Source organism: Eretmochelys imbricata, chromosome 13 (assembly GCF_965152235.1).
Source record: "Eretmochelys imbricata isolate rEreImb1 chromosome 13, rEreImb1.hap1, whole genome shotgun sequence".
Taxonomy (NCBI): domain Eukaryota; kingdom Metazoa; phylum Chordata; order Testudines; family Cheloniidae; genus Eretmochelys; species Eretmochelys imbricata.
The window spans coordinates 23031578-23103666 of record NC_135584.1 but is presented as its reverse complement, the minus strand read 5'-3'; the positions used below and the strand labels follow the sequence as shown (position 1 = coordinate 23103666).

The window sequence follows — 72089 nt, the reverse complement described above, 5'->3', positions numbered from 1 at the left end:
CTGGTATCCTGTCTCAAACTGTGGCTAGTACTAGAACCTTCAGCAGAAGATCTAAATCATCCAAAATTGACCGCATGAAAGGTGGTGCTGATGGTAGTGGTAGCCCAAGTTAAACCAGGAAGTGCCAAAACCTACTTAAGAAAAGCTGTTCTGAGATTCTTATTGTATAGCCAAGAACAGTGGTTGGTTCAGTAAAGCATCAGAGCCTCTAGGATATTCTTCAAAACCTAGGCTCAGAACCACTCTGAGGTTCCCTCATCATGATATTGAATACATGAAGAAGCTGCTTTGTCAATTTGTTACAAGTGCACACTGCTTTGAACGAAACATGAGACAACACTCAATCATGTGTCTTCTTTCCCTTTCATCTCTCTCCACCCTTGCTCCCCGCAAATGACTCACAGAGCTTCTTTGGGGGACTTCTTTAGTAACTGGCATTCTTTATGATTGAAGGAAAGGATGGTATTGCCTCTCCCTCTATCCCTGCATTAGAGGTGAAATGAGTCATCCTTTGCTATTTCTGGAGTCAGAGGCATGAAGCCTGCAGATTTCGCTGCTGCTGCTGCTGACAATTGAGAGGTCACGTCGTAAGCAGAGGGTGGGGGGAAATCAAAACTAAATGTAGTCATGTATATATGTGGTAAATCTGTGCAAAATTCAGTGGTTTCTCCTTGTTATGATTCATACAAGTTTCTGCACGGTTTCAGTTCCTATGGGTTCTTACTGTGAATTTTGCTTTGAATTTCTGGTTTAAACTAAAATGAGATGTCTCAACGACACCGAAAATCCCACCATCTTGGAGCATTAGGATGCAATATGGCAGGCCCCAATGAAATTCAAAACCATTTGGTGGGCAGCACACACAAGACCAAGCCATATATTAGCCATGTTCCCACACACAGCTATGGACCTGCAAAAGTAGAAGGTTATAGTATGATTTGGGGAACTTGAGTAAAACACTGTTTGGTCCCATCTGCACAGAAAGATCAAACCATGTCAAACGATTATCATGTCTGAACTTGGTTCCCACAACAAATGTAAGGATTAGAATGTAGATGGGACTGAAGTCTCAGAGGTGAACTCAACTAAAACCAGAAGGTTTCACCTGCTTTCGGGACAAAGCCACCATTTTTTGCATATTTATTTTCCATCAATCTGACTAGAGTTTCCAGTTTGTATGGACACCTGAAACTGGGTGCATTTTGCTTTGGGGCAAAAGTCTTGCCTAGTTCCAGTACAGGGGCAGAAAGGGCTTTTCAGGGTGCGTGTAAGCCACCAACCCTACTTCTTCCCCCATCCACCCACCCCCTTCTGCTGTGCAAATAAAGAATATTAGGGACCAAGTTGAGCACCTAAAAATTGGGGGACCTACACTTGAAAAGTCAGGCCTAAGTAACTGGTTGACACCACATAGCAAATCAATGACTAAGTCCTTAGCAGAACCCAGATCAACAGCTTGCCAGTCCAGCATCCCATCCACTGGACCACACTGCCTCCTTCTAAAACCACGTGGCTCTGAATTTAAGTATCTACATTGTAGTTAAGAAGCTGTTTCTGTTAAGAAGCTCTGCTCCTGTGGAACCAAGAGGGCCCACTCTACTAACTGGTAGAGCATCTAAGCAATATTAACTATAGACTCCAGACAATGTGGCAGTGGCCCTTGAAATTCTAGTGGTTAAAATAAAAATAAATAAATAAAAAGAGTTGGCAGTGCATGCTCCTAAGCCACCTGGTGGAATAGTTAGGGGGCATCCCTTCATGGTATACTGTGCTCCAGCCCTTTGACTATGCTGGGGATTTAGTCAAGGCCCCCACAGCCAAACACTATGATAACTCAGAAGCGGCTTTGGGAAGAGGGACATCCTTGCCTGACGGGGTGAAGGGGACAAAGCATAAAACTCATGCTTTCCATTTAATCCCCATCCATGCAAACATGCAATCCATTTATTAGAATGCTAGGCACAATAAGCAAATACACCCCCCCACACACACACTCACAAAAACCCAGCATATTTGTGTATATATTTTGCACACATGCTATGTATTCACATAGGTGCACACATAAATAGACACACTTTTTGTGCAGACAGTTGCATGAGGAAGGGAAAAATAATTGTGTGCACAGAACAACGGAGAAAAGCAGGGGACTGGAGTCTGAGGTGAATTATGTTTCCATCTCATTAGCCTGCCAGCTGCAGCACTAGCTGTGTCCATCAGAGATTTGCCAAGAGTTCTGATTCAGTCAGTCATGGAGGTCACAGCCTTCAGGATAGAAAGAAAGGGGAGGGAGGGCCGAAAGGGGCAAAGATCTTATATTAATGCTGGACTGCCTCTTGAACGGTCAGAAATTTATTTTTTTAAAAAAACCAGGTCCTAGTGTCAGGAACAGAGAGTTAAAGAAAGGGCTACATCTCTGAATTAGGCTACTCTTTTTAGGTGCAGACTCTTGTAGTTTAAGGGTTTCACCCGCTGTCACAGGTGGATCATTGCCTGGAGGCAAAAAGTATGCCAGGGGTGAGGTATATTGATGACATGGACAGAGCGAGTAGCGACATCTTCATTGAACTACCTCCTTATCCCCCGCATTGCTAGGTACCACATACTGCACCCACCACTTTCAACTCACAAGTGGCCTGTGAAGTGTCCTTCCCTCCCTCCCTCCCCATTGAACTCCATGTTTTTCAGCCTTTGAAATGAGAAGTCCACATACAAATTCATCTAGCTGCTGAAATCTCACCCCTCAGTCTGGAGAATAGAAAGACACTTTTGGGAAGCCTCCTTAGAAACTAAACAATGCAGAGCAGAGAGAACAGATTCCCAGTATGCATGTGCGAGTGCAAACAACTCACAGCAAGTATTTTAAATCAAATGGCAGCTTACGCAAGACAAGAGAAATCCTGTCCTTTTGCCGCAGAAATCCAATGAGACAAGCAGAGGGGATAAGCACAGGGCTAGAAACACCTAGGTTCCCTGGAAGAAGGGACAAAGCAACCTTTCATTCCCCTCCCCAGGTAGATACATTGACCTTCATTCTACATTGACCTGAGGCTCTTTTCCTCTGCTCCAGCTGAGTCAGGGCCGGGCTGGCCCTAGGTGTTTTGTTGCCCAGGGCAGCAAACGTTTTTGGTGCTTCTCCATCATACACCCCTCCTCCCCCCCCCCGAGCAGCCAAGTGATGTAGTGGCCCTTCCCCACCCTTGGATGATGATTTGTTGCCCCTAAAAGTCAGCACCCAGGGTGAGCACCCTGATCGCCCACCCTTGGGCTGGGTCTGTGTAACAGGGCCCTAAAGGCAACAGATTTATGTTAGGGTGCCAGAGAGGCTCCCCTGGCAGGTGTAGAGCTGCCTCAACAGCTCTGCACCAGCTCCCCGCAAGCCCTGGCATAGGGATCATGCTGGGAGGGGAAACCATAGCTGAAGCACACTACACTGGCTATTCTCATTTACAGACAGCAGCTGAGGTCTGGCCAGTCTCCCAAGATCTGAGAGAGTGAGGGATCATCCTTCAGGATAGGTCGTACATACTGGATGATGCACTGGAGAGGTTTTAGTTGGGGGCTGTAGGTGATGGCTAGTGGCGTTCTGTTACTTTGTTTGTTGGGCCTGTCTTGTCCCCCATACTAAATTTCCCCCTACTCACACCTTGTTGTCAACTGTTTGAAATGGGCCACTCTCATTACCACTACAAAAAGTGATTTTTCCTTCCTTGGTAGCCTACTGTTAATTGAATTGTCTCGTTAGACTGACCTCCCACTTGATATGGCAACTTCCATCTTTTCATGTGCTGTGTATTTATACCTGCTATTGTATTTTCCATTCCATGCATCTGATGTGGGTTTTAGCCCACGAAAGCTTATGCCCAAATAAATTTGTTAGTCTCTAAAGTGGCACAAGGACTCCTTGTTGTTTTTGCTGATACAGACTAACAGGGCTACCATTCTGAAACCGTTTCAAATATAGGTACAACATTTGCTACTCTCCAGTCTCCTACCATAGTGGCTGCTTTTCAATAACAGATGAGGAGCTTGAGTGTATATAGAGCGGCTTGGGATCTAATCAACAGCAGCTCTCAGGTGCCCCAAGCAGATGGAGGAATGCAAAGTTAGCTTAAAGTCAATTTGTTCATATACATGCACACCTTCTCTCCCCTAAAATGCATGGATAGGGGAACAAGAATCAGGGCCATTGTGTTTATGCCCTTTATCACATATGGGTGTTTCAGAACATGCCTTTAAAAAGCAAAGGTCCTATTTGCTTTGCATGAGAATTAAAGTTTTCATAGCACTTTTCACATGTAAATAAGTTTGCCGCTTAAATCAAGACGTTTCTCCTGCACTCTTGTTGTGCAGCATATTGTGCATTAATTGGTTTTTGGATACCTCTCTCACCCACCCCAAAGGTGGCTGCATTTTTGCAGGTGAAGTGATCTGCATCTGGGTGTAGCATTTTTAAAGCTTTGTGAAAGTCTTTGGATGAAAATAGAACAAAGAGTAGGCACTGTGTTGGAGGAGCTCAACTGGAAGAAGTGCTCAGGGTCAGAACACACTCTGACTTGTAATGGGACATGAGCATCAGCCCCACATTTCAGAACTAGATCCTAACTTTTCCAGAGTTAGGTGGGAGAGAAGGAGGAGAATCCAGGGTTTAGTTCAGCCCCTTCCCTAATACTCAAGGTTGATCTCTCCCTCCTCCATGTTGAGTTTACAGACTCTGAAAAGAACAATGAAAGGAACATAAAGAACCTTAGCAGGTGCATGGAATTAACTGTTATAAAATGCTGTCAGGAGCCAGTCTCTTTCCATTATCCAGATAATTTCCCTCTTTTGTCCTGGGATGAATAGATCACTTCAGTACCAAAATTGCTCCAAAGGAGAATTGTTGCCACAGCTTTCAGAGCAAGAAACTTAAGTTATACAACAAGCAGTAATCAACACAAGCAACATGTTGCATCTTCTAGCTGTAATTTTCCAGTTACAGTGATGTAGACTATACAAAAACTGTATCCAGTGTCTAACGAGGATGCTGTAGAAGCTGCATACTGAATGTGTAGCATTGTCTGAAGTACAAGCACACACAGTATTTTTCCAGATTTGTGTAACACTTACAAAGTTAGTCATAGGACTAATGAATACCTCACTTTTCTAGAAATATTTGCTCCAATAAAAAGTTTCCCTTCATTTGTTTCTTTTCTAGTAAATTATCATTTGTGAAAAGAAAGTTTGAATAGTCACACCAAGAATCTGAATCAAGGAGTGATGTTCATCCAATCAGAAACAAAAGCAGCACCATCTGACCCATATGTCCGGTCAGAACTAGCTAGCTTCACTTGAACCCGAATGAACAGCATCAGCACAAGCTACACATAGTTATTCACAGAAGTTATCTGGCACATAAATTTTGAAAATGAATAAATTAGTTTATTGCCTTGACTAGCTTATGGACAAGACACAAAACATGAGCTGCTGATATTCCATGGAAAGGAACGTGGGTTCTCCCTCTCCCACTAGCCTTCAACCACCAAGAAGGATTCGGAAGGAAATGCCACCAATGGAAACTTGTGAAATTTCTCAGCCCTTACACAGAGTCAGAAATGTAGGGACCTCAAGAGGTCACCTAATCCATTCCCTTGTGCTGAAGGAGGACCAAGTATACTTAGACCAGCCCCAACAGCTGTTTATCTAAAAACCTCTAATGTGTCAATAGCTGGACACCATACTTCAGCTGAGGCCTCATCAGTGCTGAGAAGAGCAGGATAATTACCTCCCACATTTTACATATAACATGCCTGTTAATATGCCCCACAATTATATTAGCCTTTTTCGCAACTGCATCGTATTGTTGGCTCATATTCAGTTTGTGATCCACTATAATCCTCAGATCCTTTTCAGCAGTACCACTGCCTAGCCAGTTATTCCCCATTTTGTAGTTGTATCTTTGATTTTTCCTTCTTGAGTGTAGTATTTTGCACTTGTATATACTGCATTTCATCTTGCTGATTTCAGACCAATTCTCCAATTTGTCAAGGTAATTTTGAATTCTAATCCTGCCCTCCAGAGTACTTGCCACCCGTCCCATCTTGGTGTCCTCTGGGAATTTTATATACATACTCTCCACTCCATTATCCAAGACATTAATGAAAATCTTGACTAGTACTAGACTCAGGACAGACCCCTGCAGGACTCTACTAGATACATCTCCCCATTTTGACAGTAACTGGTTGATAACTACTCTTAGCGTGCTAAAAGAAAAGGAGTACTAGTGGCACCTTAGAGACTAACCAATTTATCTGAGCATAACCTTTCATGAGCTACAGCTCACTTCATCAGATGCATAATATGCATAACGGATGCTGTAGCTCACGAAAGCTTATGCTCAAATAAATTGGTTAGTCTCTAAGGTGCCACTAGTACTCCTTTTCTTTTTGCGAATACAGACTAACACAGCTGCAACTCTGAAACCTGACTTAGAGTGCTGTCTTTCTACTAGGGGTGCACCCACTTCATAGTAATTTAATCTGGACCATATTTCCTTAGTTTGCTTATGAGAATGTCACATGGAACTGCATCAAGAGCCCTGCTAAAAATCACGATATTGCACCTACAGCCCCCCCACCATCCACTAGACCAGTTACCCTGTCAAAGAAAGAAATGAGGTTGGTTTCATAGGATTGATTTTGACAAATCCATGTTGGCTATTCCTTATCACCCTGTTATCCTGTAACCTTACAAACTGATGGATTTTTTTTAAGTGTCTTTCCAGGAATTGAACTAAGGCTGATTCACCTAAAATTCCCTGGGTCTTCTTTGTATAGATACTATATTTGCTCTTCTTCAGTCCTCTGGGACCTCACCTGTCCTCTAGGAGTTCTTGAAGATAATCTCTAATGGTTCTGAGGTTGCTTCAGATCATTCCTTAAGAACCCTAGGATTAATTAATCAGGCCCTGTCTACTTGACTACATCTCATCTATCTAATTATTCTTTAGCCTGTTCTTTCCCTATTCTGGCTTGTGTTTCTTTCTCCTTGTTGTTTATATTGATTGTGTTAATTATCTGGCCACCATTAACCTTTTTAGAGAAGGCTGAAGCAAAATAAACATTAAACACCTCAGCCTTCTTAATGTTATCTATTAGCTCTTCTTCCCCACTATATAGTAGACCTACATTTTCCCTCATCTTTCTCTTGCTCCTAATGTATTTACAGAACCTCTTCTTATTGCCTCTTCTGTCCCTTGTTAGGCTCAAGCACAAAATGTGCTACACCTTTCTGATCTTGTCCCTACACGCTTACATTATTTATTTATTTATTTTACACTCACCTCTAAGGCATCCCCTTGTGGTTGCTTCTGGGGATTAGCTCCTCCCAATCTGATGCCCCCTTCCTTCTGTAACTCGCGCCACAACCTCTCTTACTCTCTCTCTCTCTGTGTCACAGTGCTTCCTCTTTGTGACTTGGCCCTTCTTCATGCCTTGGCTCTCTGGCCAGGTCACTTCCCCTTCTGGGGTATCAAAGTTTCACCGGACCAGCTGTCCCAGTACCATTCCAGCTGTCCCAGTACCATTCCAGCCAGTCTTCCAATTCAAGACTGTGCCATTCTCCCAGTGGCTGGTAGGGGAACACAGATCCAACTGCTACTCTGGGCTCCAGCTCAGGAACCTACAATCAGCAGTCAAGGTCTGTACCACCTCAAGCCTTGTAGTGGTTTCCCTTGGCATCTTCTTCACCACTCCTTTGGATAAACTTCTTCCCTTGGGTCAGGATCCCAGGGTTTCTGGTCCTCACTTGGTTTTCCTCCTTCTCTCCTCACTAGGCCCAGAGAGTGACTGCCAACCTCCACACTACAGCCCCTTCTGCTCTCACCTCCTAGCTTTAGGCAATACTAGGCAGGGGCTTGCCTATCTTCAATTAGTGCTTGTCAATCAAGCCCTAATTCTCCCAGGTGCAGCCTACTAAGCTAATTAGCCCCTTCTGAGCCACCTTAACCCCTTCAGGAGCGATGTGGGGTGAACACCCCATCACAGTCCTTTTATGCCAAGTTCTGTTCTGGACTTATTTATGTATTATAAATAATACAGGCCTCAACCCCATTGTGCTAGACATGGTACAAACACAACAAAAGACATTCTCTGCCCTGGAGAGCTCACAATCTCAGTATAAGACTTACTGTCATTGGGGTGGGATCTTGGGACACTTCACCTTTTTGCTCCTTCCTGCTTACTCAGCTTATTCTGTGCTCTAAAATAGAGCTCACAACACATACAATCACCACAGAAAGGGTCAGAGGCTAAATACATTAATGTCGGTGCTTGGATAGCCGTAGCTGGAAGAAGGAATAAGTGCAAGCTGTTATAATTTCCCCAAAGACCTTTGCCAACTATTGAACATCTTACAAGGCTTATAAAGGCTTTTTCACAGACAGTATCAGAGCCCTTTTTGCTTCCTGTGGGATAGGGATCTGATTTTTTTTTAAACAAGTGTTTTAAAACATACTGTAGTGTGTTTTTTCACTGCTTGAATTGGCATCAGGTCTCAGGTGCAAAGAACTGCCTGGGGTTACATGCCTGGCTCTGCAAAGGACTCAGCTACAGGAAGAATCCAGATGAATACTCAGGGGGCATAGTTTCACTATTACAGGAAACATGAAGCTATGAGTTTGTTCAAGGGGCAGAACTTCCTCCAGTTTTTTGCTTGCCTTTGCCACCCACCTCCCCAAACCTTTACTTTCTGTTAATACCCTCAGCAATGGAATATTGATGACAGTAGTTAATCAAGTTTAGCAGTTAATCAAAAGAGACCATTATTTCTCCCTGAAATCCCCATTATTCTCTGCATTGACAAGCATGTTTGCAAGGATGCATTGTGGACTGAAACACATAGGTTCTTTCCTTTGAAATTAGCTCATTGCCATACAAAATCTGCCACCCTGGCTTGTTTATTTATTATGGACCCGTCATGGTTTGGAAAATGTAGCTTAAAATAAATGAGCCTGAATGCCACTGACTCTAGAGTTATTATTAAACTGCTCGGTACTGAGGAAATTGCTTTTCATAAACATCCTAAGCTCTTATGGGTTTCTTTTAAAGTGTTTAATACAGTGAGGATCCTAGTTAATCCGAATCAACCTGCAAACTGCATCACTAATGAGAAAGGAAAATGTATTATCATTAGATATTGGAATACTAGCGTGAAAAGGACAAGGCTAGAGAAATGGGAGGGGGTGCACAATATACATATATTGTTCTCTTACTACTTGATGCATCAGCCAATACATGAAAGAAAATGCCTGTTAATTTGTTTATTAGCCTCAAACTTTATGTAACACTCATTCCAACCTTATTGACATTGTCTACGTGGTGGCCATAACTCTCTGATTTTATCAGCTGAGATTGGCCTTGTACAGACAGTTGTTTCCACCTGACAACAGCTGATGGTCTACATTAAAAGAAGAGCTGGGCTCAGGGCAGTTCTGAGTGGATTTCCCAATTACAGAGCCAATACCGCTGCCTAGCTTCAGTTTCAGGAGTGCAGAAGCCACCTTCTGTAGGTGCTCATTTCTTACGAAAATATTTGCACTGTGGTAGCACTTAGAAGTCCCCTATTAGGCTTTGCTAGACATTGTACCCTCTCAGGAAGGAGAAAGTCCCTGCCCCAAGGAGCTTACAATCTAAGCAAGTTCATTTCTAAAAAGGGGTCCTATGCATTGCACAAATGAATGAATGGCAGCTGGATGGTACATTCCTACAAGCAGTGCTATGGCTTGGGGATAATGAAGCCAGACACAGATTTAGAAGCATGAGCCGGATGAGCTCTGAACACTCAGCAGCTCCAAGGCCTTTAGGAGGGAGAATCCTGTGTACCAAGTCTGCTCCTACACACCAGCAAGGTATAGAAAGGGGATGTCCAAGTGACTGGAGTCTGGGTACTTGTGAAGCCAGCATGTGATGGCGACTCCTGTGAAGTGGATGCTGTTATACCCAGTGAAACTACCTCAAAACTCTCCCCTACCCCCAAAATCCTTGGCAGCCTCCTTTCACCTAGTCGCCACCTCCTGAATTTCTAAAATAATAATCAGTGGCCTGTAAGAAGTGAGTTAGTGGGTCTTAATCCAGTCCCCACTAAATGTGTCCACGTGACAAAAAACACATATTGGCAGTCTCAGAAGAGGCAACAAAGAGTGACCAGGTTATGAAGAGTGACCACTTCTCTTCCTGCCCCTCACATCAGGGTTGAGACGCATTGCTGAGGAGGAGGAGGAAAGGAGGGAGTCTTATGCCAAGCTTACTTTTCTGCACTACTGTAATGACTTATTGGAAATTTTTCCTTTGAAAAGATTTTCCTTTAAAAACATAGGCTTTATTCAAGAATGAGATTTTCACCAAAAAAGTACTTGTGAGAAAGTGTGCTTATAAAATGGTAAATGTACTAATTTCAATAGCTATTTTGCTAGGTTTTTCTAAATAAGTTTTTAATATTATTGAAAAAATGGAGGGAGGGGGTTAAACTGAGAAACAGGTCAGTTTTGAACACCACAGAATGAAAAGGTGGTCTAAATTTTACGTACATACAGGGTTTTCATTTTTTGCCCAGCTCAAATTCTTGTATTCTAGTAACACGTAGAAAATTCCAGTAAAAAAAATGAAGGTTCCATCATGCTAGATGCCATCAAAACCATTTAATAAACAGACAGCTGCCGAGAGAAAAAGACTTCAGTCTCCAGAGCTGCCAACCCAGCACTTTTCACCCCTGCAAAATGGGTACAAAACAAAACAAGTTAATCAGCAGATGCTCCACCTTCCATAGCTTTACAATCTGAACTAGACAGATGACGTCAACCTTGCATTTTCCCCCTCGCCAACAGATAACGTGATACAAGAAAGGAATTCCCTAGACCTGATTTTGCATCCGGTCAGAGGAATGACGCAGGTCCCAGCCCTTGTCACATATCCGACCTTCTGCAAAATTGAAAGGAAGAGATGAAAAAGAGCAACTAAAAGAACAAACAAGAACTCCAGGAGTGCCCGACCCCTTCAGATAAGTTCAAGTGCAGTAATGCCTATACAACAACATGGAGCCAAGACGCCTTGCATCGCATTTTTTAAAAATGTAAAAACTAAGAGGATCTGTAGCCAGGAATAAATTCTTATTTACATTGAGGCGAAAATGATGCATATTTTTTCCTCCCAGAAAACAGGCAATGTAGACCAATCTGGGTTGCTATGCAACCAAGGCCTGCACATGGCTGATAACACTCAAGGCATTATCTGCCTGCCTGACTGCACTGAATCAGAACAAAGCCTGGCTAATGAAGCTTTCAGATGCTGTTGGCTCTGCCTTTGACGGTTCAACACAGGTTCCCCCTGCATGGATGTGACAGTCACAGGAGTGACTCAACATCCCCTCCAACCATGGATGCCTCTCAAAGCCCGGACAGGAAAAGCCCAATGAAAAGTGACAGACAGACAGCAGCGGAAAAGAGTGGCAAAATGTCTGACACCTAGCTAGTTTTCAAAATGGAGGACAGTGACAGAGAGAGAGAGAGAGAAGAGGGGATAAAAGAGCAATCAACAAGCACAATCTGCAAAACGATGAGCCACCTGCACCAAAGACCAAGCGGATTTTGTTTAATCACAGATTGCAATAGATTGCTATTTTACCAAGGCTAGAGTTTATATTCATGCTGCAACAGGGACAGGGAGCAGAAATCTTTCTAATATTAGCTAACCAGGAGGAGGAGAAAGAGTGATCCTTCTCCCCTGGGTTATGTAGTTCAAATACCCTTCTGCTAATGCATGCACTAATATGGGGAAGGACACTTAAAGACAAAAATCAAGTCTTTAAAAAAATGCTATGTTAAAATAAGTTTGGTTCTGAATGTATTTACTCCATTCATGGATGGATGCAATTTCTCTTGACTATCCTGCAGTTGGAGAAACAGATCCAGCAAACAGATGAATGCTGTCCCCAGCAGGGCAGTGTACACTGTTTTCCATCCCCACCCACCCCCAGCTCCCCCAGGGGATACCGAGATGGTCCCTTTTTACTGATAGTCACTACCAATCCCATTGTTAAAAAGGGAAATGCACTGGGGATATCCTCCTTAGAAAGGCCAGTTGTTTAGATACCCTCTCCTCCTGCTACACCTCTGTCCTGAACAGAGCTGTCATCTTTTCCCAGCTGCTCTACCATCCACCAGATAGTCCATTTTCTGGTAGGACAGAAGATACCCCAAGAAGAAAGGAGATCCTATTTGTTCCATTTCATGAATGTGTCATCTCTTTTGAAGGGATCATGTTAGGATGCGATGTGCATATCTCCAGGGATCCTTTACCTGCAATCACAGAGCAGTCTGGGTAAACGCTGTACTTCCTGTTCTCTGTCAGCAAAGAAAGCACACAGCTCTATCAAGCTTAGGGTTCTCTGCTGCTGCCCATCACCATAGAGTTGCAATGTTTCCACGCAAAAATCAATATCAGTGTCCCTAGTGGACTCCATAAGCATCTGGCTCGTCTTCATTTTTAGGGTAAAAAAATCTCTGCTTGTGTATCGAGATGAGGTTTGTTGAGTTGCAGAGGAAATTAAACAAAAAGGTAAGCCATGTTGCATCTTCTTCTGTTAGAAAGACAGAGTGACATGCAAGTGGGGAAAAGGGAAGAAGAGAGCCTATGTAAATACCTAAATGTAAAACAACCTCTGGGTCTGATCCTGCTGTCACTGAAATGAACATGAGTTTTGCAGATGTCTTGATGATTCAGAAGGAAGCAGGTAACCTACTGAATCAGCAGCACCTTGGGTTGTCACAAAAGGTGTCCCATCCAGCTATTAACCAAGCCCAACCCCGCTTAGCTTGGGTGAGCTGGGGCAGGGGGAGAAGGGGAGGGAGGGATCACAATACAAGGTTCTATGGCTGCAGAACAAATTTAACAAGAGACATTTATGCAGCTTTGCCATTAAGACCAACATGTGAAAAGCTTTAAATCCATGCAGCATATGCCACTCCTGAAATTTGCAAACCTCTTCCCCACTTTCCAACTAAATAACGCTCTTTCAGTCCGTTTGTTCTGTCACAGGCAGCCAAAGTGCAGCCAGGCTTGATCGATTTGCTAATTACAGTAATTTTACCTTAAATGCAGGCAGCTGAGTGTTCATCAAGTCACAAATTCACCGTTTAGGAAGAGACCTCCCCCCAGCTAAATAATTAGGGATAATAACAAGTGGCTCATAATAAATGCAACACACAACAATATGTGCTAAGGACATGATGCAGAGTCAGGAGGGCTATTAGGGAACCCCCATGTCTACTTCTCCTTTTGAAAAAAACAATGCAATATCATTAATTGTCTTGCTTGAAAACTGGAATCTAGCTCATCAGCCAGCACTGTTGGTTTTTTATAAGTAATACCCAATTATTTCCTTTTTGGCTGCCTCTTGTTGTGTCCGGAGAACAGCTTACCACAAAGTCATCAGCACGGGCCAAGAGCACAGTCTTCGATGTACTGACAGATTTGAAAAGCTGCGATGCGAGGCAGCGGGAGACACCGATTATTTATGGAGTTCCTCGCCTCATAGCCCTCCAGTTTTTCTTAATCATTAAAGTAGCCAATTTGTGAGCCTCCCCTATAACCTGGCATGGGTATTTGGGCTTCTCTTCCCCTCTCTTCCCCACCCCATCAATATCTTCCTGGAGGGGCAAAGAGACAGTAGATTTTGAATTTGCATAAATTTAACTAGGCTGGGGAATTGCCTCAATTACGAGGGTCGGAGTCGCTGTACCAGTATAACACCACTGCTGGAACTTACTCTAGGGTTTCAAGCAAGAGGTAAAGGCTACCAAAGCAGATGTGGTTTTGTCCATCTACACTAGTGGTTGCACCATTATAGCATACTAGCTATATTCAGGACAACCTCCTAGTCAAGAAAAGGCCTTAGAGTGATTATCAGTGATTGGGAAAGGAGTTTCCATGCACTCCCACACCAATGGAGAGGAGCTGAAAGCATCAAGTACAGTACTCAGTGTTGTTGTCATTTAGGGTAGATAAGGGGCTCTCAGCACCTTGAAAGAAAAAACACATGCAGCTCTGGAATTTTGCCCTTGCCACTTCCCCTGTTGGCCACTAGAGGCTTCTGTGCCACTTGCCCTGCAAGCTACCTGTGCTCGTGAATGCCTGAAGCAGAGTGGAGCCCTGAAGTAGGTACAGCATAGCAGAACCACCCTGCACCCATAGTGCAGGAAGAGCGTGTTAATGGAGGTTAATGGGGGCCAGGGAAGCCCCATCCCATGCAAGCTAGAGACAGGGGACAACTGCTGGAGCCTGCCCCAAGAGGGAGTGCCTGTGGTGGTCTGCTGGGAAGGAGGAGTTTTGCAGAACTCTGCCAGAGAAACCCCTCCCTATAATATAATCTTACACACACACACACAGTCCTGCCCCATGAATTAATCTGCCTCCCCCTTACCCAGCCTCCCAAATGCTTGTGCAGATGCTCCAGATGTGCCCAATCCCATTGCTTTCCTCAGCACTAGGCTTTTCTGCACCGTCCTCAGTTTCTTTGTTCCTTCAGTCCCCTCTTAGTGCTGTCTGGGGCACCTGGAGTCTCTCCCCACCCCATGGCTTGGGCAGGGGATGGAGGTTAACAGGAGAGAGTTTATTCACCCTGCTGTTCCAGCCCAAGGACAGGGCCATGACGGGAACCTGCGAGGAGGTGCTGGAGAACCAGCTACAGAGGAAGGAAAGGACAAGTGTTTCAGGCATGCTTCTGGGCCTTCGAGAGTGGTGGAGCTCAGCCCATTCCAGGTGCTGACGGACAAAGAAGCCACGTGGTGCGGGGAGAAGCTGATTAGCTGCCTTTTCCCTCTCCCCCACCTCCTGAGGAAGGACAGCCAATCAAAGGGACATTCCCACAGAGGGACAGGTGTTCCCCATAGACTTCAGAAAGCCTGAAAACCTGCATCTATGGGGAAAACTATGGAAACCAGAGCTGCCAACTCTGCGGTCACCACCTACGTGGTGTACAGTCACTGCAACTCTGCATTATCTTCAGTGGGACCCTGAAAAATGGCACACAGTTTAAGAGGTTGGCCTAAATGCATCAGTCTTGCCCAACTGAGACAGTCCCACAATCCAAGGATAAACCTTTATGACGCTAAAGGATGCACAAAACTATTTTCACATCATGTTACTTCAGTCCGAGACATTAAAACCCAGTGAAAAATGTAGACAAACACTGGAATTCATGCTTCATGAATCCGGTCTTAACATACAAAGTGTCACCTCACATTTAACAATGTTCCCAAATTAGGTTTGCGGGTTCCTTTCATTTGTATGGCATTCCCCTGCCCCACACCTCAGAGGCTGCTTGAGAATATCTGCAAAAAGAACTTTCAATTCATAACCATGTGTGTTTGTCCTGGAAATCTCCAGTTTTAACCAGCCTGTCACCACCACCACCACCAATTAAAACACAAAAATGTATCCCAAACCAAACAGATTTTTTTTAAAGCTTACAGTTCTCCTGAAAATCATGACCTACTGGCAGGAATTTGTAGAAATTATGGCATTTTTAGTGAATAAATGTATGGGGAGGAAGTCAAACTCCTCACAGGCAAGTACCAAAGGGAAAAAAGCATCTAAAATGTGATAGATAACTTATTTGCTACAAATTATTCATGTTGCTTTAGCAAATGTGTTTATTTAGCAGAACTGTTCTGTTATCTGGTTGTTTTTCTATGGCATTCATCTCACCGTGCTAAAGTTTCATTCAGCCACTGAGCTCATTCTTGTTCAAGACTTCATTGTATTTCTACACAGATTTTGTCCAGGGGCAAATGTTTTTTAAATAGGTGACATTTAAGTCAGTTCCACTTTATTCACATAAATCTGTTTAACCAACATTTTGCTAAGCTCTTGCATGCTATTTCCAATTATCACCTCACGTCTCACTGTGAAGAGTATACAAAATAAATACCGGGCTTCTATTCAGAGCAGACAAGATGGCCATGTAATGATCAATCAAAAAAATGCCCTTGGGAATGAGAGAGATTAGCACTTTGATAATGTGGAAGATGAATGGGTGGACTGAGTTTGATAAACTGGTGTTTTCCTCAGATAATCCCTCTGAAATACTAAAAAGAGAAAAGCAGCCTCGAACCACTTGGGCTGTTTTTTCCTCCCATTCATCTAAGAATCACTTAGGGAATCCTGCATCTAGAGTGATAATCCTGTGCCCACTGCTATTGCTTTTTATATAAAGCACAGCTTTGGGCTTGTGCCAAATTTCACCACCCAAATAGGCAATTGCAGCACCCAGCAATAAAACAGCAACTAAATCATAATTTCATTCCACAGAAAACGTGTGAAACCCTTAGCTTCCCTTAATCTTAGTTAATAGTTGGTTATTAGCCGTTAACCAATAGCTGGACTACTCTGAACCATGCGTAACCATAGACATGACCCAATGGAGGGTGGGGGGCAGAAGGATAGAGGGGTTTTGTCTTTAGCTGGAAGTTGAGATGTAGGTGAATGAACACGTATTGCCTTTCTAGGGCCTGTGGCCTCTTCCTGGTTAGGTCAGGATGTCCATCAAGAACCTAAAGCCTCTGGCTATGCTTCTCGTTGTCCGGAAACATTGGAGACAGAGCAGCCACAGCTTAGCACAGTGGACAGGTGACCAAGTGGCAGAGGTAGGAACTAGGAGTTGTGAACGAACACACACACACACGCGCGCGCGGATCATTCCCAACCCAGCTGGTTCCCTTTGGCCTTAGAGGAGAAGGGAAGCTGTTGAAGGCTGAAGTGTTCATTTCCGAAGCCATAGAGACATTACAGGACAATACAGCTCAGGAATGAAGCAATCAGCAGTGTGGTTTCCTTCCTTGTTACAAGATCCTACCTGGAACCTCATCAGGTATGCCATACCTCAGTTTCCCCTTGTGGCCCAGAGTCTCCCTCCAGCTGGTAGGATGCTTTGGGTGCTTTAACCCTCTGCCCAAATGAAAAGGATCCCCTCCCAAAGAAAATGAGTTGAACAAAAGCAGACCATCCCTCACCCTCCTGGGTTGAATCCCTTTCTCCTGAAGATAGGGGTTAACACCAGTTCTTGCCCATTCCTGGGAAAAGTTCTTCTCCATGGCTGCAGGGACTGGGCGTTGGGGAGCTCCTCCCCCTTCTTCCACAGTCCTGGCCTGGGACCCCCTAATTGAAGAGCAGTAGCACAGAGCAGGTGTCATCCCCATACTGGTCCATCTGTCCAAGGCCAGACCGTCCTCCACCCACCCCAAATCTTCACCAGAACAAGAGCTCTTTACATCTCAATTCAGGGCACACTCCTCCTTGGCCCCCATAAAAAAACCCAACCACCATGTATCTCAGGGTGTCTTCCAGAGGCCTGCAATGGAGACCCATAGACAGCTCCAGGCCTCCCTACTAGCTTTCTAGCCCAAACACCACCCCTTCCTTGAGTGCTTCCTTTCCCAGCCCTTTGGTTGTTTCCTCAAGGCTTCCCTGCATGCTCTTCTTTGTTCCTTCAGTCCCCTCTTAGTGCTTTCTGGGACAGCTGCAACTGTTCCCTTGAGTTCTTCCCTTCCCAGGTCCAACTGTGGAAATGCTCCCGGCAGGGGTGCTGGAACTTGGAGTGCTGGGGGTGCAACAGCACCCCCGGCTTTAAATTGTTTCCATCATAAATTGTTCCATCATAGGGTTTAAAGTTTTGTTCAATGGCTTTCAGCACCCGCATAAAAACTGTTCCAACACCCCTGCTGCCAGGCACATCTTGCCCACCCTGTCTCCCTCTTATTTAGCGGAAGTCATGACATCACACGATTCCCTTCTCAGTCATACAACCCATCCAAGTTTTAAAAGGGCTGAGGCCCTACAAGTGCGCTGGTAGAAACTTACCTTTAAATGGCCAGCTTGCTCTGTTACAGACCTCGTCACTTCCTAAGAATAGCTCTGAAGGGCACCTCATCTGACGTGAGGCAGTAATGTCTACAGAGAGTTTGAATCAGGTCCCATACCACAAGGAACACAGAGACAAGTTCGTAAGCTATGTGTACATCTTGCCAATGTCTGGAACTAAAGACATGGGGAAAGTCAAAAGTTACTTTCAAAAAAGGTCATCTTGTAGTTCATTTGACTGGTCTTTTTGCCATTGAGTACTAAGACTTACAGTCAATACGTTTTATTGTAATATTGATCATTTCACCTCAAGACCTGTAAAAATTTATTGTTGATATTTTGACTCGAGTGTCTCTGATTGACCAAATCTTGGCCCCATCTATAGGAGTTTTGCCATTACCATCAATAGAACAAGGATCTGTCCGTTTATAGTCTAATCCTGCAAATATTAATGCACAAAGTTTTACTCACTGTATCCTGCCAAGACTGAATTTGGGCCACTGTCTTCAAATGAAGTTAATAAATCCAGCATGTAACTTAGATCAGAATATAGGGCTAGTATCTCCAGTAGACAAACATAGTTGCATAAATGTATTTTTGTCCAGTCAAGCTCATAGTTGCTATCCCATCCTAAGTGCGGATTTCATACCCTGCCACTGGAACATGGGACATAAGAAAGCCATTTATCTAACATCTTATGATTCTTTTGTTGCTTTATTGATTAAATGGATTTTAAATACAGCATTAAAAATATTGTAAAAAGTTAATAAAAGCTAACATTCAAAACAAAACTTTTACATTGTGGTGACATTGTTCTAGCCTCACCTGACTTGGTCTTTTTTACAAAACTAGGAAACTGAAAATACAAAAGAACATCAATTCTATAGACAGAGAGGAGGAGTTTGAAATACAATTTGAATACAGTTTTATATTCCTAGCCTATTTGCCCCATGAGACATTCCCCCAACCTTTTTTCACAGCACTTATTTCACATGGTGAGTTTCTCTGCAAACCAAACAAAGAGATGAGTTGTTTTATAGACGTGACGGAGTAGCATTTTCCTTTGTCCCCACTCTCTAGCCCTTGTAGCCACTCAGAATGCACAGTTATTATAGCACTATAAAATATTCCTCATACCAAAGCAAGCAGAGTCACCTGCTGCTGCTGTTGTCCGTCTTTGTACCTTGAACTATATATATATATATATATTATATATATATTTTTTAAAAACAAGTACATCTCATTCACCACTACATTGGCCAATGCCCTTTGTGTTTTCACGTATAAAGAACCTTTATTGTCTCAAAGCACACAATTATACTTGCCATTTACATGTCAGATTTTGAAAAACGTGCACAAAACATCTATAATTTGCATGCACAAGCCAGACAGTTGTACCTGCAAATGGATGAGGAGCATTTGAATGTTCAGTTAAATTAACTGTGCATGCAAATGAGGCATGCGTTTTGTATACATATTTGAAAACTTTGAAAAAAATTTAGCCCTAGATGTAGAGTATCCCTCCTCCTGAGAGCTCTTAAACATTACCTCCAGCAACCAATTGGTCGGCATTTCCCAACATTCTGAAGCGTTCATATCTTGCCATCTCTCTGAACAACTGGGCTGAGATTGGGAAAAGAGGGAAATGCAATGTCAGCTGCTTATCTGCTTGGGAGGGAGGGCGGTCATTTGTTTGTATCTGGTAGGAACGCTCTGCTCCAGTTTCTGATTGGAGATATATTGTAATGACTTCTGAAATGTCGCTAGACAAGTTTTACACTGAAAAAAATTGAATATATAAACAAAGACACCTAGGATAGTAGCCCATGGGTGGAGAAAAAAAGAAAGCCCCGTGATTTAGAACTATCAGGAGTGCATCTTACAGTACGAACACCTTTAGTAGGAGGGCGTGAATAGGCTCATCTATATACTTCTAACTCCCACATCATTCATGAGATGGTACCCTGGTATCCAAAAACGTGCCACCATGCAGCAGCAGCTATTACTTTAGAATATTGTATTCATGTTTTGTAAATCTCGGCTGTGTTTTTGTTCTTTTGCTAATGTTCATAACAATCACTTTGGCCAAGATTTTTGGAAGTGACCAGTAATTTGCGGCCCTTGGGTTTTAACGGCCCAAACTAAGAGCAGCCTGATTTGCAGGAGTTGTGAAGCATCCATCCTCTGATAACCAGGCCCCCCTAAGGTAATTTAAGTAATTCCCCCACACACACACACACTGAGGCACCATAGTCGTTAGCCACTTTTGAAAAGCTTCACTTACAATTTCAGATTGTTTTTTAGGTTCTTTAAAAGAGGATCAGGAGAGTGGAAGAAATGAAAGTAATGATCCCTCAAATCTGTGCATCTGCACATCATAGCTTTAATCTAAAAAACAAACAACAACAGACATTCTCATACAGACAACATTTTAAAGTCAGCAGCGTAAATACAGGAATGACATCAGAACTAAAAAATTAAACAGAATATGGCTCAGCTGTTTCTCAAGCATCTTAATCCTCTCAAAAGAATTTAACTGGGATGGAAAAAGGAAAAGAAATCTATATCTGAAGTGCTCTTATAAGAAATTTTATGATTCCAAGACAGGGAAGAGCAACAGCTAAATATCAGCCTGAGAAAACAGTAAAGAGGATCAGTTCAGATGGCATTGGAAACAATTCAATTAGTTGAAGAAATAATACTGAGATCGTCTCCAGGGTGGATAAGGATGGGCCAAAGACGACTTTCTGAAGTACACTTGAAGGACAGCCATGTTTGTGCCACATGAATGTTTAGAATACATTATATTGCCTGCTGGGGGTAGAGTTAGGTGGATAGATTTGCTGCACATTCCACATTCTATCATTGTGTATAGTGGGCTCCCTCATTCTTTAGGGATTTCAGCACCACTGTAAGGACAGTGACACTTCTGAGATATTCTTCCAGAGCTGCATTCCAGTTCCAATCTTAAGGAAGCCAGTACACAGATGTTTACACTACCAGACAGGCCGTAACAATTCTGGGCTCTCCCCAAACCCACAGCATGCACACGCCAGAGTCATGGAAGGTTGCAGCCAGTATAAGAGAGCCTGATTCAGTGCCCACAGTTGCCTGAGGGAGTTTGTAGTCAAAGATGATCTCCACACCTCACTTAGATTACCTTTACCCTGGCAAGGACTATGAGAAGCTGCATGGAGCTGTGGCCAGGTCAGACTACACCTCACATTAATGTTGATGTTGCAGGCTTTAACACGTCATCTACCACACTCAAACCAAGCCCAGTTTGGCTCCTAGATCAGGACAAAAGTTCTTTGAAATACAATAAAAAAAATCCTCAAATACAGTTCCAGAATCTCTCCTCTGCCACCTTTTACCCTTGAGGTTTCACAAAGATGATCAAGCAGCAAAACTAGATGCTGGTCTTCCTTTCAGTATTGGAGCACTTCACATCCTGCGTGTATCTATTACGATTTCCACTGTGCATTACCAAAAGGACATGTGCAGGGACAGGCAAGCACCTTGGCATGTCTCCTCTATCAGTTGGTCCCTCTGAGAAGAGCTGATACCAAGTCCACGTTTTTCCAGAAACAATTAATTCTTCTTGTGAGCAGCTTTAACTGTAGATGTTACATGAAGAATGCAAGTCTCTCCTTACATCTGGCCACTCTGGGCATCCATTACATCCTTCCACAAACAAAACCAAAAGCATCCTAACACTTTTCAGAGAAACCATAAGACTTGAGGAGTGGGGGGGTGAGGGGGAGAAACGAGTCTAGTTCTCCCAGCACTGTACATGTGACGCTCACTGAAAAGTCCATGAAACTTAACACATTCAACACAAGGAGACTAGATGGTTGATAGTGCTAGTTGATTTGACCATCTCTCTCCTCCAAAATGAGGACATGGTCAAAATAAAGAACAATGCAAACCCAAAAGGATTAAGAGACATTCTACCAGGTTCTTCCTCCAGGACAGGTCTCTCCTCCACTTTCTTTGCAGCTCTGCTTGCAGGTGCTTTACTAAGAATATTCACACCCTCTGGATTCTGTGACCTAATGTTGACTTCCGTTGGTTACCAACTCTCAAGTGCTCTCTTTTTTCAGCCTGCTGTAACTAAAATAGTAAAAAACATTCCAAACCAACACTGCTTATTTCCCTCCAAAGTAACAACCTTCCTCCATTCTGGGATGCCAAACGCATTAAGAAAAGTTCTAGCCTTCTGCTCCCACCCAGAATCTTGAAACAAAAGTCTGTTTTCACCCATGTTTTCCTAGAGCATCCGTGGAAAGGACGGATTTTGCTTTATAATCCATTCAGCATGGGGGTTGATCTGGTACAAGTCTAAGAGATATGTATCTGGGTCCAGGCAATGTTCACCTGTTGGATAAAAACACAAATTTTAAAGAGATAAGTATTTTGCACCCTCAGTCCCATAGCTATTACTTTTTCCTGTGTGTAACACTATTCAAATATATATGTATAGCTATTTAGAGCAAACAAGTTCCATAAATCAGTAATAGCTGTCCTTGTTTTTAGAAGTGGACTCATCACAGATCAAGTTTTAAGAACGGATTTTCATTTGTGACCTTTTACCCGTGCACTTCAGGACCATTCATGCTTGCAGATATGAGAGACACAATTCCACCTCAGTGCTGGTGATGGGTTTTGCATGTATGAAGTTCTATCACTTGTTTGTGCATTGCTGGAATCTGATCTGAGGCCTAGTCTGCATTAGAAAGTTTTACTGGTATAACAATTTGGTTATGGGACTGATTTCTTTTACTGAAATAACTATACTGGTATAAATCCTAGTGTGAACAGTTATACTGGTATAAAAGAGATATAGTTATTCCCTTTCCCATACAGGAATAAGCGAAATCAAAATTACTGCACTCCCACTAGAGGAGTTGTTCCACTAATTATACTGGTGTATTTAAAGCAGTACAACTCTGAGTTTAGAGATAGCCGGAGTGTGCAGGCAGTGGTTTTGGAGAAGTTTAAGCGCAGAAATGGGTTACAACCTGATCTTCCCTTTAAAAACATTTTTTTAAATAATGAAGTTTCCTCACCTGTGTTACTAATGCTACCTTAGCTTATAAAGATGACAGAATTTGTATTATTTAATTTAGTTTTCACAATCTATGCTTTTTATTTCATTTTTTTCATATCATAATGGTCAATTAAAAGCCAGATTTGTAATTCTCACATGAGTTTCTAGTCAATTTCACTTTCTAGTTCTCATGCACTAGTGAGTCTTTGCGTTAATCATATGCCAATGCAACCTTTCAGAAATCAACATATATCCTTTTTTAAAATCAACCAGAGATCAGATTACCTTTTACTTTCCTTACACAGTTTTGCCGCGTATAGAAATGGCAGACCAGAATAGAAGCATTAAGAGTAATGCAGCAATTTACTGACTATATTAACTATGAAAGTATGGCCCTGACTCAGCAAGGTAATAAGCATGTGTCTAACGTTAAGCATGTGAGTATTTCTCATTAAAGTCAACATCATGAGCTTAAAGAGAGGCATGTGGTTAGATACCTCACCCTCTAATACTTACACGTGACAATAATTTGTCTTACCAACAGTTCTGTGTATTTTAATAAAGAGCTGGCAGCTAACAAAAAAAATTAAGTTCATTCTAGATCATGAAAAATTTTCCACAGTGTTGTGTGTGTTTGTTTTTAAGTTCTGGAGTAAGTTGACAGTGTCCCTTGGAATAAATGACATTTACTGGGCCATCCTCCAGCATATGACTTGGTAAAGATTCCTGAACAGATGCACTCTTGTTGCCAATTTAAGTCATTACAGAGAATCAGCCTACCACCCTCATTCCTAGCTTTGGTCTTCATACAAATCACTCGCAGCCTTTGGATCTGGTAGAAAGAATTTAGTTGTTTCTATCAAGCAGGCAAAGTCCTTTGTCTTCTGTTGATATTATAATGGAGATGCATTAAAGGCAAACCTCTGCTGCTAGATCGAGTTATTCTCCTGACAATCCTGTAACCCATTATAGATGGGCATTACAGAAACTCCATCTTCATGCTCAGTCCACGTTGCCCACTTCCATGTCCTCTGTACTCATTAGGAGAGACCAATCTTTAAAGATTCCTAATACCATACCAAACCTTATCAGTCCTCACAAGACAAGCAGTGACCAACTAGAACAGTGGTGGGCAAACTTTTTGGCCCGAGGGCCACATCTGGGTGGGGAAATTGCATGCAGGGCCATGAATACAGGGCTGGGGCAGGGGGTGCAGAGTGCGGGAGGGAGCTCAGGGCAAGGGGTTGGGGGCTCAAGGCAGGGGTTCAGGGTGCAGGACGGGAGCAGGGTGTGGCAGGGGGCTCAGGGCAGGGGTTCGGGGTGCAGGAGGGGTGCGGGGTGCCACAGGAGGCTGGAGTGTAGGCTCCAGTCCGGTGCCGCTTATCTGGAGCGGCTCCAGGGTGGCAGCAGCATGCACCGGGCCCAGAGCAGGCTCCCTGCCTGCCTGTCCTCGCGCTGCTCCTGGAAGCGGCCGACACCTCGTCCTTGCGGCCCCTGGGGGAGGGGGGCAGAGGGCTCCACGCTTTGCCCTCGCCTGTGGGTACTTCCCCCGAAGCTCCCATTGGCCACAGTTACCTGTTCCCAGCCAACAGGAGCTGCGGCGGGAGGTACCCACAAGTGAGGGCAGCACGTGGAGCCCTCTACCCCACTCCCCGCGAAGGGCCACAGGGATGTGGTGCTGTCAGCTTCCAGGAGTGGCACAGGGCCTGCAGCACCACAGAGGTGACAATCCAAAGCCCTGACGGGCCAGATCTGGTCCGTGGGCCGTAGTTTGCCCACCCCTGAACTAGAACCTTGAACTTGTTGAGACAGCTGCTATGAGGGAAAGACAACCCAAACAGGTTATTACTAGTTCATTAGTGAGCAAGCCTTCCAGCAGCATTAGCCTTCTCCTTGAATATTTAATACATGATACTGTACATCATATTATGGTACAGGCTCATTTTACTAATGCTGCAGACTCGGTCTTTAAACAGGACGAGCTGTACAATGGAGACGGACTTACAAGAATAAAGTTGGGTTTGGTTAGAAAACCAGTATGTGAATTGGAGGATGGCAAAGGATGGGATGGCATTGCTCTGGATATCTGTGTAACTCAGGGTTAAAGCCACAAGCAAGTTCTGCAGGTCATTCAGAACTAGTGCCAGAAAAGCCTTTGTATCACCGTGAAAAGTAGTAGACATGTACCTTATTCTGCTGCATTTCAGAGGAGTTTCTTTAGAAAGTGTAACTATTTTAGGGTCACATTTTCAAGAGATCTCTACTGTAGGCATCTGCGCCAAGTGGACCACTTTTACAAAGAGCTCAGCACCCACAAGCTCCCATTGTTCCAAATGGCCCTGTTCTCAAGGGGAGCTGACCACAACTTTGGACTGTCTGGGCTTTAACATTGCTTATTGGCCCATTTTTTAAATGATTCCCCTCTATATCAAGCTGGATTGCCTGGGTAACCACTTTGAGGACTCTTTGAACCGCTTAAGTGGCAGAGGGTCTCGTATGGGTCCTGTGTACTTGGGGTGAATTTCACCCATGGGGAGAACTGTTTTGATCCACCTTTATCAGAACCCTCTCCCCCAGCCGGACTCTCTTTCTTAATTTCCCATTAACGCCCCAGCACCAAGAAGAGATCTGTAGTTGTTCAGCATCCAATCTCACATACTTATATTGCCGCCTACTTCGTAGAGGAGCAGGTTCATTGACTCGACAGCACCATTGCTGCAGGAGACAAAGAAGAAACACAACATTGTAATTGGGCTTTGCACAAGGCAGGCCGAAACAATCGCATCCAACTCAGCAGTTCATGTTTCTAAGGACCGCAGGGGTAAGGGAAGCTACAGGGCATAGGGTAGTAGACTCCCCTCATGCTCTAGGAGTGCAACTCTTGAAAAGCTCACCCAAGAATCAAGACTGAAGCAAGGCAGACTTCTTCACTGCTATGAGACCCACAAGGGCTGGCAAAGGACTAGCTTCTCAGACAGAAAATAAAAGGCACAAAATCAATGTCTATCAGCAGCATCCACCTTGGACTGACAGCCTATTTGAGCAGCACTCGTCGGTGTAAGGAACCCTGCAGCAGCCTTTGGCAGGGATGGCAGCTGGTCATTGGGATATTAGTGCTAATGCTTTCCAGTCTAACGTGACCGCTTTGATTGCCTTCTCCCCTGCTCTCCTAAGCCTGGACATGCTCTGCTTAGGGATGTGGTGCAAGAGATGCATCAGTGTGTGCTTCCTGAAAACACTGCCAGACACAAGAAACTGTCTGGATTAGCACAAAGGGTGATATTTTGGCTTCTAAGGAAAGCTGACACCACTTCTCCTGGTTTACTGCAATCTTTGAAATGGAAGCCAGTAAGGGCTCCCCACACTCCCCGGAAGGCGTCCACTCCTCACCCCCAAGAGGATCCTGCATGTATTGTTACAGTTCACCTGCTCTCTAGCAACCTGGGGGCAGCAAACCAATAGCTGCTCCACATCCCCAAAAGCCCACATGACGACGCAGTCACAAATCAAAAAGGAGATTAGGGTTTCCTCCCCCACCCCCAAACACACTTCAAAAGGTTTAAACAGCAAACCAGATGGAGCCACTGAACGTAGTCACTATACAACAGAGGGGGGCAAACTAGTCCCCGGCCCCTCCCCCGCTGGTCCCCCTCCCCTGCTGGTCCCCCTCCCCCGCAGCCTCAGCACGGTGCCGGCGCAACACTCTGGGCAGCCGGGCAGCGCAGCTGCAGAGCCGCAGCCTGACCCGGTGCTCTGTGCTGCACGGTGCGGCTGTAGTGTCCCCAGCCACCAGTGCTCCAGGCAGCGCGGTAAGGGGGTGGGCGGGTTGGATAGAGGACAGGGGAATTCAGGGTGGTGGTCAGGGGGCGGGGAACAGGGGGTTGGATGGGGCAGAGGTCCCGGCGGGGGAGGGGCAGTCAGGAATGTGGGGGGGTTGGATGGGGCGGCAGGGAGCGGTGGATGGGGCAGGAGTCCCGGGGGAGCAGTCAGGAGGCGAGAAGCAGGGATAGGAGGCGGGGGCCGGGCCACGCCTGGCTGTTCGGGGAGACACAGCCTCCCTTAACCGGCCCTCCATACAGTTTTGGAAACCCGACGTGACCCTCAGGCCAAAAAGTTTGCCCGCCCCTGCTATATAACCTCTCTCCCCCCTCCAGCCTCCCACCCCTGCAAGAGAAACATATGGAAACACAAGAAAAAGCCTTTTACCGTTTGATGAGGCTGACTTTGTTGACAATACTCCAGCCGTTCTGGCTGAGGTGTTTCTGAAACTGCCTTAGGACATCTGCAGCTTTGGTTCCATTGTTCAAGTGAACCTCCAGTGAATCCTTCAGTAACAGAGATGTCTGGACTTTCACGGTCTTGGAAGGCTAAAAATAAAGGGTCGGGGGAGAGAAATGGTTTTAAAAGAAAGACACTGACAATTTAGAACAAGAAAGATGCCAGTTTTCTAAACAGAGATGGGAAATCATTGTACAAGTACAAATCCAATGGCCCATTGATGGGATTTACACCAGACTGAGATGTGAAAATACAGAACTGTCTAAAAGCGGTGAAGATTAAAGAGATTGACTTTTGTTTTAATATTGTAGCCAAGGATAGAATTGTTGGTCTTGGATATAATTTGGAACAGAATTAAGTGTGGGTGCCCTCTGGTGGTCCTGAGTGGCATGGGCGTTAAAGCTGGTATAGAAACTTTGTCGTAGCGATCTTCTGTCAGAATAGTCAGTTCCATTGAAATGGAAAACCTTAGTGAAATTTGGTTGATTTTGCTGGAATTTCATTTTTGGAAGAAAAATGGAAAAAGGAGTTCTGAAAGCGCTGAAATGCCCCATTGCAACATTTTCCAAACAAAACATTTTGATTTTTTTTGTTTTCGTTAAGAGAATTTCAAAAAAATTTCAATCAGAACAAAGCCAAAATGTCAGTCTCAAAATCGTTCGTAAAACTGAACTTCCATTCCCTGCACAGCCCTTTAAAAGTTTGATAATTGATGTCCCAATGCACACAGTTCTTCCTGCTTCAATTATACCTCTGCTTGCTCCATACCAGATGGATAGTTGCCAACTCTAGAAAGTAGCAGCTTTTCAACAGTGATAACATGCATTCTGTAATGCGGGATTTGAGAGGTGACCTGTCCCTTTTGTTTAATTGATTTGTGGTTTCTAATTGTTTAATAGTAAAAGCCAAAATTTGCAAGTATACCAGTCTGTGCATCACTTCCTAATTTTGGCACATTTTCCCTTTAAAAAAAAAAAGAGAGAGACACACACTCCCATTTAGTAACTGTTTTAAATAGAGTTTGGAAAGGGTCTGTCACCACCCATATGAAAGAAATTGGTACGGAAATAAGTGCAGTGAATCACTATTATTATTCGTATTGTCTCACTTCCTACAAGCTTTATTGTTTGCTAATATCCAGCACCACTGCACGCACCTGTACTCATTAACGCTGGTGTCATGCAACCCTACTGATCAGAACAAGTGTTTGGAAGCACAAAAGCAGGGCAGGAGAGACTGACAGGTACCTGAAGGCTGCTGCCCTCATCTCTAGGTTTCTAGAATTTCTAGCTGGCACTTGTAATAAAAGCCAGTGTGTATCGGTAAGATGAGCCAGTATGTCCATTGTGAACATACAGGGCCAGACCCTCAGTTGTGTCAAGTTTACACTTGGTACAGCTGAGAAGACAAGATTCAACCGCCAACATTTCAGATTTCCCTCCTCACACACAAGCCTGAGAGCCCATGGCATCTAGGCCACAGCATTTGCGCAGTTTAGTAAGGGGAATTGGGTGTGTTTTGCAGCAAGCCAGTGAGATAATGTTTTTGTCTGTTTCTCTTTAAATGTTGTTTAAGGAGAAATTTAACCCGTTGGCATACACTCATCGCTCATGAGGGGACCTTTAACGGGAAATCCTCATTCAACCCCAACCTCAGAGGGTTCAGCTTACTTACTTCTGCCTGGTTCTTCTCCACTTTGTCCTTGTCTATGTGAATCTTCCGTAGCAAGTTTTTGATTCGTTTATCGTAGAACTGGTACCTCCGGTTGCTGCTCTCATTCAGTTTTCTCACTTGAGCTACCAGGAAAGAGGAGATCTAAGGGAAATAAAAACAAACCAATAAATAGAACCAATGGAGAGGGGCGTGTGGATGGATACATTCAAGGACTAGACAGTTATTCTATAAAGATACTCAGAAAGCACTGGGCTTCAATATACGTTGACAGTTACACTGGAGCATGTGTAAGTTTTCCCTGCATTGAAAGGTTGATAGGGTTAAGGAGAACATGATGAGTGCAGGGTGGCACATTCCCACCCACTTTCAACGCTGAGGAAGAAGAATGCCTCCTAGAGCATCTGCAGAAAGTTACTTCTGCAATGTCCAGTGCTCTTTAGGGGACTTTTGGTGGCTTTGTTTCTTTTTAAACAGGTGGCTTTATACATATCTCCACAGGCCAGGTCACCTGCAGAGAAATCAGAGAGACTTTCAAAGACTTCTACTGTAAATAGGGAAAAGCCCCTAAAAAACAACATTCCGTAGGCATAATATTTTGCCTATGTGCCTTAAGAACAGCAAAGACAGCAACAGAGCTTAGCCAAACAACTTTTGTCTACAGAGCTTGGTTTCCTTTAAGATCTCCAGGATTATCTCATTCTTCTGAGTCACGTCCCGGGCTGGTTAATGCACAGGTTGCTATCACCCAACAAACAGCCATGTGACTTACAGTCCAAAGCAAGTCTTGGTAATGGATCATCATCCGCACAACATCGGCTGCCCCCTCTGCCAGCTGCTTCTCCTTCCCTTCTGGGATCTTATTCGCCAGTCCTTTATGCATGAAGAGATTTGGAGCGATGACTGTGGAAACATTCCAGAGATTCATTTTGTTCTTTTTCTCCCTAGCAACCACTTTACTGAGAAATTCCAGCAGAGTCTGAAAGAGGGAGAAAGACATGTGTTTTCAAGACATCTGTGAACAGTACGATTCAGCAAACCTGCTTGGGCAAGTGCTGCGTGGCTTAGTTGGTTAATGTCAATAGCCTTTCATTTCTGGAGACCTGAATGCAAATCACAAGTGTAAGTGGGCTTGGTCGTCAGGTCCTAGCACTAAGAAGTCATCAATTAGTTGTACACCAAGCTGTGGTGGTGGCTTTTGGGGCGTCAAATCCATAAGTCAGGAAAGACAACAAGGCAGACAAGGTCTTCTTTCCTGATCCATGGAAGGCTGCATCCTTTGGAATTCACTCTGAATTTCAGATTCCAAAGACCCCTCAAAATTCAAAGCTTCACTCCGATGAAACAGACAAGCGTCTCCTGTTTCTACCCAAAACCATAAGCCATCCCAAGCTACCTCAGAACACTAGATCATTTGACCAATTGAGCCTGAGTTTTAAAGTTACAATAGTTCTGCAGGACTATGGAGATATAGCAACTTGATCATCTGGAGGCGGCAGTATCGGGTGACTTGGGAGATACTTGTGGGAATTAAGGACATGGCTTCTGCAGTACCCAGGACACCTGGGTCCCCAAACTGCTAGAAAACAGAAGTAAAAGCCCAATGTCCTGCACTGTCACAAAACTGCCCCAGAAACAACATTCTCTTGTTCAAAATTAGCTGCATAGGAGAGGAAGGGATTTTAGTGCAGTCTGATCCGTAGGGGGTAGAAAGTTAAAAGTTCTGCAGCACTTTTCTCCATGTTTTAAACAGATATTATATAAGAATCACAAAGATCAGCTGCATCTTGGTATCCAAGAGCTAAGGAGACTTTGGTCAATGGATATTCTAATAGGAAGAGCCAGATTTTTAAACATGGGCATAAGAGATGCACCCTGACAAGGCATGACTCCTGCTGCTTCTGCATTTGCATTCATAAATTTGGCAATCCCACTCAACCCACACAGGAGTTTGTTTGGCTCCAGGCATCCACACCTAGACAAATTAATGGAGTTGACGCGAGATCAAAAGAATAAGTCCACATTGCTTATACATCTCTTAATACATGAGGTATTAAGACATAGGTTCTCTGGAAGGATTCACATTCTCTCACACAACTGATACAGTAGAAGATGGTTATTACCTTTAGGGTGTTTCTGTTGGGCTCTGGCAGAATCAGGATAAGCAGGTTGAGAGCTTGCAATCTCTGCTTCAGGTCTGGGATATCTACAGGAGGGAGAATGTACTATGTCACATCAAACAGCAACAGCATACATGCAAAATAATCTGAGTTTAGTTAAACTCTAAATCCACCTGGCTCCCACATGGAATCAGAGTTCTGAACATGCTGGTTCCCTGTTGTGAAACACATACCACGAATATGGGAAAATCGCAGGGGTAAAACTTTCCAAAACATTTAAGTGATTTAGGGCTTGTCTACAAGGTACTGCAGTCTCGACTATGGGGGTATGAAGCGTAGAACCCTCTAACTTGCCCCGTATTTAGTTTGCTTTAGTAGAATCATAGAATATCAGGGTTGGAAGGGACCTCAGGAGGTCATCTAGTCCAATCCCTGATCAAAGCAGGACCAATCCCCAGTTTTTGCCCCAATCCCTAAATGGCCCCCTCAAGGATTGAACTCACAACCTTGGGTTTAGCAGGCCAATGCTCAAACCAGTGAGCTATCCCTCCCCCTGCAGCACACTCTGTAAACATGACAGATGTTTAAATTGTTAATGTCCAAACCATGAGCGAGACCTGCAGGTGTAACACCAACAGACCACAGTCGGCAGCGGATGGGATCGAATCTAGTGCTTCTGGAGCTTAGTGCATGAGCCTCTACCACATGAGCTAAAAGCCAACTGGCTGAGCTAAAAGCCATAGTAGGGTCTATAAAGGACAGTTAAAGCACTCTACAGTTCACACCCCCGAAGTTCAGACTGCAGCACCAGGCAGAGTAGCCCTTAGAAGCCTGAAGCCTACTGACTCTCCAAGAAACTTCAGAGAGTAAGTCACTTTTGAAAAATGACAATTAGGTTCCTAAATCTGAAGGCAAATTTTTCCAAAGAACCTCAGTACATTATTTTGATTCTAGGATAGGCACTACTGAAACGTGAGAGTGTTTTACAGAATTAACTGAGCTCGCAGCATCCCTGTGAATAGATAGATTGTAACCGTTTCAGAGATGGGTCAACAGAAGCACTGAGGTTGTGATTTGCTTTAATTAAGATAGCAACTCTGTGGCAAAGCCACTAGCAGCACCCAAGAAACCAGATTCCTAGAATGTGCTCCAACCGCTACTCCGTATTTTCTCCAGAGGCAGAGAGACAACACGTACAGAAAACTAGGGAACGAGTGAGTTTTGGGAGACAGCATTAATAAAAATTAACTAATTTAATAATGCATTTATATTCCACTACAGCACCTGCAAGACTTGAAAAATACACGACACTAGATGGATTGAAAAGTGAACTGGTGCCACATTCTTCTGTGTTTATGGAAGCAACACGTTTTGAGACAAAAGCCATGTTCTAGCTGAGAACCAGGAGGGGGGATGGGAGGGTGGGTGTCTTGTCCAGAGGTGAGCAATCCATGTGTTAGGGCAGGCTATGGAGGACGCATTGTGGTCCATGGAGTGGGGGAGGGGGTGGCAAAGGACTGGGATTCAGGAGAGCTGGTGTCTATTCCTGGTTCTGCCGCTGACCTACTGTCTGACCTGGAGCAAGTCACTTCCTCTGTCTGTGCTTCTATTTTCCCTCCCATCCTTTATCAGTCTTATCTTAGAGGCTAATTTTTACCATGTGTTTGTACAGTGACTGGTACAACAGGGCCGCTGATCGGAGTTGTGGCCCCTAGGTGCTACGGTTACACCAGTAATAAATAATACTTATTGGGATACTTGAGTGCCATGCAAACAACTTTTGTACACTATTGGAAATAAGAAAGAATCTAGTGTTTTCAGCACACTGGGTGTAGCATCCATATGTATTTGACTGATCCTAGTTCATATCTGTCTAGAACACAAACGCTTATGTGGCACATATCAAATAAGATCACACGACCAACAGAGCTTTGAAAAAAAAAAACCAAGGCTGCTAAGGCCAGGCTGCTTGGAAAAGGACTCACTTTGCACAGCAGCGAACGCCGGCAGATACTCGGCTGTCAACAGAGGGGTGGGCAGCTCTCGAATGAACCTCTTCAGTAAGCCAGACACATCGTTCTGGCGGACCTCATCCCAGCGGAAAAGACCAGTATAGAAGTCACTTTCCAGCTTTTCCCCCAGGCTCTGTATAGGGAGGAAACACCCCATCACTTTCACTAACGAACAGAACGGGAATCCAACCAGGGGATCTTGCACAGGGCAACCCCTCAACAAGGCACACACTGCAGAGTGCCTCACAAGGTAGGCTACTAGCAGGCTCCCCAGCAGTGAGTTCTCCCTATTGTGTTGGCAAGGTGAGTGGGGATTGTTTTAAATAAGGCTGATACCATAAATAAAGCTCATGCAACATGATCACTTGACATGTAGTCCCATACTTTACAGTGTTACCCAAATGACTGTACCTTAATCCTGGTCTGCGACCCTGAAACTCTCAGGATGCCTTCAGTGTCAAGCCCTTTCTTTTCCAAGCATGACAGCAACTACAAGGGAAACAGAAAGCTCTCAGCTAAAGATCTGAAGGCAGCCGTTTCAGCTTATGGTTCAAGACCAAGGAGCTATCACGTGCAAGTGAACTCTAAAGATAACTTACTGCTTGGAGAATCAGCGGGACCTTGGTGTTGGGGATGAGTTTTTGGTCATTTTCCAACAAAGTGCTGAGTGGAACTCCAAAGAGTCGATTCTCTGCATTAAAGGACAATACAGATTGTAATTCTTTACTACAGTTATAAATCAAAAGGGGCATTTCTTCTATTGCAACCAAGAGCTACACTTTATCAATACCCAAGTTGCTGGAGGAAAGAGAGGAACAGAAGCTACAACGGTAATTAGCAGAGCAAGGGAATAGGGGAGAATCACAGAGAGCAGCCGTGAGAAACATGGACCCATGTTCTGATCTCAAGTGACAGCTGTGCAAGTGTGTCAATATCTCAATAGTCTTTAGTCTGGATTTACGTTGGTTAGACTAAGGGAGTCTGTAATGAAGTCTAGTGTTACCGAGACTCATTGTTCAGCTTTGATCACAAGAACTGAGATAGAACTGACCTTTTGCCTTTTGTTTGGCTGCCTTGTTCCTCTTTAACTCCAAGCCCAGGATGTCACAGAGAGCTGTCAGCTCAATCAGGGCCAATGTGGGGATCTTCTTCATGTCCTGTGGAGATAAGTCTCCTATCCGGGTCACTCCCAGCCTGCCCTTAGGGATCTTAAACTGCTAGGGAGAAAGAATGGAAGAAAGTTTGTAAGGTTTGATGCAGATAATTCTGTTGATTTTCTTGTGTGTCTTGAATTCCTTTGTGTCCCTACCACTTCCTTCCACTGCTCTTATGGCTGTAAATCTGCCTCTCACCAGCCACAAACCACTGCCCAGGAATACCACTCACTACTTCTGCTTCACCTCCAGGGAAGTTCTTATCCAGGCATTCACCAGCTCTTGTCTCCACTACTGCAATCACTTTCTCTGGGGTTGCCCCAGAGTCCTAAACTGAAGGTTTCCTAGCAGCTGTAAAGTTTCATGCTGCAGCCTGCTTTGCATCCAGAGCTCTCAATAGTGTAGCGGAACGAGTTGAACGAGTAGCTCAGCTACTTGCAGTGTCAAAATGCACCACCACCGGTTTGGATGGGACTTAAATCAGATTACAATTTCAGGGTGGATGCACATAAGACAGGCTGATAATTTAAATAATGCTAAATGTGTGTTTTAAATAAATAAGATTTGTTACGCTCTGGAAGAGCTTGCTCCCTTCAGCATTGCTTTTCCTTGATTGCTGTCTTATTTGGGATCCCAATTTCGTCAGGCAAATTCAGTACACAAGACCATCCCAATTCACTGTAGCACTTAGAAAGGGGCCCAATAGCTTAATTCGGCTTTGACAGAGTCTCTTTTCCTATGCAAGTCAAAATTCCCCAACATGTACCTTGGGTCTGGTTATTATCCTTCCTCTAATGTACAGTGAAAAGAGGAAATGCAAGTGGTCCAGACACCAACAATGCAGAACTGTAGGTGTTACATCAGCTAAGATTTGATGCAGAGATACCACCTTTCCTGACTTCTACCACAACACAGTTCCTTTTATTTATCATTGCATTACAAGCACATGAACTCCCCCATTCACACGTACACAGTTCTGCTATGCTTACGCAGAAGTCTAACCTGTTTAATACCCTGAAAACACAAAGTGAACTAAGTTCCCAAGGCTTCTCTCTATAAGAGGGGAGTTCAACAGGTTCTGAGGGGAGAAGTGCCTTAAAGCCCTTACAGTTAGGGCGCTCTCGTCCTTTATCCTCCTAGACTCCCGTACAAATGATCCCTTGAGCAAAATGGCTGCTTGCTCCGAGTAGGCAATGTCAGTACAGAATATCTCCTCTTTTCCAGGGCTTCCGAGCATGCAAGGAAAATCCGGGAGTCCCCTTGAATCTGCTATGGATAAAAGAATCTCTTAGTTGAGGAAGTTTGGAAAGCAAAGGGGACACATGGGCAAACTAACCTAGGAATGTGTATTAAAGTGCAAGACTTGTGGAGCCACCATAAACAAACAACTTCCGTGGGTATTTGAGCTGGGCAAGGTTTGTCAGCACACAGTATTATGTCCATGTTCAACAGGATAGACTGGCTTAAAGTCATATTATATCTACGATCTACCAGGTCAGCGACACGCAAGATGTCTAAGACGACCTTGAAATGAATGAATGTCTAGATGGACAACTTCTTAAACATAAGACACACAATTGATTTTGGTATGATAGCATGCGTTAATCTCAAACTACTTATTTTCACAATCCATAGCAACTGCCCAGGTCTGTAACAATGTGATATTACTCCATAAACTTTATCCTCTAAAAAACGAACACCACACAACACTATTTTTGCATTGGGACAGGTCTAGCAAACCCATGACAGATGAAATGTTTGGGTTAAAAAAATCTAGGCCAATGCTCTGCCATTACCAGATGGCACTGAACCTAGATATCATAGCACGTAGGATGTGTGTTACATAAAGATAACACTCTTCTCAGAACCTTTAATACTGGAGGCAAAGCCGTTTAAGAATTTAGATTAGAAGCCTTTCCCTCCTGGATTTTTAGCCCTACCTAGGAATTTCCTTGCTGTTGGAGATGATAAACAAAGGTCAATTCATGTACGCAGTTGCACATTATCTGAATATTGTGTTTGCCAGGTTGACTCCAAAGTCAGTTACTAATTCAAAGTGTAAACAAGTGCTGCGCTCCCTGACTTCTTTTAAGCCAAGGATCAATTAGGAAAACCCGAAACTTGAACAGTTCTAAACCTTGGCCTTTGCATACGTGAAAAGAGAGAAATTAAACAGCAGAGTGAATTATATCTCATGTGTATGTTTTAATCCCTTATAAAGGGATGAGATTCTGATGGAAGTGGTGCAGGTACAGCTCTTAGTTTTCCACTGCTGCTAACGAAGAAGGCAGAGGGATATTTGCTTGTGTTTTTATATTGTGAAAAAGAGCTTATCATAGATGCTCTGTTCCCAAAACATACTCCCTTCCTTAACGTCAATGACACACTGTAGATTTACAATACAGTAAAACCGCCTTACGTTTCTGAGCGTAGTTTGAAGTCTCCACACTGTGCTGACACCGATTCTTGTCGGATTCCTCCATCTCCACTACCATCTCCTAGAAAAAAGGATGGAACACAATATGCCACATGCAGAGCAGATCAGAGACCAACATGGGGCATCCTCGTTTTGGCAAAAAGTAACATGCCAAATAATCTTGCTCTCTACCATTGAAGAGCTATAACAATGCCATTTGGTTGAGTTGAAATCTGAACAGTCTGCCATGGATGTGACAATCACTTAAAAACTGCTATGAAATAAAATGCTTCACAAACCTCAGGGTACATGTCTTAGTTTTAGAGTATCTATAGCTACTTTCTTCAGCAGCAGAAACCTGCAACTAGCACTCCTCTCCCTGCCCCTCCCTCCATAACCCGTACACTCACACCATTGTTAAATCACCAATTCTTACTCTTTCACAGCTTCAGGAGTCAGTGGACATATCTATTTCGTTTAAGTGTTCTAACTGTCTGTCAAAATGCACCAATCAGCAGTCAGTTTTCATTCGAACAGCTCCTGTGACATCCACCCACAGCGTGATCCATCCATGGAATACTGGCCTTTGAGGAGAAGTCACTTTCTTCAATTATATGCCATTTAGCCACATGGATGAAAATGCACTAAGCAGACTAAGCAACACAATGTTTCCCTTTTGTCTGCTCTACAATAATGCATCTCTTTGCCACAAGTCATATAGGTCCCTGAAGTGACATGTGTCTAAAAAATTAGTGTGATCCCAGATGCCTCCTAAGGACATGCTGATAAAATCCCATGGTCAACAGAGCTGGCTGTGAAACAGGAAAAAATATTTTCATTCAAGTTTTTTACCTCAAAAACTTTAATCAAGACCTTCTAACTAGCTCCAATTGCAATGGTCTTAGTGTCCAGTTAACTCAGCAATAAAGAATAAGGAACCTATGCTGAGCCATTGCAAATAAGTAAAATCATCCAGGTGCAGAGAAAGATTTTACTTCTTTTCTTGAACAAAATACATGGTTGATTAACCTTGGATATAGCTGGCCAGTGACTTAGCAACTACAGTCCTGTACCTAACAAGCACACAGAATGACATCAGAGTACCATGGTCCTTTCCAACCTGGCGTGCCTATTCTGTGAACAATGCGGCTGCATGCATGTGTGTGAAAAGCTATGCTAGAAATGCAAGTTGTTTTGAGGACTAAAAATGCTGCTTCAGAGATGTAAACAGGAGGTTAAGGCAGACTGCAATGCCACACCCACTGAAAATACCGGTAGAGAACTCAGATAAGGAAATTTTGTCATTGTGAAGCAAATTAAGAGTCCTTGCTGGTTTTGATCCATTGGAGCATGAGTGGTTCCTTCATAGGCCCTGAACCTGCCCCTACTGAAGTCAACAGCTGGACTCCCATTGACCGCAAAACTGCAGGATAACTCTCACCGTTGACATATTTATTGGGCATAATACTTTCCTTAGATCAAATGTGGCACCTAGAATTCACAGTAAGAACAGCATTAGAAACAGGAGGAAACATGCATCTGAAGGGGAACAGGAATATGGGCGAGGGTCTGATCATAGGACCAGGAGCCAGGTTTGCAATTGTTAGTCTCTGCCTTTTGCACTGACTTTTTTCTGAGTGAGATAGTTTTGTGATTAAGGCAGTGGACGAGGAATCACAGGATCTGGGTTCAAGACTTGGAATGCAGTGAACTTCCTGTGCGCCTGTTGGAAAAATCAGATTACTTCTATATGCCTCAGTTTTCTCATCTGTAAAGTGGGGATAATATTCAACCACCATACAAAGGGGTATTGTGAGAGCTCATGTTTGTGGAAGCACCAGGAAGACAAGACATGCTAAGTATATTTGTTTGTACAGGGCTCCCACAATCTTCAGCAGGAAACCCACACTTGCATTGGAAGGCAGAAGTTGGCCCAACATTCAAGATGTTCTGTGAAAAAAACTGGCCTGCTCCAAAGCTTATTGAAATCAATGGGACTCTGGATCAGAGTCTGTAAAAGGGTACTAATCAACACATTATACAAGTTGTTTAGGATCCCAGGGCATTAAAATACAAAGAATTAAATATTACAAATAAAGACACTGATTGCTCTTTAATGACCCGAATTAAGGATTTGGTATTTCCCCTGCAATGGAGGAGGGTATCGCAAAACTCAGAAGAGAGAACAGATTAATTTCCCTTTTTATTTTAAGTGCTTATGATTTCATCTTCTCTTGCAATAAGGGGAAGAAAACCCAGGAATATGGAATTCAGGTCTTGGCAAGTCAGTAAAGGAGGAACCAGTTTTCAAAGAGCTAGCTTTAAAATATACTTATTTGCAGTTTTTAGCTTTGCTCACCCTATCCAGTACATTTTGCTAATGTTTGGGGATCTTAAACACATGACTGCAAAGCTTTGAAGTCCAACAATATTGATACAGAGAAAACATGAATAATTCCAATGGCTCTAACCAGAGCCTGTAGAATGATGTCTATGAATCTTGCTTACAGCTAGAAATGAGATGGAACATTCTGTTTTCTTATCAAGTTAAAAGCTATTTAAATAAGCAGGTTTAGTATCTTTGAATGTGCACACATTATACCAAATATTTTAAAGCGTGAAGCTTGATCTCAGTTGCATGGATTATCAAACGCAAATATTAGCAATGTATCAAATGCACACAGGAGACTGATATTTATAAGCTCAGCAAATGCTTTAGGAGACATGGAAAATGGAATTTCACAAGAGCCAATGGGATCACATTACATTTGTTGCTGATAAGTCATAACTAAAACATTCAGCATTAAATTTTCAGAAAAGGAACTAGATTGGACCCCAGAGCACAAACAGGTACTGTAGCTCCACAGAGGATAACCAGACAACCTGATCCTAGGGGCTTTATCTTATATATGCACCTTTACCCTCCCACCCCCTGAAAAAGTGTCCCAATTTTTCCACACTTGCTATTTGGTCACCCTAGCTGCACATGCAAAATGACTACATGTGTGCTGTCACCCACTTGTGCATGAACAAGAACATTCTGCATTTATACAGGATTATTCATAACCCTATCTCCGTGCAATTAAGCGTGCTAGAATTATCTCAACCTAAGAACAGTGACAAAGCTACAGCTAACATCTGCCACTGGTTTTCAGCCTTATATTAAGGAGACACTAGTTTATTTTTCCAGCATGTATTTAAACAAACATTTATACTACTAGTGTGTTCAACTGAAACCTATCAGAAAGGTCATCTGGAGAAGTATGAAGGAACAGCTCATTCCTGCAAAAGGTCTGAGTTATAAGGATGACACCAGGCTAGGCTCAGCTTGTATAAATGAGTATTCCAAATTTTTAAAAGGCATCAGGTGGAAAGGAAGGAATTGGGCAACTTCTTTTGGATAAGCTCCCTGGGTTAATTCACTAGCAAGTCCACTTTCCAGGGCTTGTAATGAGGTAGGTTTAAGGACTGTGCTATCCTGCCTAATGCTTTTTAAAAACCGACTGATACTAGCAAGTCTCTGAAGGCAAATTAATTGGAAGAGGAGCAATTAATCCAAATGTCCCACTTTCATGGGACTAAGTTCAGGAACATGTTAAATGGAGCCTGTATTATGATCCATTCTCTCACTCCTGACTAGGACACTGGCCCCAAACTCCATAGCAAATTATAAATTACTACCTCTTCTCCCTACCCTTTGTGTCCATGTGGTCTGAGCTCTCTGAGGACTGCGTACATGCATAGTGAGTGCCATGATCTCAGCTGCGGCCTCTAAGTGCTTTTGGAATACAAGTAAAATACTAATGTTCCATGTATGACACAAAAACATTTCATGAATTCAGATCTGACCAACACAGTTAACAACAAGGAGTCACTGGTGTTGCAAGCTCTGGAAAGAGGCTCCTACTTGTCGACTATGTACTGGAGTATTAAGCATAACAGAGATCCCCACCACTAAGGACATTAACTAAGGTACTTGTTGACGGTCTGCAGGAAAGCTATGGACACTGAAACAGCCCCTCAATGCAGGCACTGTTAAGACACATTGGCAGAAGAGTGGCTGAAAAATTTGTCTTGCTGCTGTGGCTACAGAGAGGTCTTCAGACTTACAGAGCTGCCATTCTACTACCTTTCACTAGTGCTACACTCAATAGAGCAGCACTTCTCAAACTGTGATTCATGACCCCCAAAGTGGGTCGTGACCCCATTTTAATGGGGTTGCCATGGCTGGCATTAGACTTGCTGGGGCCTGGGGCTGAAGCCGAAGCCTGAGCCCCAATGCCTGGGGCTGAAGCCGAAGGCCTGAGGCTTTGGATTCAGCACTGGGTGGCCAGGCTAAGGTCACAGGCCCCCTGGCCTGGAGCTGAAGCACTTGGACTTCGGCTTTGGCCCCCGCCTGGGGTGGAGGGGCTTGGACTTTGGCTTTGCCCCCACATCCCCCGAGGTGGTGGAGATCTGGCTTTGGTCCCCGCTCCTGGGGTCATGTGGTAATTTTTGTTGTCAGAAGGGGGTCACGGTGCAACGAAGTTTGAGAACCCCTGGACTAGAGTTAAATCTCTAAATCCTCAGATTCTATAACATTATTTTTTATAACAACATTATAAAATATTTTTATAATAAAATAAAATAAAATATAATATTTTACATTATAACTGTAACCCTGAGGTGCAAACTCTGCAAGTTATATTTCCGCTTAGGCTCAAAGGTGAAATGCTGCTTCAGTCATATAACCCCACAGAGCCAGAAAGCCAAAGCGGCTGCTAGGACACATGGAAACATTCTGGAAGTCAGTAAAGCAACATACCTCGGAGCTGGCCACACCAAAAATGTCTCTGACGTCACGCACGGGCGGTTTGTTCTTCTTCCGCCGTGACCGTGAGTAAGTATCCAGCCTTCGCTGCACGGCTGCAGCCTGGGTCTTGGTCAAGGTGGAGAGCAGCACTACGTTGTCATTGTCTGAGGTGTCGTCCCCAATTAGGTCAGAGAGGCCTGCATCCTGTAGCCACTCAGCTTCGGCTTCTCCCTCTGAGAGGGAAGGGATGAGCAGAAAGGCAGTGAGAGAGCAGGGTAACGCTATGAACTAACAGATACAGTCTGGACAAAGCAGGGCTAGAAAGACAGTCAGACATGCCAAAAATCCCAACAGCTCATTTCATTTGGGTCCCTCAAGGATTGTTTCTCCTGAGCTGCCAATTTATGAAATCTAGAGGGCTTTGAGCCACGGCCCTGGGTTGGGGATGGATCCAAGTGACATCACCCCAGTGGGCACAAGGAGAGACTGGGCTTATCAATTAGGGTTGGGGGGTGTGGAGGGACATGCCCATTGCAAAAGCTGCAGCCTAAACTCCCCTCTGCAGCTGGACAGCTCCACTGAGCTATGGGGAGAAAAGGTAGGGCCCTGCTACCAACAAGTCCGCTTTGGGGGTGGGGGGAGGCTAATGCCACATCGTTCCCTATTGAAGGCTAATCTTTACGCTCTGACAGTGCACTGGCTGTGCTTATGGCTGAACACTGTGGGGATGAGGATGGGGGAGCAAAACTTGTGCTCTCCCATTGCACAGCTGCCCGCCACAATCTGGCCTCAAAGGAACTTCCTAGGCAAAATTCTGCCCTGTCATAAAGCAGCACTCCACTCAGTGACTGCACTGGGGTCGGCACCAGTTCACTCCATCTGATCCACTGACAGCTTCCTAGCACAATCAATCAAGAGAAAAGCTCTGTTAAAACACAACAACTGATATTCCCTAGGTGGCTTTTATGCTCTTACTATTTAGATTGTTCCTTTAACAGCAAGATACATAGTTAGATTTACCTCAGGATATATCCAGATTCTGCCTGGATTCAATTTTATCATCTTTTATTTAACTTCTTATGTGCAGTTATCTTGGTGCAGTAACATTATTCTTTTACCACCACAGTTTATTTGCCATTACATTTCAAGTGGGCCCAGACATCCTTGCAGTGTCGATACATGCAGGTAAAATTAAGTTAAGTTATGTATTTAATTTACAACTATATTCATTTAAAATATATATATATATATACACACACACACACACACACACTACTATAATCAAAGCATGTTATGGGTCCAAAGCGAAGCTCTCAGAAGTCAAGATATCCCAAATGTAAGGTTGTCTGCAAAAACTTCACCCTGTCCCCTTCTGCAAATGAATCAAGTCTAAGGACATGGCATATTTTTCCTGCATAACTCATTCGGTGTGCAGCTCAGACAGTGCTATGAGAATGAGGCAGCTGTTTGAACTCTGAGGATAAAAATATTCATGTGTAGTTTCAGCCTTAATACACTGTTTGCCATACAGCCTCCTCTCTTCCTCAGCCCTGTCTCTGCATACCATGCTTATTCACTATAGGGAGGTTCACAGACATTCTGTACTTATCCATTTACAAACATGGCCAAAAAATCACTATTGAACTGACTAAAGAGGGGATATTTGTTCATGCACTTCCTCTGACAGAAACTGATATTTCCTCTTCTGGGACAGCTGCTCAAGCAAACCATGACTGTCCACTCTATTATACCGTATGTCTGTTAAATGTTTTTATAGGAAGTACCCCAGCCTTGTGAAGTTAAATTCACCTAACAACTGGATAAAGCTAACATCTCATCACATAGCCTTAAAAAGAAGTATACTGAAGCAAAAGAATCCATATAATGAAAAAAGAGGAGACAGCTCATTATGGAGTCACAGTGCAAGATATTTTCCACGCTAACCCTTATTTTCTAACTTGGTGAAAACAGAACAGAAACAAGTATCACTTGCTTTGTAGTCTAGATTTACTATTCTGAGGTTCAACTTGGCCAGGAAGATTTTTGAGTTCCCATTTTGTCAGAGAGCCATTTTTGCTGGAAAAAGCGGACAAAAAAAAAAAAATGCAGCCAGCTCTATATTAAGCCCCCAATCCTATAAACACCTGTGCACATGAGTAGTGCCACTAAATTCAATGGGAACTCAGATGTTTGAGGTTACTCATGTATTTGCAGGACTGGAGCCTTAATCTAATCTAATTGAAGAGCCTTGCACTAGACACCTTATTCTGACAAAAATCCTGACCTCTGAAGTCAGTGGGAGCAAGGTGTGCACAACAGGGCCTTAGTTTATTAAATTTTGGTGGTGAGGAGAAATGTCAGTGTAATTTTTGCAACTCTGAAAGTTTCCAATTCCACTCATAACAGGAAACAAAACTGGCACACACAGCTAATTCGGTATCTGATTTATGGTCTTCTGTTAAACCTACTGGCCTGTCTGATGCATCCAAAGTATCTTGAATATAATTCATCTAAATAATTTCCATTTAATAACCTTTTGGCTAAATTACATTTACTGCTGGCATATAAGGAAACAAGTATGACTGGTTATTTCTCTGGGAAACTCCATTGGGAGGAACTGTCCAGTACACAGGTTCATGAAAATCTGGCCTTGGTGATTTAATTTGGAGAATAATTTCAAGGCTGACCCAAGCTACACAGATGCTAGATAGAAAACATTCCCAGGGAGAGAAGAGAAATATGTAACTGAGGAACATAAGAATGGCCATCCTGGGTCACACCAAAGGTCCATCCAGCCCAGTATTCTATCTACCAACAGTGGCCAATGCCAGGTGCCCCAGAGGCAGTGAACCTAACAAGTAATGATCAAGTGATCTCTCTCCTGCCATCCATCTCCACCCTCTGACAAACAGAGGCTAGGGACACCATTCCTTACCCATCCTGACTAATAGCTATTAATGGACTTAACCTCTATGAATTTATCTAGTTCTCTTTTAAACCCTGTTATAGTCCTAGCCTTCACAACCTCCTCACGCAAGGAGTTCCACAGGTTGACTGTGCGCTGAGTGAAGAAGAACTTCCTTTTATTTGTTTTAAACCTGCTGCCCATTAATTTCAATTGGTGGCCCCTAGTTCTTATATTATGGGAACAAGTGAATAACTTTTCCTTATTCACTTTCTCCACACCACTCATGATTTTATATACCTCTATCATATCCCTCCTTAGTCTCCTCTTTTCCAAGATGAAAGTCCTAGCCCCTTTAATCTCTCCTCACATGGGACCCGTTCCAAACCCCTAATCATTTCAGTTGCCCTTCTCTGAACCTTTTCTAACGCCAGTATATCTTTTTTGAGATGAGGGGACCACATCTGTACGCACTATTCAAGATGTGGACGTACCATGGATTTATATAAGGGCAATAAGATATTCTCTGTCTTATTCTCTATCCCTTTTTAAATTATTCCTAACATCCTGTTTGCTTTTTTGACTGCCGCTGCACACTGCGTGGACGTCTTCAGAGAACTATCCATGATGACTCCAAGATCTTTCTCCTGATTAGTTGTAGCTAAAACAGCTCCCATCATATTGTATGTATAGTTGGGGTTATTTTTTCCAATGTGCATTACTTTACATTTATCCACATTAAATTTCATTTGCCATTTTGTTGCCCAATCACTTAATTTTGTGAGATCTTTTTGAAATTCTTCACAGTCTGCTTTGGTCTTAACTATCTTGAGCAGTGTAGTATCATCTGCAAACTTTGCCACCTCACCGTTTACCCCTTTCTCCAGATCCTTTATGAATAAATTGATTAGGATTGGTCCTAGGACTGACCCTTGGGGAACACCATATGGAAGACACATGGATCTGGGAATTTAAAGAGAACACTGACCATCATGAACACACCTTTTGAGATGTAATTTAGCCAAAAATAGTAGTCATAAAGGAATATTACCCTGAATTACCTAAAGAGATTTAGCCCATCCTGCATTGGACTAAAATATGTTGTAATCCCAAAAGCTAAGAGAAAATTTCTGACACATGGGTTTCAAAGAAGCTGCAAGAGGAAAGGGTTTTCCCTTGTACAGATCTCTTTCTTAGACATATGGCAAAGTCACTGAGCTTCAAGCTGGGCAGGAGACAAAGAACTTCTGAGATTCAGTAATCTCAATCTTTGTAACTTCAGTTTAGTGTCAGCCCAGCACTGCTTTCTACAATACACAAGTTTCTTGACGTCTTTTATCACATTCTCTCTTTCTGGGGGAAAAAAAAACCTGCTCCTAAAAATGCCCATTTAATTCTACATGCTTGTGACTGGACAGCAGGGGCAGTTACTAGTATTGAAGATCGTGAACTATGAGGACTGGGGAGGCAGCACGATGAACAGGTTATGATTTAAATACAATTTCAGAAGCATGAAAAGCTGCCATCTTCCTTCCCACACACAGTGCCACAGAAGGACTTGTGAGGGGCTTTGGGAGTACCAGGAGAGCCAAATAACCAGAAGGGTCCAGGCCATCTTACATGCATGAAGTGCCTTGCTGACAGTTTGTGGGGGAGTTCTATGATTAATTTTTCCAGAGGAGATAAACCACTTCCTCTCAGGAAAGAATCAGGATATTTTTCATTTGTGTCAGCATTTTGGGGAGCTCCTCATCTGTACATAGCCCTCAGTTTGTTTCTGTTATTGTTATTTGTTGTTTGCTAAGCTCCAACCACATGCCCTGCAGCGTATACTGCTTTAGCAGTGCTTTAAACTGCAGTCTGGAATCCAAGCTCTTCCTTTGCACTTCATGATCTGCAAAAAACGTTCAGTGCTCTCTCTTTTGCTACACAAAGCTTTGAAGACCTCATGCTACAATGCCATCTAGTGGGCTAGACTGACTGCAAGGAGAAAGTATCAGAGGGGTAGCCGTGTTAGTCTGGATCTGTAAAAGTGGCAAAGAGTCCTGTGGCACCTTATAGACTAACAGACGTATTGGAGCATAAGCTTTCATGGGTGAATACCCACTTTGTCAGATGCCCAGAAGGGACTATTAGATCTAGTCCAGGGGTGGGCAAACTACGGCCACGTCCAGCCAGTCAGATCTTTTAATGTGACCCTCGAGTTCCCATCTATCTTTCATAAAGGCCCCCTGTCTTGAAGGCACCACTTCCCTTGGTAGTTTATTCCAACGGTTAATCACTTGCACTGTTAAAAATTTGTCCCTTAATTCTAGATGAGACCATGCTGCACAATTCCTTTCGCACCCCAGAATATTTTTGCTCTTTTCCCCATCCAAATAGCTGCCCCTACTCTTTATCCCCCCTCCCCAAATGGTAATAGGTAAAACTATCAAAAAGTACCTATGTACTTAAATGACTTAGGAGCCTACATCCCATGTTCAAAATGACTCAGATACAAAGGTACTTTTCAAAACTTTACCCAGTGAGATTTGTTCCTTGCCAATGACATACATTTTCCTTTCCATTGCTCCCTCTACCCATATTCCCAGTGACCTACCCTCTGGGGTTTTGACATCTGTAAGGTTGCACTCCTCTTGCTCAGCTTCTGTGCTCTGTTTGATATTCTCCACCTCCAGCCAAAAATTGTCCATTGACAAGCTGTCCAAATAATCTGCTCTGGAATTCATGCACTCCAACAATGGGGGCTCCATAGAACTCTTCTGAGGAAACTGGCTCATTTTGCAAGGGCAACTTCTGCTGCGGAGAGAGGAAGGAAATAAATTAAATAAACTGATATCTGGGCTTGACTTTCATGCCGAGTGAGAATAAGTCAACACTTCATGATTAATGACTGCAACAACCAAATAAAGATAAGTGAGCGACATCCTATTGTTTTTGTTTAGTGATAATAGGAGGTTGAAGGCTGGAAACAGGCTCATTAATTAATTAGTCTAGCTACATGCAGTAGGACGCGAGTGGCAGTAGTAACAATGCACGTTTCCTTTGACTGTCTTTCCGACGACCTAATACGGAATACCCGTCAGTGTAAGTGAGGAGTAACAAAATCTCATACTAGCTCGGGTCAGCTAAGCTGTAGGCCTCCCCAAAGAAAGCTACAGTCCTATTGAATGTGGGACTGTTAGTGCAAACTAGGTACCTTTTAGAGCGTGCCAGCAGAGTCTACATGGGGCAGTCAGAGCACAGGACTTTAGAGCGCTCTACAAATCACACCCTTCTGGTACACTTAGCCAGTGCTGCATAGACAAACTGTGATGTTGCACCCCATAATTCTTTATGGAAATATGCTTATGAATGTAAATCTAACATAACCGGAATATGTTTTATGCTACATATGCCATGTAATGTTTTTGCAAAGGTTATGACCTACTGAATATATTTATTCTATTTGTATGCATGTGTCATTTTTGTATTTGAAGTTATGAATATTGGCTGTGTACTTGTTTGAGTTTAAGTAGCCATAGTAAAGCATTTGCAAAAAGAAAAGGAGTACTTGTGGCACCTTAGAGACTAACCAATTTATTTGAGCATGAGCTTTCGTGAGCTACAGCTCACTTCATCAGATACATCCACCCACAAAGAGAAAGTCTATTTAAGCCCCTGGGAGACCCCTCCATTTTGTCCTCAAGAGAAAGCCTCGCCATCCACAAAGGACACCCAAAAGAAACTGGAACAAATGACAGTAACCACAGGGGTGTGAGTGATTGCTGGACCCAGACTAGGAGGCTACTTTGTAAAAGAAGCTTACAGGAACATCTCTGAGGGTGAGGTTTCATCTGTAATCACTTTCTTACTGTATTAGGCATAGGCTTGTGTGTTTTATTTTATTTTGCTTGGTAATTCACTTTGTTCTGTCTGTTATTACTTGGAACCACTGAAATCCTACTTTTTGTATTTAATAAAATCATTTTTTACTTATTAATTAACCCAGAGTATCTATTAATACCTATGGGGGGGGAGGCAAACAGCTGTGCATCTCTCTCTATCAGTGTTATAGAGGGCGAACAATTTATGAGTAAAACAATTTGGGGTTTGACCCCATTGGGGGTTGGGCATCTGAGTGCTGGAGACAGGAACACTTCTTAAGCTGTTTTCAGTTAAGCCTGCAGCTGTTGGGGGATGTGGTTCAGACCTGGGTCTGGGTTTGCAGCAGACTAATGGGTCTGGCTCAAACCAGGCAGAGGACTGAAGTCCCAAGCTGCCAGGAGAAACAGGCTCAGGGTTAGTCTCAGCATACCAGCTGGAAGCTCCAAAGGGGTTTCTGCAACCCATCACACAAGCCTTAGGAGACCAAATACGGAGACCAGAATTACTCCCCAGTTGTCTGCCGAGCAGCAGATTATTAGGCTTTAAGCAAAGATACTTGATCTATTTTGACAATAGAAGATGCTCTAGGCATAGTCTCAGGAAGTGAGCATTTAGGAATTAACACTGCCACAGCACTCAAAGTGAGCAAGAGCAGAGTAGATTTTTCACAATGGCTTTGACAACTTGATGGTTACAGAACCTGGATTCAGCCCCAGTCCCTACACCAGTTGATCGACGCTTGCCTGATTTCCATAGGTATTCCCAAACTTCTTGAAGGAAAGAATGATTTTAGATCATTCCAGACTCAGAATGCAAATCTTTTGTAGTGCAAGCAATATATGCAACAGAGACAACCAAAAAATGAGTACACCACTCATTTTACCACAAGCTATATAAACTGATCTAGCCCTATGTAACCTACTAACTAGTAATGATAACACTGAACCTCTATGTTATGTCACAGAGATTTTGCCATTATCAAACTCTGCATTTTAGAGGGCTGTCACTAGCTCTACGGGTGAAATCAGTGTTGCCAACTCTTGTGGTTTTATCACAAGTCTCACAATGGTTGGTGTTTTCCTTGAAGCGACAGCTCCTGCAGTCACATGATTATGTGAGAAACTAAACTTTCATTTTAAAAAAGAAATCATGGTCGAGGAAATAAAACCTAAAGGCTCAAAAACCAAAGAGTCTTTACCCCAATACTTTTTTTAAATCTCTGTGCTTAAGCCAATCATGATTTTTGGGGACCCAGTTCATGGATTGCTGTTTTTAAAACATTTGGGACTCACAGTACTGGGAATTAGTAAGAGAAGCAAAACAACTAGGACCTGCTGAACAAACAGTGCACTGATATGATTCCATGAAAGGGAAGTTCAAGATACTAAAGCCCTATTAGGTCACCCAGCCACCCCCTGATGAGTGTCTGCTTCCCCTCCCCAGCTGTTGAAAGTTGTATTGCTCTGACAGTCACAAAGTAAGAGACTAGCGTTTGCATGTTTGGGAAGTCCCCTAGAAAGGAGAGAAATGCTTACAAAAGGGATCGGATAACCAGCTCTTAAGAAGAGGAAACGAGCATATTACGGTAGGAGTTGGGGAGATGAAAAAAGAAATATCCTTCCCTATTGACCCAAATCGAGTAGTTCTGCTTGGTATTCCCCTACACCAATTCCAAATAAAAGTAATGGTCACTTGATCAAACACTTGCCTCGGTGATCAGATCTGTTTCTCATTCTACAGTGGTTATTGGCTTCACTAAGGAAGTATTTCTAGAGAAACTAATGACAGCTCTCAGAGTAACAGCCGTGTTAGTCTGTATTCGCAAAAAGAAAAGGAGTACTTGTGGCACCTTAGAGACTAACCAATTTATTTGAGCATGAGCTTTCGTGAGCTACAGCTCACTTCATCAGATGCATACCGTGGAAACTGCAGCAGACTTTATATATACACAGAGAATATGAAACAATACCTCCTCCCACCCCACTGTCCTGCTGGTAATAGCTTATCTAAAGTAATCGTCAGGTTAGGCCATTTCCAGCACAAATCCAGGTTTTCTCACCCTCCACCCCCCCCCACAAATTCACTCTCCTGCTGGTGATAGCCCATCCAAAGTGACAACTCTTTACACAATGTGCATGATAATGAAGTTAGGCCATTTCCTGCACAAATCCAGGTTCACTCACTCTCCTGCTGGTAATAGGTCAGTTTGCTATTACCAGCAGGAGAGTGAGTTTGTGTGTGTATGGGGGTGGGTTTTTGGAGGGGGGTGAGGGAGTGAGAGAACCTGGATTTGTGCAGGAAATGGCCTAACTTCATTACCATGCACATTGTGTAAAGAGTTGTCACTTTGGATGGGCTATCACCAGCAGGAGAGTGAATTTGTGTCGGGGGGTGGAGGGTGAGAAAACCTGGATTTGTGCTGGAAATGGCCTAACCTGACGACTACTTTAGATAAGCTATTACCAGAAGGACAGTGGGGTGGGAGGAGGTATTGTTTCATATTCTCTGTGTATATATAAAGTCTGCTGCAGTTTCCACGGTATGCATCTGATGAAGTGAGCTGTAGCTCACGAAAGCTCATGCTCAAATAAATTGGTTAGTCTCTAAGGTGCCACAAGTACTCCTTTTCTTTTAATGACAGCTCGCAGCTCTTCAAAGTGAAATCAAATTGGAGTCAGGAACACAGAGGAATATATATCTGCATACACACCACAGATATTGATATGTAAATATGCACAAGTAATCACATTTAAATATGTATACACAAACCACACGACTTAATTCTACATTTGATCCCATTACAGAAAATAAAAACATAAGGTGTACAAGAGAATCTGGACACTGAATCAAGGACACATCTCCTTGCTTGCCCTGGGAGGGACAGTAGAAGACATTTATTCACACAATTCTGAAGAAAGAACCAGCCCCACATGGTTAATTACACTGATTCCCACCCAACCCCAGAAACTCAGAACATCCCTTTTTTCCTGACCTATTTACACCTGATGTGTAACTGACACCACTGTTTTCCTCACTGAATTTGGCCCACAGACATCCATGGGTTCTATTCCCACTGACATCACGTGTGAAGTTAGGCTGCAAGCTTTTTGGTGCAGAGGCCATCTTTTCATTATGCATTTGTACAGCATTATGCATTGTACAGCCCTGACTGGGCACTCTATTTAAAGTACTTCTATGACCTGTAGTATCTGGTTGCCTCACAATCTTTAATGTATTTATTCCCAACACCCTATGAGGTTAGGAGTTGCTATCCTTTCCATTTTACCGAAGGAGAACTGAAGTACAGGGAGGCTAAATGATTTGCTCAAGGTCATGCAAGAAGTCTGCTGTGGAGCAGGGACTTGCACCCAAGTCTTAGGCTGGCACACTAACCACTGAACCACCCTTCCTCTCACATTACTGTAATGCAAATAGATTTAAAGCCCAATTGTTTCTCTAAACTGAAGACAATTAATCTTTTCTTTTGATTTTCTAAACAAAAGTGACAGTTTAAAGCTGCTTTAAAAATGTGACTGATGAGGCAGAAAGCATACATCAAGTTAGCTTCAGATTCCAGACGCTTATAAGATTATCTCTCATTGACCTGTGACAACAGTGACGAAGGAACATTCAGCGACCTACACGAGTAACAGCAGTTTCGATTGGAGGTGGAGATTGTATGTTTTAAGCAAAGAGTAGGTGGAATAACCAAGTTCACTCAGACGAACCGTAACCATAACAAAAAGTTTAACACTTAGATTTTTTACAAATTAACTCAACAAAGCAATTGGCTAGAAAATCAAGTTAGTGAAGTGCATAGTAAACAAACAAAAAAACACGGCAACCCTCCATCTTGAAAGACAATGGTGTAAGTGCAAAGCAGTTCAGTTACTGCATGTCATGCTTGCAGCACAAGTAGCTAAAAAGTTCAATTCTGAAGTGAGAGTCATTGCAAGAGATAATGTAGGCATAAGGTGCAGGGCCAGAAGATAAAGCTGACTCATTACAAGCATTGGAGGGCTGCTGCTCTTTTCTCTTCACCCCTCTCCATGCAGCCATCTCTCTCCGGTCCCTTTAGCTTCCTGATGCAACACAACCATCTAATGCAGGCTGCTGCTAGCTGCATCTTCCCAGCTGGTAACGTCCATGTTGAAACTTTTCAAGTCCCTCTTGCAAACGTCCTTAAACCTGAGCCTAGTTTGGCCCAGTAGCCTTGGAGCATCCACAAATTCTCCATACTGGAGATCCTTTGAATGTATCCATTGTCCATTCAGTGCCAATAACCAAGCCAATGGAGATGTCTGTGTTTGAGACCAGTGATTAGACTTGGCAGTTCTGAATTTTGCTTTTTCAAGTACTTCTCTCTATTAGGCACCTTGGTTCCCCACTTGATATTTAAAATACGAGGACAGGAGGCGTGGAAGCTGTTTAGCCTTCTGTTATGCCTGCTTAGGCACTCCGAGTCTCATCACCATACAGCAGCGTGCTCAGAATTAACATCTGGAAGACCCATATCTTGATGTTCAAGTGCTTAGTCAGTTGACCGAATGCGGGTGGCAGCCCTTCTCAGAACTCATCATCTAGAGATCAGGTAACCAATATAACTGACCCTACATAGCAAAATTTGTGCATAACTTTGAGCTTGGTAGTAGCTATTAAAACTTCTGGTGCAAAACCACACACAACATTGTCTTCTTTAGGCAGATGGTTAGTCTGAATTCCTCAAACTAATGCACGCTACTGCAAAGCTGCTGGAGCTCCTCTTGCTGTGTGTGACAAGTGCTGCGTCATTGGCATAAAGTAGTTCTTTTATCATGCTCTTAAATATGCAACACTGAAGCATTTTCCATCCAATCTTGTATGGAGATGAACATCTGTGGTACTAGATGAGAAAGCATTACAAAGCAGCAGAGAGAAGAATATACCAAAGAGGACTATGCCAAAACATATCCCTTTTTGACACCACCTGTAGATTTCAAAGCTACCAGTTTGATCACCAACATACTAGATTGTAGCCTTCATGAAACCATGGAAGGATCAAATCCAAATGCAACTAAGGAGGACTGAGGGGCAACCAATTCTCTCTAGGAATTGGAAAAGACCCTTTCTGCTGACCGCAACAAAAGCCTTTGTAAGATCTATGAAGGCCATACACAGAAGTTTTTGTTGTTCTTCACATTGTTCTTACAGTTGCCTTAGTGTGAAGAGCATGTTGATAGTTGATCTACCAGCACAGAAGTTGCACTGATTCTCTGAATATGCACATTCAGCAAGAATTAAGAACATAAGAATGGCCATACTGAATCAGATCAATGGTTCATCTAGCACAGTATCCTGTCTTCTGACAGTGGTTGGTGCCAGATGCTTCAGAGGGAATGAACAGAACAGGGCTATTTATCCAGTGATCCATCCCCATCATATAGTTCCAGCTTCTGGCAGCCAAGGGTTTAGGGATAGCCAGGGACCCAACCCCATGTTCTGGGTATCTTGGCTAATAGCCATCGACAGACTTATCGCCCCTGAACTTATCTAATTCCTTTTTTAAAACCAGTTGTACTTTTAGCCTTCACAACATCCCCTGGTAATGAGTTCCACAGGTTGATGGTGCATTGTGTGAAGAAGTACTTCCTTATGTTTGTTTTAAATCTGTTGCCTGTTAATTTTATTGGGTGACCCCTGGTTCTTGTGTTACATGAAGGGGTAAATAACACTTCCCTATTCACTTTCTCCACACCATTCATGATTTTATCATATCCCCTCCCTTAGTTTCTAAACTGAACTACCAACCTTTTTAATCTCTCCTCATAAGAGAGCTGTTGCATACCCCTAATCATTTTTGTTGCCCTTCTCTGTACTTTTTCCAGTTCTAATGTATGGCTTTTTGAGATGGGACAACTAAAACTGCATGCAGTGTTCAAGGTGTGGGCATAAAATGGATTTATATAGTAGCAATATTCTGTCTTCTCATCTATCCCTTTCCCAATGGTTTCTACCATTGTTAGCCTTTTTGTCTGCTGCTGCACATGAGCAGATGTTTTCAGAGAACTATCCACAATGACTCCAAGATCTATCTTGAATGGTAACAGCTAATTTAGACCCCATCATTTTGTACGTATAGCTGGGATTATGCTTTTCCTATGTGCATTACTTTGCATTTAATTAACCTTGAATTTCATCTGCCACCTTCTTGCCCAGTTACCCAGTTTAGTGAGATACCTTTGTAACTCTTTGCAGTCAAATTTGGACTTAACTCTCGAGCGATTTTGTATCATTTGCAAACTTTGCCACCTCACTACTCAGTGTTAAGCATGACCCATGTGAATGCCTTGCCAGCAACACTAACGAGAGAAAGTCCTCTGTAATTGTTGCAATCAATCTCTCTCTCTTTTTTTTAATACATACTGTATTATGATGTTAGCATCCTTCATGTCTTGTGGTACCCCACCTTCCTTTCAGCAGGCAAGCAAGGCATTGTGCAGATGTTCAAGCACAACTTCTCCTTGTTTCAGTACTTCAGCTGGAATTCCATCTTTTCTCGTGTCCTTCCCTGATGCTAGGGAGGTGATTGCCTTTTCAAGCACATTTATAGATGGTTCTATATCGAACTCTTCAGTAATCTGGAATCTAAGGATCATGCTTAGCACTACTTCAAAAACAATGGTTCCATGCAAATAGTTTGTAACTGATGCAACACTGGGTGGAGCACTGTTTGTGTCTAACGGTAATGATGTCTCCATTAAGAGATTTGAGTGGGAGAGTCTATTTGGCAGAAAGTTCTATTGCTTTCTTGATTCCATCATACATACCTCTTAGATGTCCATTCTCAAAAGGACATTTGCATCTTCTCACACAGACCAAGACAGCGTGAGGATATTGCAATGCACCTTTGGCCACTCTGGGGTTAGCACATATCTCAGGATAGAGGTTAATATCACCAATAAAATATGTTCTGCACTTTGCTTCAATAACTGGAAGTATTTCTTCAAAGTAGGATTAAAGCGATACTGACTAGGCCCAAAGGCTTGATGGCCATGATGTTTGGAAGCCACCACAGCCACAAGAGATGCCGGTGGGCAGAGCTGTACTGCAGTGCCAACCACCTGACATTTTCCCCACAGCAAATTTGATTCAAGGTTTTCTCCCCTGGCCTTTGTTCAGTCAAGAACTAGCTGCAAAGCAGCAGCACCAGCTGGAGTTACTCTTTTGTGGACATTGTTTTTTATTCCAATGGGGATCTGGCATACCCTCCTAAAGAAACTACTCTATAGTGATGTAAGCCATGTCAATCCAACCTTCTCCATGAAACAAATGAAAGGGAGAAAAGAGGTGAGACAATTCTCCAGCCTTCTGTACAGCCAATTTTTGCTAAGCATCATGGAGAGGAAAAGACACGGCCTTAAGGATCAGTTCAGGGAAGGCATTTGGCATGAAAGGGGCAGCATGAAAACCAGTGCTAATATTTGTTATGGGAAAAACAGACAAAACAAGATAATTAGACCCCCAACATTGGTAAAGCTGAATGAGTCAGGCTGAGATATGCAACACGGACACTGCATTTAGCCCATTTCAGCAAGCCATCCATATTCAGCAAAGCATGAATATTAAATGGGACTTAGGCACATGATTTGGCATTCATTTGACATGTCCAAGCCACCTGAGCCTTTACTTACTAATCAACGTCCCCACAAATGACATACCAGCACGATTTAACACTTCCATGTTTGTCACCCTGTCTTGCCATCTTATTTGAAGAATTTTACACAAGCATCTGATATGAAAGCTGTTGAGGTTTTTTGTATGGTTTAGGGTAAATGCTGGATTATAGGATCCTGAAGAGTACATTGTACTCTGAAGCTCGTGAAGAGGCAGACCGCTGTGCAGATTTGAGGATGCTTGCACAGATGACTTAGTATCCTTTGGAATCTCTGTGGACGATTGAGAAAGGAGTGCAGAATGCCACGCTGGTTGGCAGAGCCAGCTTGTAGATGGAGCAAGGCAGACTGGATCAAGCTTCCTGATGTCTGGCGTCAGAGGAGGAAAGAATCTGCTGCTCTGATTCAGAGCATTGCTTGCGTGTGGGTGTTCCCTACCCGTGGAGGGACGATCACTCATGCATTGGACTCAGCAGCCATCAAAGAACTCATCAGCGCTTACACCATGCTCTATAAAGAGTGACTGTGCCATTATTATTATATAGGCACATGTTTGAGTGCTGTGCTGAAGAAGCCTAGTAAGTCAGATGGAGCAGAGTTATGAAGAGTCAACTAGGCCTGGGATGTCATCTCATGCTCAGGTCAATCCTGGGCCAAGTGTTGTGATGGTAAGAAATTAGGGAGGGGGACAGGAGGCAATCAGATATCTGGAAAGATTTGAATTTTAAAGGCACAATCTCTCAAGAGGCTACAAGGACCAGAAAGAAATGCTTTCTACAGCACCACTGGAAAGAAAGGATTCCCCTCTCTTCAACAGCACTTGTTCCTAAATCTGGTGGCTCGTAAAGCATCAGATGTCAAAGCTGTCACAGCCCCTTGTTCCTGCAGTGCTTTTTGGGTACTGGAATAGTAAAACACAGTTTCATTTTTAATCAGTAGACGTTGACAAACACAAAACAAAAAGTGCACTGTAAAACACTCACATAACCCAAGCTCTTCTGAACCCGATAAAAAAACAGTGTTGCTGTGCATTCATTTTGTTCCAGCACAGGATCATTCCATCCAGAGAGCTGCTCTCTATCGGGTGTTAGGTCCTTGGACTTCTGCATCACCTGCTCAATGTTCTTTCTGTACTGAGAACTGCTCAGACTGCCTCTCTTTCATCAGATGCATTAATAAAAAGGTTTCCTCCTGTTGTGCTGAACTACTTCAAAGGGGACACTTGCTACCAGTTTAAGCCAAAAAAATATGACCCAATTTAAAACTGTTCCAAACCTAATCAAGGTGGGAAAAGGAAGGAGACTGAAGTCTTCCAAATATCAAAAAATGCAAGACAGACATCACTTAACTTAGAAGTATTTCCAAGGACATGAGCCAGGCCCATAGGGACTCCTGGCACCAAGAAACAAAACAGGCAAGAGTGAGTTTGAAACTAAAATGAAAAACTAAATACAAAAATGTATCAACTCAGAGGGGGGGAGTCAGCAAGGTGCAGTGCTACAAAATCACAGGTTTTAAAGAACAACATTCAGTGTGGAACAAACAAGAGTTCTCGAGAAGGGGAAAGCAGGAGTTGATTGTCATTAGTTGTATAGGCTATTAATTTAGAGGAAACAACTGAAGGTCCCAAAAGAAGCCTGTCTCTTGTTGACCTTCAATTTATTTCTCAAGGTCAAAAAAAACCTCTAAGAACAATCAGCTGGCACAGGAGCGCAGGATTAAAGGAAACGTAGGAGGCCCATGCAGTGGGAAACTAAAGTCCTCTTTAATTTGCTTCCAAGTTTCAGCCCGGAACCATGAGCACAAATCCTAATGAAGAGGCGTACTAGTGAGTTCTGAAACAGAGCTGTACATAGGGCAGATCCGCTGATAGGGGCTCACAACAGGATAGATTCTCCTTTGGATTCGGATCCCTTTGCTCTGTGACCTGAGCTACATGAAGGGGCTAAAAAGTAGCCAGGTCTGGCTAGCTAAGCATTCCCCTCATTGTGGGGGAACTGTGAGCCATTACAGACCCAGGATACCCACCCCCATGCCATGCCCAGCGTAGAGTACAGTGAGCAGAGAAAGGCTGCAGCCAGAGTACAATGCACAGGCAACATTCAGTGGTCTTGTGGCCCCTCCAGACCATAGCCAGATATCTTAAGAACAGCGTCTAAGCTGGTCTATCCTACACTGGAGTTCAGTATGGCACAGATCCATCCCAGACACTTCCCCCTTCTCACTGAGATAGGAAGCTTAGTGAAGCGGAGATTCTTGGCCAGCATGTTTAAATAGGCCACTTCAACCAGTCCAGTTTATTCACATGTAGATTCATAGATTTTAAGGCCAGAAGAGGCCACTGTGATCCCACAGTCTGACCTTCTGCAGAACACTGGCCCTAGAATTTCACTTAGAAAGCTGTAAGAGATTCTCTGTGGGGTGCAGGGTACAGGAATCTCTGACTCTATACTTGAACAACCACTCGAGAACCAACAAAGGTAGATCATTTGAGAAGCTGAAGGGAATCCTACAGGAAATGAAGTTGTTTCATTTGGATCAGAAATATTTTAAAATGTTTTTGAAAATAATTTAAGATTTTTTTTATAAATTTGATTTAAAAAAAAAAAAAAAAAAGGATTTTCAATGCACAAAAAGGTCACTTGTATTCACAATATCGATCTGGCTGCCAGTTACCCAATGCTTAGATGAAACTATCTGTGTCCTGGCAAAAGCATAAAAGTCTTTAAAAACAGGTTTCATTGTCCATTATAATCCCCAAGTTCAGTTCAGTTAAAGCGCTGTCCTCAACTCATGCTACCCGTTGTCCCTGAGGTTTGACAGCATAACAATACAACTCACCCCTTTAGAGAGGCTGATTGCCAAATAACAAGGTTGGTGCAATCGTTAGGTCCATAACCTATTTGTAGTCCAGGCCATCCTACTTCTCAACTGTGTCACAAATGAGGACCTCAAGCCCAGACAATGTTTGCATATGCAAACAAGAGAGGGTGACCAGACAGCAAGTGTGAAAAATCAGGACAGTAGGGGAAATAGTTCCCTGTATAAGACAAAGCCCCTATTATCAGGACGTCTGGCCACCTTAAAACAAGAGCTTGTGCATGCAAATTACAGTGCCTTGAGTGTACCCTATTTCTGAAACAGTGTTCGACAGCCAGTCAGAATACCTCCTAACCAGTGCTTTATACACTGATAAAATAGAATATCAGATTTTCTTCAGTGGGTTAATTTTCCTACTTGCTTTTAAAATAAATTTAACTGCTCCCATACTAACACAATAGGCCGCAACACTAAACCGGAGCAAGTTATCCTCCTCTCGATTTAGACTGTTGGAGCGAAGGAAGAAGAAACAATGCCTCCTTGCTAATGTAACTGCTGCTCCTACAGTGTTTGAAGGGAAAGGGAGAAAGAACAGCAAGAAGGAAAGGAAAAAACACCATTTGTGACAGGATCACCTTGTACAAGGGTGGATTCAGGCCAGGGCTATTTTAACTTAGCTTAACAAATAGAAGGCTAAGTGGTGACTCGATTACAGTCTGTACATACTTATGTGGGGAGCAGATACTTGATCAAGAGCTCTCTAATCTAGCAGAGAATGGTATAACATGATCCAATGTCAGGAAGTTCAAGCTAGACAAATTCAGACAGGAAACAAGGTATCAATTTTTAACAGTGAGGGTAATTAACCACTGTAACAATTTACGAAGGGTCGTAGTAGATTCTCCATCGTTGCCAATTTTTAAATCAAGATTGGATGTTTTTCTGAAAGATCTGCTCTAGGAATTATTTTGGGGGAGTTCTCTGGCTTGTGTTATATAGGAAGTCAGGCTAGATCACAGTGGTCCCCCTTCTGGCCCTTGAATCTATGAATAAAATCCTATTAGTGGTTAACAAGTTCACACTGCACTATCATACAAGAGAGAAACACAAAAAATCTCACTCCAGAGACTAATTGCTGGAAAGCAGGAATAGGGTTTTCAAAGTAGCTAGAACCAGTCTCTTTCTAGGGGCTGTCTCAGCTGATAAGTCTTAGAGTGCTTTGCTTTTTTGGTATGAAGCGTTGTCATAGCCAAGTTGGTCCCAGGATATGAGAGAGACTAGGTGGCTGAAGTAATATCTTTATTGGACCAACTTCTGTTGGTGAAATACTACCTCACCCACCTTGCTTTTTTTGCACATACACTCATATTGCCCTGCTTTATATTTTCCAAATACTTTCTGGGTAAAATGACATCTTTGTACTGATAGCCTTTACCTTGACCAATGAAAATTTTAAAAATTTATCATGGGCGTTGTGAACAGGAATGACCATGTCCAGCCCAAGCCCAGAAGTCTACACACCAATGAAACAGCCACGCAGCCCTGATCTTTTTATTTACTTCGCTGGGAACTGGACTGAATCGGTCCCGGAGATTGTTCCGTGAAGATAGTAATAGCAATAGTAGTAAAAGCTGCTGTCATCGCATCTCTTTGAGAATAGGAATAGGTCCTGGAAACAACTTCCATTTAAAAGTGATAGCAGAACAAAAAATAGGACACAGCATTAAGACAGGTTTCAGAGTAACAGCCGTCTTAGTCTGTATCCGCAAAAAGAAAAGGATTACTTGTGGCACCTTAGAGACTAACAAATTTATTTGAGCATAAGCTTTCTAAGGTGCCACAAGTACTCTTTTTCTTTTAGATTAAGGCAGTTTGTAGGCTATTTTGCCGACGACAGACTATAAGTTGGAAGGCTCTATGTACACCGAATCCTGAATTAATGGCGGCATCCCAGTCTTTCATTGCAGTTTCAAGACCAAGTTTTTTAGGTGCAAGGCTAACACTTTACACCACACCACTAATGAATCTGGCATTAATGCCAGTATAATCAGTTCAGGGCAGATCAAACCAGTGCAAGAGCGAGCCTTCAAAGCTACAGTCGGTGTAGGGACTTCCATACTGCCCTTCCTCTACTGCTGGCATTTCAAGGAAAAGGGGCAGGGTCAAGATTCCTCCAGACTATGCTGATCCTCTACTTGTGATTTGAAGCCAGTGAAAGTTAGAGCTGCCTCCAGGCTTCTCTAGCTCAGCACAGCTGGATCAGCACTGCAGAACAAGAGGCATCAGTTGCAGGGCAGTGCAAAGCTGAGCTTTAAGCCAGCTCTGCACACACCTCCCCTGACATGCTACATGCAGGTCATACACAGCCCAGGGAGCCACAGCATTCATGCTTGTGTCAAAATACTTTATCAAGATTGCTTGGCCATAAGACTGTAGACTTGCAACTCTCAGGCTCTAGCAACAGTAGCTGGGATTTTGTTACCACCATCAGCCTCTGGGATTATAGTTTGTGCTCGGACATGACAGTTGCTTTAGCATGGCCTTCCTCTACACTGGGAACAGCTCTGGAGCTGGAATTCTCTGCTTAAGCTGCCTTCATCCTGATGTCAAGCACATTTTTCATTGTGGTACCATGTTTTCAGCCCACTGATGATCCCTCAGCACAACAGAAATGAGCACGCAATGCTGGCTGACTGCCTCCTTCTGTCAGCTGAATGTGGTATTGTGCTGTACTTTTAAAGTGGTTTCTTCACTTGCACACAGGGTTTCCTTAGACAATAAGTGTTCCACAGGCTTGGCATACCTAGAATATGCACTGAATCATCTGTGCAATTCTCCCCTGCTCCGGCCGAGTCTTCTCCAGGAAAAAGGAGAGCATGCCCCAACTGCTGGCCTCTCACCCCACAACCCTACCCAGAGCAGGGTGAGAACATAGTGGTAAAATATTACCTTGCCCTGTCTACATGAGCTGGTGAACTAGGAAGCCTAAATTTGCCTAAAAGTGCGTCCTCAAATCAACTTGTACTGCTGCATCCAAGCAACAAAAATGCTTTCTGTTCCAGATCTAAACCTCTCCAATCTTTATTTCCACTTCAGCCGTGCCAATATAAGAGCAAGTCAAATTTTCAAGCTAAATGACCCGAGCCCTGGGAAACTGCACCTCAATCCTCTCCTTTCTGGGCTATATCTCAAGAAGGCTACCATTACACACCTAGGGTGTGGTGGTGCAGAAAGGAAATAACCAAATTAGAGGTGAAGGAAACACGAGATTTGCACACCACTAATAAAACAAAACTACCTTAAACATAATCGAGACATAAGAAAAAATCAATACATAAGAAAAAAAATCAAGACACAATTTGCATTTAAAAGTGATTTATTCAACAAAGGAAGTTCTACTGTAGTTAGCGAAGTGAACTGATTGTTTCTGACCACCATGTCCTTCAAGATTTCAGAACTGGTAGATTTCATCCTCTCACGCCTACTTTTTATTCACAGATTGGAATTAAAAAAAACAAGCTTTCATGCTTTCTCAACTCTCTACTGATTTAACTAGTTGAATACACTGGAATGAAGAAAACGTTCTCTCTGTACCAGCAAAAGGTGTTACTGCTGTCAAAAGCTAGCACACTCAAACTCTTCCATCAGTTCAGCGTTCTGACTTTCTTGAAAATACGGCAGCAAATATGTACTGCTTGATATTATTTTCTGAATTTAATTGAACTGATTTTAATAGATTATAATAATTTTTGGACTTAATATAAATTAATTTCAAATTTAATTTTAAATAGTTTAAGTAAACCTGCATTTAGTTAAGATTAAATAAAAAAAAAATTTTTTAAATCAATTTTATCCACTCTGCAACCACACAGGCAACCATGATTTATTCACCATCCTACCGCAAGTGGGAGTAATGATGATCTACTTCCATCACACATAAGGTAACTGGGGCACAGAATTTCAATCATTTGACAAAAGCCAGAGAGTCAAGATATCCTGGCTCCTAGACTTCTGCTCCAACCTGTAGACAATGTTGCCTCCGTGTTAGAGTAAGTGAGCTTGGTTCTATTCCAATCTCAGCTGTGCAACCTTGAGAAAAACACTTAACCTCTGTGTACTTCAGCCTTCCCATGTGTACAGGGACAAGTTATCTGTCTCTCAGTGGGGGAGCTAGTCTGTGTGTAAACATGCTTTGAGATCCTCAGGCAAATCATGGTAGGAAGGTACGCCAAGGATTATTTTCTGTGTGTAATTCCAAGGAGGCCTTCCTTTAATAAATGAAGGACCAAAAGATACATATCACATGTGGTTAGTATGTTTCTAATTTGCCTTACACCTACTTAATCGGTGTAGTAATTACTATGAAAAAACTCGGCAGCGCCAGTCATTTCCTGTTGCAACCCATTCCAGAAGCTGGCCAATTTCACTGTGCATTAAACCAGATAGAATAGATAAGCATAGTTTACTGCTCAGGAATGCTGGGAAACAATTGGCAAGAGATTACAAGGAAGGTACATGAATTAACTACTGACCAACAACATAAAAAAAAAAAAAAAAAAAGACCAGAGAAGGATACACTGAAGGATCAAGTTAAGCTTCATGCTTAAGAGATTTAGGGACAGTAGAAAAACAGGAAGGGCAGAAACAAGCTCCTTACTTGGATTGCTCAGGTTATATCTACACTTAAACAACTAGAGTGGCACAGCTGCATCACTGTAGTGCTTCGGTGTAGACTTTCACTATAGCAACAGCAGGGATCCTCCAGTTGCTGTCATTCAGTGGTTCCCAAACTGGGGTTCGCAAAATGTTACAGGGGGTTCTCGGGAAAAAATGCCCTAATGGCGGACAGAGCTGTCCCTAGGGACCCCGGGCAGCACGGAGCCAGCAGCCCAAAGCCCCTGGACTTCCAAGAGCTAAGCAGATCAAAGCAAGCATATCTATCACACTGAGGAGATTTAAACGTCAAGACTCCTTATAAGAAATGGAAAGGGAGGTGGATAGTTTTTGCAGGCAGCTAGTATTGCTTTTTAAATTATTATGAAGAACAAATTTAAGCTTTGTTGTAAGGTGTGTTGTTTGCCTGGACTTCTCGAGACCTGAATGCTTGTGTAGGAGGAACTCTTTGAGCTGGATTCTTAAATACCTTCATGCTGTTTCACATCTGATACTCCTTGATGAAACACAGGAGCCTTGTCTTATAACAGGCTTATTCAAAAAGTGATACAAAGTTATGAAAGTGAGATCTTGAAAGAGTGTTGCCATTTTCATAAATGTAATAAAAATACCGTAATGATAAATAAGAATTAATAATAAATAGTGTGTAATAAGCATGTCATAAAAACAAATTTTATATTTCCAAGATCACTGCTTTTATGAATTATACTCAGGTAAAGGAGAAAATCCCTGGAAATATTCATTTTTAGGAGGGGGTTTGCGAGACTTGACATCTTAGTGAAAGGGGTTCACCAGTTGTTAAAGTTTGGGATCCACTGCTGTAGTTAATCCACCTCCCCAAGAGGTGGTAGCTAGGTCAACAGAAAAAATTCTTCTAGCACGGTCCACATGGTGGGGTTAGGCTGGTTTAACTACATGGCTCTGGGTGTGTATTTTTTTACCCTGAGCGACATAGCTGGGTTGACTTCACTTTTTCAGTGGCATATGCTGAAACAGTAAAAAATGTTGACTTTGCAGAGACAGAAAATTCCGCAGCTTGGTAACCGTTCTCAGGCGTTTAGCAAAAGCAACTGCCAAGGACAGGTTAACCTCACCATTGTTCATGATGCATGAACAGTTCCTGTGTGCAGCGTGGTCATCTCACGGAATGTCACTAAGCAAGTTCTAGAGTTCAGAGAATACAAAGCAGCTGGCTACCAGCATGCAGAGTAGGGAACTCACCAATACTCACACATGGCCTTTGTCTGCCAGATTTAAATAGAAGGGTTAGAAGTAATAGGGGGAGGTGCGCTCAGGGAAGGAATTTGAGCTGGATCAATAGCGCTTTTCCAAGATTGCTTGGGAGGAATGGTAACATGGCTACCATTACAGGGGGTCCCAGGTACGACGGGGTATACGATGGATACTGAAATGACGAATATCAGGGATTTTTTCCCCATAAGAAATAATGCCCCCCACCACCTCATTCCACCCCCTCCTCTGGACGCGCCCCATCCCCGCTCCTCCCCCTCCCTCCCAGCGCCTCCTGAACACCAGGGGAAGCACCCCAAAAAAAGCCACACAGAAGGTGAAGCAATGGATATGTGGACTGGGACCAATACGAATTGGAACATGTTCCCCTATTGATGAGCAATGGATATGTGAAACCGACAGACAAGAGGAAGACATATCCCGGGGATCCCCTGTACTGGGTAAAATGATAGGTATCTTAATGACAATCCAATACACATTCCATAGTCACCACTGCAGGAACAATGGATCATTAAAAGCAATTAATCAGAATACTGGGATTTTTTGCACATCATTTCACAAACATACACTTCATTGTACAGCAATCAAATTCTATGTCTATAAGACTACTGTAGAGAGATTAGTTATACAAGAGTTAAGTGGTTTATATGATGGCTGGACTTGAATGAGTGTTTCTAACCAACACCTGGCATTCTGCCTTCAACCTACTGTTTGAATTTAATGAGAACTACTTCTATTCCAGCACCTTCTGATTGAGCAATACAGGTATTATGTTGGCAGTGTGGAGAATTAAGAACATGTGGCTAAGTGGTTTTCAAAAATACCAAGAGTTCAAACTATTCAATAGCCAACTGTCTTAAAAGAAACCCCCCAACCGTCTCAACGAAATACTGCGGACTTAGAATCTAGTCCAGGTTTTAAAAATGTGAAATCCAAAGTAATGTTCCCCTCCCAACAGTTTTTACAAACATGTTTTCCGTTTTCCTCCTTTGTTGCTATGTGGAAGACTCAGACTGATTATACAGCAAAACAGACCACACAAAATATTGTGAACTTCAAAAGTACACAAACTGAAAACAGAGAAACATACATTTTCCTGTAAACCCTTTCAGATGGGATAATCTACCCTGCTCATTCTAACAATAAAACATTTTCAAACAGAAGTATGATTTTTAAATAGAGGGTCTCTTTGCAGCCGGTGTATATTCTCAATACAAAGTGGTGAGCTAGCTAACTAGCAGAATCCAGTAAAAGATGCTCTGATATGATGCATTGATTCTTAAGGTTTATTCTGTTTCACACAAGAATTCCAAGCCAAGAAGCATATTTATGTGACACTGATTTAGATTAAAATGCTATATGAGAATTTATGGAAGATCAAGATGGCCAAAAAGTGTGTTTTTAAAGGAATTAACTACTCTTGTTCATATTCCCATTAGGGTTTCACCTTGTTTCCACACATTTGTATATTCTACTGGAGTGCAATATTGTTCTAACTCTGCATCCTGCTTTCTAAACAGAACTTAAATGTACAGTAAAAAAGTAACTCAAAAATGTGAGCACTCCGTACCTGCAAATGCCCGAGACCTGTGAATGGGAAGGAGGCTGGATTGAATGGAATACAAGTTGAGGTCTGGGAATCCGAGTTCTGGCAAACCCAGAACCAGGCTTTCCAAGTTTATCCATGGTCTTGGTTACAAGAGGAATCAATGGTTGCTTTCTTTCAGCAGCAGCAGTCCATCCGTGTGCCTTTGACAGTCACAGAGCAAGGGAGTTGCTGTTATTCCTTGTGTTACATCTGCAGCTGATTGCAAAGAAAGCAAAACCACAGCACCACCTACTCATGCTGCAGAAACTCTGCTAATTGGATGGTAATTCCCTCCTCCTCCTCTCATCCACCCAGCTAGCCTGATGTAATAATATCATGGTAAACATACTTGTGACTTTAAATATACAGCTATGCAGCCCGTCCAAGAGCTATAATCATCTGTCCTGTGCTGGGAATGCAATACATACCTAAAGGACATAGTGAAACCAGCTTCTGGCATTTGAAAATTGTATTGTTATATGTTTAGATCCAGAGAAACTGTCTGCTCTACCATTTTCCACATAACTGATGCAAATCAGACAGGGAACATGTCCAAGCCAGGGCTAGTTAAACGGTAACTAAAATCTCAACCATGTGAAAAGTAACTCCCATGAGTGGCATAAATAGCTCTGAACAATCAACCCACCTGAACTGTACCAAGGGTCCTCACAGACTGGGATACGTTAACCTTTCAGTAATCCCATTGAGAATGCATTATATCTACCAGAGGGTCAGATGATATAAGTGCACAAATTGAAGCCCAAGAACTCTGGGAGAAGAGGAGAAACAGACAGTTATATGGCTGTTCCAAGCTTTGGTATCATGTTCTGAACCTATTTCCTGACGAGTTAGGAGCGTAAAGAGCAGTATTAACTGGATTACAGTAGTACCAACAACATGCAACCAAACATATGGCAAGATACAAATCCCAGGCCCAAACTCTCATTGAAGACAAACAATATATGACAGGAGAGGGGGAAAGGATAAAGCAGTCATATTCCCTCCGTTTGTTCTTTCATCAGCGGTCTTCTTTCCACCTTCCTTCCACCCTCAGTTGTTCTGAGATTTTTCCTGTCTGATTTTCAATGTTTGTTTTCTGTTCCTTGTCTTTTCACTAACACTGAGTTACCATAATCGCTGCAAATCTTACAGAAAAATAAAATCACATTTGAAATGTACTCAGTGCAGCCATGTGAGGCTTGTCAAATACTAACAGATCTTCCCAATGTTCCTAGCACTAATGGTTCTATGGGTCATTCTCCTTATTACTGGGTCAAGAGAAGGGGCACCACCAACTGAATTTCCTCAGAAGGACTCAATATTTAAAGTAAGAGTATGCTAAGGCCATCTCATTTGTGAATTCCTTCTACTTATTAACACAGCCACTATTCCAACCTGTGTACTAGTCACTATAGACCCTATGTAGGGAATTCCTAACCACTGGATCTGCATAAATTTAGACCTAGCGGCCAGTCTGCACCAGTTTATTCTTCGCAGACAAGCATGACCCATGGCAGCAACGTGTGACACTCTACCCACGTTGCCGTCCCTCCGCAGAGCTAACTTAGGAACTGAGTGAGAGGCATGGGGCTATGTGCAGGGAATCTGCACTGGGATGAATTTCACCCCAACCCATTTGTAGAAGTCAGTAAGTCTGTTGCCCGGGCATTAATATTAGCCAGGAGGGGAACATTTCCAGTTTTCTTAAAAGTATAAAAATTACCCACACTTCTGTCGTGTTGAAGAATTTGTCCTTTTGATATTCTTGGAGCTTGACAGAAAGAATGTTAAATGTTAAGAGATCTTCAGTGGGTGTCAACTGGCATCACTCCATTGAAGCCAGTGGAGCAGCTGAGGACCTGTCCCACAAGAGGTCTCATGCCAAGTGCACTGTGCTCTGACACAGGCTGTAAAATTCACAGCCTTTTCTTCGCCTTTTAGATGATCCTTCCACAGCTCCCCCTTAAAATTCCTATGAAAGAAAACAAGTGCACATAACTACCACTGCTGAAAGAACAGAGGGCACGTCACACCCCACAGACGCCTTCTCCCAGCACTTGTAGGCAGCCTCAACATGTCTTGCCTTTGCCAAACAGGTTTTCCGATCATACAAGTTGTCTGCGGGATACCCAATAATAATAATACAAACTAGATTCACAGTCCTGGGTTTTTAAAACGGACAGTGACTATACAAGACGATAGTTCAATCAGGTAAGCTACAAAATGGAAGCGTTTAGAGTATATGGGATGTACTGAAACAGGAACATGTTTCAATTTGTTTATGTAACTTAATTCCTGGGAGCAGAGCAGCTTGTGCACAATATTTCAAAACTGAATTTAACAACAGGGGTACATGTATGCAACTCAGAGTTGCTCCATATCTTGTATGGGGCCAACTGGGTGAAAGTACTGAGCCTATCCCATATTCATTCCTTTTTGCATTAAAGTTGGTGACTTGCTGGCATCTGCGAGGGATAATTCACGTGAAACTCTTTCCAAAAAAAGGACAGAAAGTCACACCACTTGCTAAGCTTGTGCTCCAGGTGCAACTCCACTGTTCTGACTCTGATCTCACACCACTGAGAATCAGGAATCTCTCCAGTGAAGTCAGTGGGATTACACGGGTATAAAGCCTAATTGGGTTCAGAACCAGGCCTCTCACGCGCATCCTCAGTCATGCATCTTCCAGATGGAAAAAAAGACGCAGCCAAAAGGAAAAAACAAGAATTCATTTCTGGCTTCTGAGAGCATTTGAATGAGTCACTACAACAACCCAGCACCGGGATTCGGCTGTTAACAATATAGGTGATTCCATCGTCAAAACATGAGTTGCTGCTTCGTGGCTTGCCAATGCGCACAAAATGTTTTCAGACAAGTTGGCCAACACCAGTAAACCCTCATTTCGCTAGGGGAGTGCGGGGTTGGTGGGAGGCCTGAGGGGCGCTGTAAGAGGTTCAGATAACCAGGAGGTTCAGTCAAGCAGACTGCACATGCCCCACAGGGCTGAAGCCTCCGGGTAAGCTCATGTGCAACCCCCAAGATCTCGGTAGCTACATTCCTGTGAGAATTTTGCTCCTGCAGGATGAGCTCTGCAAGAACAGTTTCAGATGTTGCAACACCTTTCTGGGTACGTGGTGTTAGCCTGCAGCCACACTGCTGGTTAGTCATGTTAGAAGCTAATGGGCTGCGCTAACTTGAGCAGTAGCCTATACCACTGTTTGGGCCAGCCAACTTGAGTCAAAAATCACCACTATATTTCAGTTAAGAGTATGCGTGGGCATGTGAGTCAAGTTAAGGGCACCACTCCAGTAAACTCTGCAGTGAAGACAACCGGCTAGAAGTGACAGCAGAAACAGATATTGTAGAGTGCATTTTAGCCATTCAGACTTCATATATGCTCCCAAGTGAAAGACAGTGTTTACCTGGAGTGAAGGGTGAAAGTCTGTCACGTCAGCTGAAATCCCATAAGAGAATGAGGTCCTTTGCTCAAAAAGCATGAAGGTTAGAAAGCACTCTTTACATTTTAGAGAGTGCCCATTAATGCTAGGTACGTAAGACAACATTAAGTCATCCAAGTAATTTTAGCTCTTCCCCCTGCTCCTCATCAGAGATCAGGAGAAACCTCAAGCTACACTATCTATCCATCCACACATCCTTATTGAGATTAAGTAATTATAGTTTTTGTAGTCCCTAATGAGATGAGCCTGTATGATGGATGGATAAGATTATCCGAGTCTCTGCTTGTTCTCAGAATGATGCTACAGATAGAGCCCTGTGCGGATACCAAATTTGTACCCGCATCCATGCAAACATGCAGGTGAGGATATCCACAGATATAAAGCAGATATCCACAGATTTGCATGGCTCTAGCTACAGAGGCATTGTTGTGGCTTGGGGTAGTGTAAAGTAACAGTGAGATTTATTTAATGGTAACCAACCAGTAGCAATAAAGCAGCTACAGAGATTTTTGGACCCTATAGAGCTCCCAAGTTTGTGGTTCTACAGCTCCTCCAAGAATCAGGATCTTGGTTTTACATCTTACCTGGAAAATGGCACCTCACGCAACCCCATGTTTTGCTGGGGCATCAGTTCAGTGATGACTCAGAGGGGAATGCATCACCTTCAGTGAATTCTCAACATTACTTTACATCATGCAGCCACCTGGCTTTTAAGTCGGAGGATTCAATCCAAATACTGCACAGGTGAGAGCCTGCTCAATGGCACATATAAGACCCAATCTGATCCCAGCCTAAGACTGTAAATCAGAGGGCATAATCCTCCATTTGTGGATTCATAATCTGCTTTAAAGCACCTACGTGTTACGTGACAAACAGAGGATCAGAACTTCAAGTGAGAATAAACAACAGGAGCAGATGACTCAGAAAAGCAGTGCAGATTCTGTTTTCATGCAAATAAACTTTAATCTTGTAATTGAATATCTTTCTTTAAAAAAAAAGGAATGATGGTCAGGGAATACACTAGCAGCTGGGGAAAACGGGGTGGATGCAGTGAGAGCTACAGACAAGCAGTGGAATCCAGAGTTACTTCTGTCCATTCAACACACTACCAGCAGTTGTAGCTGTGCTGTTCAGTTGAAAGTAGAGCAGAAGCTGGGAGCTGCCTGCACAAAGCAGGAATAGATTACATACCATGGGAGGTGGACAGAGGGGAAAAGAAAACTTGCAGGATGGGAAAATGGAGAAGAGGGCAGGAAGAGGCACTGCCGAGCAGACTCTGCATTCCCAAATGGTCTCAGCATTAGCTGACCAATTATCTCACCACTTCTGCTGTTCCCCAGTGTGCCTCTAAAGTGGCACATGAGAACTGAAGAGTTAATAGTGAAGACGTGGGGGGGGGGGGGAGGGAGGAGAAGAATGCAGAAAATCTGTACACAAAAGCCCAGAGTTTCAAATTTTGTACACAGATTTAGCATACAACAACATCAATGATATTTCAGTTATAAAAATACCTTGGGCCCTAACATAGCAGTCATCAGGCTTGAGAGCTATAGTGAACTTTGAAGAACCTTTTCATTTATAACCCACCCATGTTGACTTACTCAGACCTTTGTCAAACATTCTCCTTTTGAGTTAAAGCTTTCCATGATTGCTCCTGCCTAGAGTAGAATTGCAACCTGTATTTCTCTTTCTAATCAGAGGCAACTTTCCAAATACAATAGGGTTCGGGGGCAGGACACCCAAAGGGGTGAGGATGTGTGTAAGTAGAAGAGAGTATGTATCCTAGATGCTAAGGTGGGGGCAGCTGTACTGGGAGGGGATGTTACATAGAAACGTTATAATTATCAGAACCTAAAAAAAATTTTTTCCCCAAATGTCTTTTCTCATACCACACCAAAAATCCACTGAGTCATACACTTCCGGCCCCCATACCTTGTATTGGGATGCTGTATCATTCACTATGCTGTTTTGCCACTAGAGCTTATTTAAATTCTGATGTGAGTAGTTCAGACCCACCTTTGTACATTTATTTTAAAACATTCTGCACCCTGAGTTTGATTCAGTCCTGTTTGTATGGAGCATTCATTATTGGTGACCGTTCAGGCCACCAAAAATTGATTAACTTGTGCATAAATGTACATTTGCTTGGAAGTTTCTACTCCAAGTTAGTTACTGTCCTGTTTCAGTCATCCATTCTGGGAACCAGAACACTTGCAAAATAGCGGTTAAGAAACAGCACCAATTTCATTATTCCTGCATTTTTCATACGCCATTTAAGAGAATGCATTTCTGCAACCAACATTTTTGGACCCCATTAATTACATCATTTCACACTTGGGCCAAAGCTCTCCGTTCAGTTGTAAGCAGCTCTACAATAAAGTTTATCTAAACAAATGTATGTCTTGTCACTACTGTAAATAATGAGATTTAAAACCACCCAAAACATTTCCACTGCCCAAGGAAAAGCTGTAACAATAGATGGAAGCTCTAATA

The 72089-nt window shown here is 43.1% G+C and overlaps 1 protein-coding gene across 1 annotated transcript; it reads right to left on the bottom strand.

Annotated features, from left to right (window-relative positions):
- Positions 1-22158: 22158 nt before the first annotated feature.
- ARHGAP40 (Rho GTPase activating protein 40) lies at positions 22159-66236 on the bottom strand. The gene is made up of 15 exons (XM_077832319.1): positions 66121-66236; positions 46886-47085; positions 41394-41614; positions 36593-36671; positions 35282-35442; positions 34071-34236; positions 33619-33710; positions 33431-33508; positions 32993-33152; positions 31011-31093; positions 29660-29866; positions 28891-29031; positions 27145-27305; positions 25598-25653; positions 22159-22265 (listed from the first exon to the last, which is right to left on the bottom strand). Exons 1-15 carry the CDS (start codon positions 66234-66236, stop codon positions 22159-22161), a joined length of 2028 nt encoding a protein of 675 aa, XP_077688445.1.
- Between the last annotated feature and the right edge of the window lie 5853 nt (positions 66237-72089).

Excerpts from the sequence above, each read along its gene's own strand:
- ARHGAP40 (XM_077832319.1), bottom strand. The coding sequence starts at position 66,236 with ATGGATAAACTTGGAAAGCCTGGTTCTGGGTTTGCCAGAACTCGGATT. Across the intron at positions 35,443-36,592 it reads TTCAAACTACGCTCAGAAAC|CAGATTCAAGGGGACTCCCG; the intron begins GTAAGGCGGTTT and ends TTTTATCCATAG. Across the intron at positions 29,867-31,010 it reads CCAACAGAAACACCCTAAAG|ACTCTGCTGGAATTTCTCAG; the intron begins GTAATAACCATC and ends TCCCTCTTTCAG.